A 72,089-nucleotide genomic window follows, 5' to 3' on the forward strand; every position below is an offset into this window, starting at 1 on the left:
CTCCACACAAAAAGGCAAAGAGGAAGCCACAAAGAAGAAACCAACCAAGAAGGCATAGGAAGAGCCAAGGAAAAGAAAAAGATACGTGGCTCAACCTGATACTAATGAAGAAGATCAGTCTGAAAAAGTAAGTCATCCTCCTAAGTCTTCAGTTGATATATTATGTGAAAAGATTAAGAATGGAGAATTAAGTGATATGAAAAAGATTGATTTCAATAAGTTTAGTAAAGAGGAACAAAACAACATAGAGGAATCAGTCTATGCATTAATGGCATAGTTCAAGTATACACCACTTGAACTTGATGGACAATTGCTAAAGGAATTGTCTAAAATTGTAGAAGACAGATGGCATTTCTGTCTAATAATGGAGAAGGAGATGCAGGAATCAACCCTAGCAAGTATATTGCCTAATTTGACAAAGGAACAAATAAGTAAAGCAATCAAAAGGCATAACACTAGGTTTACACCTAAGTATAGGGCATTCTCGATTCTCCAAAACAAAATTGAAGAAGTTGTACAGAAAACCAGGGTAAACTTTAAGAAAGCCCCCTCTAGAAAAAGATATAAAATATTGGTGAATCTTTCATTATTTTGAAAAACCAAATTATTTTTATCAGCGAATCTCTCAATTTTTTAATTTTAAATATTATTTACATTGGCAATTATTTTGGAATCATAATTTTTGAGTAGAAAATATTGGCAAATCTCAATAATAATAGGAAGTTCGCTAATCATCATGGAATATTACAAATCAAAATTGAACATGTTTAATCTCATGAAAATTATGAGGATAATTACATTATATTTTAAATCAATAGTGAAAACTAAATATTGGTGATATATCTATAAAGTAACTAATAATTATGATAATTATTGGTGAATTAATTTTAATTTCTTTGATAATATATAATATTTAGGTGAATCAAATATAATCACGTATCGAATATTGTGGCAAATCTTTGAGTTCAAATTTTTTAATAAATAAATTATTGAGTGATTTTAAATATTTTAGAGCTAAATTTAATAAAAATGTGGCGATTTAGGTTGGAATAAATCTTAAATTATTAGCCAAAGTACTAGCAATTTTTTTCTAAAATTAGCCAATTTATGAATATTAGCCACTAAAAAATACCTTGCAGAAAACCACCAGATCGTGGAAGAATTTGTATAAGAAAATTGAAGATGTATTTGAAGAGGAATACAAAGAAGAAGCTGCTACTAAACTAGAGGAAAGAAGGAAGAGGAGAGAAGAGAAGAAAAAAATAGAGAAAAAGGTTGAAGAGGAGGAAAGCAAAAGTACTGATGAGCAGCAAAGTGTGCAAGACACACAACTTCCACCTCCTAGCCCTCCTTACTCTACTACCACACTTGTAGAAATCATAAATATTAAGGATGTTGTTGACACCTCAAGTCAAAACATCAACCCATTAACTGCAGAGGATCTAACTAAGATCCTTGACCAAACAACTCTTCAAGCACAATTGTGTACAAGTCCTGTATTGGTCAGTGTAGATGATCTTCAAAAGTTAGTAGATAAAATCAAAGAAGCCAAAGTGTCACTACAAGAACCACCTCAAATCACTCAAACTATTCAACTTCCATTTGTACTACCTCCATCACCACCAAGAATAGCCTTGCAAGCTAATCAGGAGCCAAGTGCAACATCAGGAGAAGTCATAGGTATAATAGTACAGAGAGCAAGTACACCCCCAATAGCAGTGACACAAGAAGAAGAAGATAAGCAAGAAGAAGAGGATAAAGAAGAAACACAAGATAAGGAGGAATCTACAATACAAACCTTGGTTGAATTGCCAAAAACATGTACTACTACCAAACCTATCCAGCAGCCAAGTACTGACAGGTTGACCTTACAAGTCAATACACCAAGCTCAAGTTCTACTAGGGTAGCCAGGACCATTCATTATGGTATTCCTGAGCTTGACGAAGAAATCCAAATACCCTATTATGATTCAAGCACTCTAACTGAAGAAAAGATGAATGAAATACAGAGTGCATTGGATAAGAGAAGGAGACAAGAGGCATTGAGGAAAGACTACAATTACAAGCAGGCAATGAATGAGATCAAAGATATATTCATGGATGCCTTTAGCCTACAACCTCCAGATTGAAGTTGACCAAGTGAATAATGAAGACCATGACACAAATTTGAAACTCATGGAATGGTTAGAAAAGAAGTTTGTAGGCAAGGTCAACCAAAAGATAGCCAATAACATTATTTTGGGATAGGTATACCTTGCCAAGAAACTAGATAATGTAAAGATTGTATTATGGAATATATTTTCCCTTTATAGCAAATTGTGTGATTTTTCTAGGTTCACACAAGAAATAAATCAAAAAAATTTGAACCTTGAGAGCAACCTTAAGCTTTCCAATATGCAACTACCCTCAAATCCTACATAGAGTGAGAAGCATTTTACTCAAATGCTTCACATTCAAAGGGAATTAGTTGCATTATCAGTAGAAGAGGCCACTATTATAGAAAAGCTAATGCAAATACAAGCCTCTATCACTCCTCAATTGGAGATATTACATAAGGACCAAATGTATGCAGAAATAGTCCTGAAGAAAGATCCCAATATTTCTACTCATGGAGGACTTGTTGATCTAGGAGCAGAGCTTGCAATCCAACACAAGTCATTAGATATTGCATTGAATAATTGGGATACAGCTCTCAAAATACTCCTTGAGGTAAACAAGACATTTTTGGCCAAGCATGGCATTACTATTTAGAACCCTTTGACATAAGTATCAAAAAGGGGGAGATAATGTAGAAAGGAGGAGATAATATAGATAATATACTAAGGGGTAGCACAATTGCCAAATTTTGAAAGCATGACATAATAAGGCATAATCAACTCAGGGGGAGTCATAAGGTATATTGTTGTTCACTATATTTTTTTGAAAATTTGTAAGTGAAGAAAGGACACACAAGGATTGGTTCATGAATGATTAGTAAGTTTTTTTGACACTCATGTCAAAGGGGGAGATTGTTGATCTATAAGTAAGATTGACAAATGAGTGTCAAATTACTTAATCATCTTCATTATACACGTCGAGTATACAATGGAAGCCGAGCTAGAATTTCTTGATGTGTCGAGTCATAGGTAGTGCTGAGAAAACTATAGTTGTTGCCGAGCACAACACATTATAGTAGATGTTGAGTGACTCAAGATCCAACAGGAGCCGAGCAAAGCAGGAATTCAATAGGAGCCGAGTGACATAGTAATCCTATACGAGCTGGGTAATATAGGAATCAGTAAAAGCCGAGTAATGCAGAAACTACAGTAGATGTCGAGAAATCTAGAATAGATGGTGCCGAGTATCAGTATTAATTCATGTGCCAAGAAATGCAAGATCAACATAAAAGTTTGTGCAATTGCAAGCCAAGAAGAAAAATGGTTATGCATGACTCATTGATAGGATAAAAGGATAAGATCAAATCCTCACAATCACCTATGCAATCCTCATGCAACCAATCAGAAAATTGAAGATTGCATGCAGCCAATGGGTGAATTTCAAGGGTTTGAGCAGGAACATTTTAATCAAGGATGCATGATGGACCACTAATCTTTATAAGGGAGTCTTGATGCCATTGAACATATAGAGGAGAAAGGAATTGTGAGAAGAAGGAAAAGCAAAGCCTATTAAGGTCACTGTAGAACATTGGTGTCAAAGATTTAGAGGAAAGGATAGCATTTACACATCTAGTTGATTAGAATAGAACAAGGAACACAATCAATAGATCAGATCTAGTAGAGATTAGTTAATAGTAAGAGCAGATCAAGTACCTGAGATCAGCATCAGAGATTGCATTAGATCAGGTGTATTATTCTAATACTCTCTCACAATTGTATTAGGAACTTGGAAATCCCATAGACTTGGGTAGGTTTAACAACCTTATGTAAATCCTTTAACAAGGTGGCATTCTAAGTTGAATGCTCTTAAGTCCTTTAACAAGGCACACTCCTAAAATGGTGTAGAAATCCTTTAACAGGGTCACATTTAATAGTGTGTAGTAGTCTTTAACAGGGCAGGCCTTTAATAGGGAAAACCATTAGAAGTGGTTGAAATCAATTGCTGTAGTAATTTTGTGGGTATCATCCCCACCCCAATTTTACCTTCTTATTCCTGGAGGGTTTCTGGGTTACCAAAATCTCAAGTGTTATGTGGTGATGCATGCTTTTTCTCATGATTGTTTAATGTTTATATGCATGCATGTTAATATGTTGTTAAGGGTTTAAAATTAGTTGAAAGGCTAGTACTTCTGATTCACCTCCCCCCCCCCCCCCTCCTTTCAGAAGCATTCTCCCCATTAAGACATTCCAACATCCCATCCCCTACTCTCTCTCTCACTCTCTCACATCTACTACTCTCTCTCTCTCCCCCCTCTCCCATCCCCTAAACTCTCTCTTTTATAGATACACACTCCCATCCCCCCTCTCTCTCCCTCTCTCCCACTCCCTCTCCCACCACCTACTATCTCCCTCTCAAGTTCTCTCTCTCCCTCATCCCCCACTCTTACTCTATCTCTCCAATCTCCAACTCTCTCTCACACTCTCTCCCATCCCCTACTCTCTCTCACACTCTTTCTCATCCTTTCACTCTATCTCTCTCATCCCATACTCTCTGTCTCTTTCTCTCTGCCACCTCCTACTCTCTCTCACACTCTTTCCCATCCATTTACTCTATCTCTCCCATCCCATACTCTCTCTCTGCCACCCCCTACTCTCTCTCACACTCTCACACTCTCTCCCATCCCCTACTCTCTCTCTTTCATAGACACACACACACACTCCCATCCCCCCTCTCTCTTCTCTCCCATCCCCTACTCTCTAGATTTTTCACACACACTCCCATCCCCCTCTCTTGATCTCCCTCTCCCTACTCTCTCTCACACTCTCTCCCATCCCCTACTCTCTCTTACACACACTCTCATCCACCCTTCTCTCCCTCTCCCACCACCTAGTCTCTCTCTCCCATCTACTACTCTCTCTCTCTCTCTCTCTCTCTCTCTCTCTCTCTCTCTCTCTCTCTCTCTCTCTCTCTCGGGCTGCTCTTTCTCTCCCCTCTCCCATCCCCTAAACTCTCTCTTTTTTAGATACACACTCACATCCCCCTCTCTCCCCTCTCCCATCCCTTAGTCTCTAGATCTCCCACATGCACTCCCATCCCTCTCCCACTGCCTACTATCCATCTCTCTCAAGTTCTCTCTCTCCCTCTCTACTCTCTCTCTCCCACCCCCTACTCTTACTCTCTCTCTCTCTCCCATTCCCAACTCTCTCTCACACTCTCTCCCATCCCCTACTCTCTCTCACACTCTCTCTCCCATCCTTTCACTTTGTCTCTCCCATCCCATACTCTCTCTCTCTCTATCACCCCCTACTCTCTCTCACTCTCACTCTCCCATCCTTTCACTCTATCTTTGCCATTCTTTACTCTCTCTCTCTACTACCCCCTACTCTCTCACATATGGTCACACTCTCTCTCTTTCACAGACACACACACACACACACACACTCCCATCCCCCCCCTCTCTCTCTTCTCTCCCATCCCCTACTCTCTAGATTTTTCACACACACTCCCATCCCCCTCTCTCTATCTCCCTCTCCCTACTCTCCTTCACACTCTCTCCCATTCCCTACTCTCTCTCACACACTCTCCCATCCTTTACTCTCACTCTCTCCCTCTCTCACTACCTACTCTCTATCCTCCATCCCCTACTCTCTCTCTTTCGCATACACACACTCTCTCTCTTATCCCCCCACTCTCTTCTCTTCCATCCCCTATTCTCTAGATCTGTCACACACACTCCCATCCCCCCTATCTCTCTCCCTCTCCCTCTCCCACTCCCTCTCCTACCACCTACTACCTCTCTCTCTCTCTCAAGTTCTCTCTCTCTCTCTCTCTCTCTCTCTCTCTCTCTCTCTCTCTCTCTCACACACACACACACACACACACACACACACACACACTCTCCCATCCCCTAATCTCACTTTCTCTCTACCATCCTGTACGAGCTCTCTCTGCCACCACATACTCTCTCTCACACTCTAACACTCTCTTCCATCCCCTACTCTATCTCTCTTACACACATTCCCATTCCCCCTTCTTTCTCCCTCTCTCACCGCCTACTCTCTCTCCCCGATCCCCTACTCTTTCTCCCCTCTCACATCCCCTACTCTCTCTCTCTTTCATAGACACACACACTCCCATCCCCCCCTCTCTCTTTCCTCTCCCATCCCCTACTCTCTAGATTTGTCACACACACTCCCATCCCCCCTCTCTCTCCCTCCCCCACTCCCTCTTGCACCGCCTACTATTTCTCTGTCAAGTACTCTCTCTCCCTCTCCACTTTCTCTCTCCCATCCCCTACTCTCTCTCTTTCTCTCTCTCTCTCTCTCTCTCTTGTGCCCCCATCCCATACGAGCTCTCTCTGCCACCCCCTACTCTCTCTCAAACTCTCACACTCTCTCCCATCCCCTACTCTATCTCTCTTATACACATTTCTATTCCCCCCCCCCCTCTCTCTCGCTCCCTCTCCCACTATCTACTCTCTCCCATCCCCTACTCTATCTCTCTTACACACTTCCATTCCCCCTCTCTCTCCCTCTCCCACTGCCTACTCTCTCTCTCTCTCTCTCTCTCTCTCCCCCATCCCCTACTCTCACTCTCTCTCTCTCTGCAATCCCTACTCTCTCTCACACTCTCACACTCTCTCCCATCCCCTACTTTTTCTCTCACTCTCTCTCCCTCTCCCACTAGCTACTCTCTCTCTCTCTCTCTCTCTCTCAGTCTCACTCTCACGCTCTCTCTCACTCTCACTCTCTCCCTCTCTACTCTCTCTCTTTCTACTACCTCCTACTCTCACATTTTCACACTCTCTCCTATCCCCTACTCTCTCTCTCTCTCTCTCTCTCTCTCTCTCTCTCTCTCTCACACACACACACACACACACACACACATTTCCACCCCCTCCTCTCTCCCTCTCCCATCACCTACTCTCTCTTCCATCTCCTACTCTCTCTCGAGCTACTCTATCTTCCCCCTCTCCCATTCCCTATTCTCTCTCTTTCACACACATGCACTCCATCCTCCTCTCTCTCACTCTTCCTCTCCCACTCTGTCTCCCACCGCCTACTCTCTCTCTCCCCCATCCCCTACTCTTAATCTCTCTCTTCCAACCTGTACTCTCTCTCACACTTCCTCTCTCTCCCATCCCCTACTTTCAATCTCTCTCCCCCATCTCATACTCTCTCTTTACCACCCCTACTCTCTCTTGCATCTTGTACTCTCTTTGCCACCCCTACTCTCCCATCCTATACTCTCTCTACCACCCCTACTCTTTCTCACTTCCTCTCTCCCATCCCCTACTTTCTCTCTATCTCTTTCTCTCTCACACACACACACATAGCCATTCCCTCCCCCCCCCCCCCCCCCCAACCTAGCTCTCTCCTGCTCTTGGGTTGCAATTTAGGTCTCAATAGTGCATGCGCACTATAGCGCGCACATGCTATTGAGAATTTAAATTCTTCTAATAGTGAGTGTGAGCTATTAGGCACACACGCTATTGAAAGCTTTGTATTAAAACCAAGCCTAAGGCTTGGTTTTGCCTTGGAGATCCAACCCAAAGGTTTGGAGTTTATAAATAGGCCCGAGACATGTTTTCTAGCAAACATACCAAAAATGATTGATTTTTTTTGTGTGCTCCCCTTCAAGATTCCTTGTGGTTGGATATCGATAAGATCAAGTTACATAGCATCATAGGTCTCTATGTTAGCTATCTAACCATATAATTTATTTTTAATTTGAACTATTTCAAGCCTTTCATCTATAATTTCTTTTGAATGCATGTTCATTTTTTGTCAAAAACCACCATGTACTAATTGGGCTATAGATTTTAGCTCCTTCATCAAATTTTGCAAAAACTTAGTTTTTTAGAAACTAGACTCCATTCTACACACTTTGAAAAAAAAATTTGATTTTAGATTAGTTTTCCATTCTTTCTAGGTGGAGCACATAGATATTTCATCTTTTGGGGATGTGTCTAGTTAAAAAATTCATTAAAAAAAATACACGTTATAAAATTACCCAAAAAATCTGGGATAAACTACATAGTGTTAAGTAACTTTTCACTAGAGCGATTAAAAAATTTTAAAATAAAACCTAAAATTTTAGGGGGGCCACAATTTGTACTGTGTTATGTTTTTTTGGAATAAACAGTACCACTTTTTGTGGCTCCCTTTTTTGAGAACCTAAAACTAAACCATTTTGAAAAAAAATTAGTAGTTTAGAAACTAGATTCAAAGGACTATAACTTTTGTTTTTGTCATATCTTAAAATTTTGAGCGTAACTATCTTCAAATTCTTGTTGAAGTTCAAAATTTGCAGATTTTAGGAAAAAGGTGTCCACTTATACCCCCCTTTTGGCACCACAACTTGGTGCACTTACCTACTTGTAGGTTTCACGGGTTCACCAAATAGTCCTACAATAAACTTTTGGAGCTATACTTCTTGTCTATTCTACATAGAGGCTGCAATATTTTTTTTGTAGAAATTTGTACTACTCAAGACAATTTCCTACTAATCCAAGATATCATGGTTAATCCCAAACTGAAACAACATTGAGAGGTACACTTTTGATTAGTCAGACTACCAACCCAATCTGAATCTAATTATCCATGTAGGTCTAGATTAAATTTATTATATATTTGATTCCATATCCAATCATACCTTGTAGGTATCACAACATATGTTTAGTAGAAAAAAGTGGTATTTCACATGGTCCACTCATAAACTGACTTAATACATTAACTACATAGAAAATGGCAGGTCGTGTGTTAATAAGGTACATCAAATATTTGATCATCTATGTGTAGAGGGTACAATCTGCAAATTTAGATTTTATTATTGCCTCATATAACTTATGCAATTTTTTTTCCATGGGTGTGGACATGAGCCTACAATTTAGAATTCCAAATCTCTTCAAAATATTAGTAATGTGTTTCCTTTATTTAGAGGAATACCATTAGATTCCTACTAAAATTCCAAACCTATGAAGTAGTGTAAAATATCCAAGTCCTTCATATCAATTTCTAATGCTAAGTCCTTACCTTTAACAATGAGATGATCATCAACATAAAGAATTAATACTAATGATAGCTTTGATGATTTTAAAGTAGATATTTGGATCCATATAATTCTTAGGGAGTCCTAATTTCATAAGATAACTACTAATTCTCACATACCAAGCTTGAGGAGACTATTTAAGTCTATATAATAATTTATTTATTTTACATACATGACATGATTCATTATAGATCATAAAACCCCTAGGATGTTCCAAATAGACCTCCTCTTCAATGGTCTCTTTCAAAAATGCAATTTTAATATCCATCTAGTTATCTTCCAACCTTTGGTTATGACAACAAGTATGACTACTCTAACAGAAGTATATCTTGCTAAGAGTGAAAATTTATTGTGATAATTAATTCCTTCCTTATGAGAGAATCTTCTGGCTAAAAATCATGCCTAGTGTTTCTCTATAATACCATCTGTAGCATGTTTAATTTTGAAGATCTATTTAGAGGAGACAAAGGATTTCCCTTTAGGTCTAGGTACTATATCCCACACGTCATTTTTTAGAATGGATTGATACTCTTCTATCATGCTATCTTTTCATACTTTTTTCTTAAGATCTTCAACTACACTGGCATGTTTTGATTTTATAATCTCATTCATTAAAGCCACATACTTTGGTAATATGTTAGGCCTCTTAAAATCTGTCTAAAAGTGCCTTTTAGTGCAAATTTTATTTTAGCTTACTCAAGAACCTTTCCAACCCAAAGTCATTGTTTCCTTTTGGTAATAGTTTGATTTTTGTCCCTCTAGATTTCAAGATTAATTTGGATTTCATTAGAGGTTTGTCCTGGTTGCTCTCTCAAAGGCTTAGAAGTAGGTTCTTGCTCCATGTTCTTAGGTGAATCCCAAATTTCAAACTTAATTGAGCTCTTTGACCTTTTGAAGGCAATGTCTTCCTTGAAGGTTACATCTCTATTCGTCTCTACTCAACCTTGATAAGATAGGTATATGTTGTAGCCTTTAGAAGTTTCATTGTAACCTACAAAAATCCTATTTTTTAGATAAAGATGCAAAAAAAAGAAAATCTCTTTAGGTACATGTATGTATATAGGATGTGCAAAAATCCTAAGATGGCTTATATTAGGTTTTATCCCTATAAACTATTCTTTTGGTTTTATATTATCAAGATGTGAGTGAGAACAACTAATTTTTATGTAGACATTTGTTCTTTAAGCTTCTGTCCAAAATGAAGTATCAAGATTTTGGCCATACATCATTGACTTTACATCTTCCACAATGGTTCAAACTTTCCTCTCAACCACCCCATTTTGTTGGGGATTATAGTGTACAATGAATTCCTTCTTAATCCTGGCATTAATACAAAATTCTTTAAAGATTTGTGAGTGAATTCTTTCCCATTGTTTGTTCTCAGGGTTTTAACTTTCTCTCTAGATGAGTTCACTGTTAGGGCCTTGAATTCTTTGAATTTCTTAAGAATCTCTTATAAATCTTTACATTTTAGGAAGCAAATATAGGACTTTGTGGAGAAATCATAATTTTTTTTACATAATATAGATTTTCCATTCACGAAAGTGACTCTATATCAATTATCTTCTTGGGTAGATATAGATACTAGGTTTCCTTTAATTTTTGGTACAAATAGTACATCTTGTAGTTGAATAGTGATTCTTAAATCTATTTTGATTATACAAGTTTCCACTCCTTTTAAGTGATGTGTGGAGTCATCTCTGACTGCTACCTCTTCCTTAATTTCTTCAACTATAGTATCAAGGTATTCTCAAAATCTAAGGATATGTCTAGATGACCCACTATCAATCACCTAAGTATTAACTTTATTTGATAGATTATTTGATAGTGTTGAATAAAATAAGAACTTCTTAGGATCCTCTTCCATATTTATTTATATAACTTTAGCATAGAATGCTTGTTCCTTAACTTTGTTAGGGCATTTGGTAGCATAATATCCATATTCATCACATCTAAAATATTGGACTTGTGAAGCATCTCTCCTTAGATTTCCCTTCCCATGAAAGTTTTTCTTCCTTTTAAAGTCATTCTTCTTTCATTTCTTTTGATGGTTAGTATTCAGAACATCAAGGTCTTCATTTATGGATTTTTGTTTGATTCCTTTAGGTAAGTTCCTAGCTTCTTCTTGTAGATAGTTGAACATTAGGTGGTCTAACTTTGGGATTTTTGACCTTGCATGTATGCCTTGTTTGAAGGATTCCCATGAGTTTGGTAATCTGCTTAGAGCTACAAGGGATAGTTGTTTCTTTTCTATCTCATACCCAATGTTTGATAGTTGATCCCTTGTTTATTTATTCTCATGAAGAAGGCATTCACATATTCTCCTTTATTCATACTTTTGTGATTCGACTATGTTTTGAGTGCAAGGGCCATGCCCGTATTATTTATCTCAAAGGTATTCTCTAGAGATTTTAAGATGAGATATGAAGTTGTTTGGTTTGCTAGTATAGGTATTATGCAGTCTCTCATAGAATCCATTATCAATTGGACATAGATTTCTTATTATTATCAACCCTTTGGGTTTTTTTTGCTCATCCTCAAGTTTTGTCTTCTTATCTTTTACATATGAATCAACTTTCTCCTCATCTGATATCATCATAATTTTTAATTTCCATGCTATGAAATTGTTGGCACCCTCAAGGAAATCCTAAAATCTAATTGGATTTTTTTATTTTGAGTGATGGAAGTGTGACAATACTTTATCAAAGTGTGTAGCATAATTTCTCTAAGTTTACCTATGATTTTCCTAACTTGGCTCTGATACCATTATCAAAAATCAAACTTATTATTAGACTTGGGATATCTTAATTTCTATTGTATATAGATATTAATTAGAAATATTCTTGTTGTAGGTGCTTATACGAACTTGATTGAATATTGAATTTTGGAAACTATGAACCAAGGATGAAATGTTTAGTCATTTTACTATGCATACAATTGTAGAGAAGTATACCATTTATCAATTTTGATGATTATTTCTCTTGTTCCAACTAGCACGCGCGCGCGCGCGCACACACACACACACACACACACACACACACACATCCAATGGCCAAGAGAATGGCTAGTTGTGACTATTCATTATGAAGAGACACAATTTCAAATACTAACTAACTAATATACTCGATCCTAGGCGGATGGGATAATTAGTTAACATTAATATTACTTAGTCAATATTAGTATATAATAAATACTACATCAATTGAGTACAAGGTTGATTACCAATTAGATTTCAAGAGATGTAATCAAATTTCATCTAAGTTTGATATGGATGCATAAGGATCAATTTAAGGTTGACATCTAAAATAATAATGGAGTATATGTAGGCGTGTGAATATATGTATCATTATTGATAAACATCCATTCACACACGTGTAAACATTTTCCAAATTTAATTCTGACCGAAGCTACCATATCTTAACAAAAACCCAATTCAAAAGCCCAACCTAATCTATAAGAAAAAATAAAAACAAATATTGGCAGTGCTGAAAGGAAAAGATAGCAGAGGCATGCATGTAATGTTTGTCCCTTGGTTTGCAATTTTTAAACCAATAGAGAATGTGGATTCCTTGAACACGATCATGGCCGGTGAGGAGGTGAGTGATATGGTGTATCTCCATTATGGTTTACACTCTCTCTAATATACTCACCTGCTCAATCTTTGCATTCCATCTCCTCTTTCTCTCACAGTCTCTCATTTCTTTAATCACTACAACCTAATCTAGTCTAATCAGAATTTATTCTTTTATTTATAGGATGGCTTAAACATCACATTTAAAGTTTAATTTTAGTCAAAGTTAACTTATTCTTCCAAAACTATTTTCTTCTTATCTATAATTTAGTCTATAATGTTTAAAAATTATCATTATATATAACTCTCCCACAGATACAAATCTATTGGACGTCCGGGTAAAACTTGTTGGCAGTTTGTTCATATCATTCATTCTGTGTTCGTCCGTGTCTTAGTTGGGGAACAGAGTGGACAACGCACTGGGATTTTTCAGAGACAGGAAAGAAATGCAAATGTAATTGTACGTGGAGTTTAGATTATAACTTTTTGACTTACAAGGCTGCCCGTTCACAAATCACGGGTGATGGGGAAGGAACAAGAAGGCTGACACTTTAAAGGTTTGATTTGGCTCCGTCAACACTTAATATGGGAGACATAATCGGGAGTTATAAAGTTCGTGACGTACATGAAAATGTTGACGGATCAAACAAGGCAGACGCCGACTGGGAACATGTGTTCCCTGCTCTCGTCATAGACATTACAGACATTGAACGTTGTGCATGATCATCTCTATTTGCAAATGCCAAGTACCGATGAATATTTGGATATCGCATAATCTATTTATTAATTCCAATAGAATATTAATAAAATTTCAATTTCAAATGAAATTGTTAAAATAGTGAATGAAGATTTTTATTATATCATAAATATTATAAAGATGATAACAAAAACGAATCGAATAATATCAATGAAATACAAAATGTCAAATTATAATGAAGGGAGTTTTCTAATCATCCTTAAAGAAAAACTTCTAATTGTTGAGACTACTGAATCCCTCATGATCAAGATACACTAAATGAACACAAATCATCCCTATATCTAAAGGCATTACAATGTCATCCTTATCAATCTATAATAACTCTTCTAGTTCTACATCACATCGTACTATTAGACTCTCCTTGTACATATGTGTCTTGCAGTCTGTGATACACAAGGAACTATATATAGGTACTAGCTTCTGTACTCTCCAAAAGGTAATTTGATTCCACTTAAGAAAGTAGATGAAGCTACAAGTAGTTCATTTCCTCTCTATAACATACGAACATAAAACCTTAGGTAGAAAATGAATGGCTAGTATGGTAGTCTTTATTTTTATCCATTAAAAAATTTACTACAAAATCATCTTCTCATGTGCCATATTTCTCATATCCACCTTTCTATATCCAAATAACCCCTAAGAGTGGAAAACTTGATCGACTTAGTGTGAATCTTGCCAATGATTTCAACATCATACATCTTATTAACGCTCCTAAATAACCTTGCATTCACTTCATCATTTGTAATATGTGCAACTCTAACAAACTTAGGGATGTACCCCTTTTGATTCAATGCATAACCAACCATATGCAATGGAGTGTTCAACATCTCTTATCTATAGTGAATGAATGATTAAATGTCATTATAGTAGAATGCTAAAATGTCATATTTTTCTTGCACAATAGCATTCATATATTCAAGTATAGAATTAATGAAGTTATATACCTCTACAATGGTAGGTACACCCCCATCCTTATATTTGATGACCTGGAAAATTTGAGCAATAATACAAACTATTAATTACACATCACTCTTATAGACACATCACTTCACTATCTCCTTCACATTCTTTTCATACTCTATCTTGGCTTCATACTAAAAATTCCAATCACTTATTGCAACCATAGATTGCAATGCCCTTGCGACTCAATAATTTACTCCAAGAGAATGAATTCGGATACATATCTAATCTCAAGTGGTTTCAAGAACTCATTCCTTGTGAAGCTCATGAAGAGTGTGTGTGAAGTGTGGTGGTTGCAAATAAACATCTACACATCTCTCACATTATTAAAAACTCCTCTGATAAATTCAATCTTCCCTATGTCCCTTTTAAGTGTAGCGTTCATGGCATTAAAACAACATGGAGTCCACCAAAATATGTTTATAGGATACCTCAACCAACTTCCTTATAAATGTGTACATGTTTGTTGCATTTATAACTACTTGGACCATATTTTATATCCCACTCAATAGCTTCTGCAAGGAAACCAAACAAAAAATCATCATCTTTGTGATTCCCTAGACAATACTAGACCTTAAGAAAGTATAGTCCCTCCCTATGTGTAACCATTATATTGGTAAGTGGATGATAGCTAATTCATATAGATACCAATTCATAACTATGTTGCATCTAGACTCTTTTCAATATGTTGTCATCACCTCCATCAAAACTTCAAGCTTGGAATATTTTTTAAATCTAAGATCATGATCTTTAATTTGTGCTCAACTATTGGCACATATAATGGTCCTCCACTTGCAACTATGTTTGCAATCTCCTTATGATAGTAAGATTGAGCTATGAGAAATTGGATTTCATGGTCAAAGAAAAACTTGTTAATGATATCAATTATCTAATCCTTGGCTTATATACTAAACATTTGATATATGGGTACACTTTATATCATTCATTTACCATTGGCATTTCCCTCTGACAATTCAATAGAAACACTATGAGTTGACGAAGGTCACAAGGTTGAGGTTTATCCTAACATTATTGCTTCTCTCTGATGAAATTATTAGTTAGAAACATTTGGTTTACCCTATGTTTGTTCAATAGTATGAACCTAATTCCTACATGACAAAATTATAAACATTTTAATTATAATATGTTCATGAGTACCTTAGATCTTGTTGAACTCAATTATATAAAGTTGATATTTTGAAACTCCTTGAAAAAATTATGTAGATCCAAACTTTTTTCTATCCAAAATATTAAGTTTGCAATAATTATAATATTTTATCACCAAATTATTCAATATTATAATTATTGCATCTCGATTTCTTTGTGCCACCATTTCTTGGTGTTAGGGTTGTTACTCTTTGTACTATCCTAAACTATAATCATTTTATTAAAAGCCTAATTAAGTCCATTTTAGCATTCTCAAGCTTTCATGCCTATTATGCTTGATCCATCCAAATATTACCTATAACTCTAAAATTTTATCCTCCTTCCCAACCCACAGATTATTTCAATTAGAGCCTACTTTCATTATTAAAGAAGGAAATCTAAAATATCATTGGATTTCATTAATTTTTTATATCCAAAATATTTTGATAGGTATATAAACAACCTATCTTTCTTTATTTCCAAACATGATAAATATTTCATATCATTGTCAAAATTTCAAGAGGCGTTCAATCATCCAAGAAACTATCTGAAGGCAATCTTCTCCATTATATAAATCTTATCTCCCTCATGAATCTTATTTCCCTTACATAGTTAGACATAGATTCCCTAAGAGACCTTCTTATGCTTCAATTCCCTTTGACCAAACTATGTGTATCCCAAGAAGGGAATCTAATTTTAAACTAATGAAATTGAAAAAACATGATGATTCTATTATCATAGATTTGATGCAAGAGCATTATAGGTGTAAATTCAATCTTGCACCACCCCCAAAAAATATTGTGTGGTTTGTCAATGACAATAATCTTAGCACAAAGATTCTATTTTTGGTAAGTTGTTTTTTTAGCTAAAAAAATTCTAATTTATTCCCTAGAGGTTAACTTTGGCTATATCAATATTCTAGTAAAGCTTCGTTTTAATATCAAGTCTAGAATTGAAGATATTGAAAACATTCAAATTTGGTACAAGGATTCAAAAACTTTTAACTTATTTTTAACAGCTTTAGAGGCTCTAAAAAGGGGGTCAAACATTGGCGTAAGTAGCATTGTTCAACATGAACCTATAGATACATTTGAATCATTTCTAATATGGGGTCATGATAACCAATTAGGGAAGTAAGTGAAGATTTATGTTCTTTGAAAGTTGTACTGCTAACAATGGAGAAATAAAATTCCTTCAAAAAATCATTTGAGTTTCAAATCTTTTTGGTGCCCATTATAATATAAGAAAAGATAAACAATAATATATTTAGTATGGTTGATCTAAAATTTTGGGATTAAAATTTCTAGAACCTACTTGGGAGGTTAATTTTTTTCCTATATAATAAAGGCCTATAGAGTTATCCAAGACAAATCCAAGGCTGTAGATGGTGGCTATGGATTGTAGAATACTATAATAGAAACATTCAAGTTCTTGTACATGTTATATTTTTTAATATAATTTAATTCTATTTAATTGGAGATAACAAATCAGATCAAGTTTCTTGTTCCTATAATTATTTTTTTCTTCCAATTTATCATTATATTTTAACTTTTTTTGTGTGCGTTTGTGATGATAAGGGTATTACTCTTTATTAAATAACATAAGAGTAAGATTTCTTGAGTATGTAAGCACCAATTGTGAGGTAGTTTTTTCTAAGTTTATGGTTGTGGGTTTAAGAGATGAGTCTAGAAAATGATTTTATAAAGGAACTATTGTGGAAATGATATGGGTGTGAAAGAAGAGTCATTTAGAGATCTCCAAAAGTAGGTGCAAGAACAACAAGATGAACTATGTGGAGGAGCCAATATTAGATAAAGAGATAAAAGTGTTGACCACTTTTTAGAACAAGGAAAAGTTAAACAAGAAGGACAACCTAAGCCATGATAGATCTTGAGGGGGATAAGATATTTAGGACTATTTCAAGCATTAGAAAGAGGGAAAAGAGTTAAGTCTCCACTTTTTAAGGAAATATTCACCCAGTTGAGATGATCAAATAGATTGAAAGGATATGTAATCATATTTTGATTATGAATACATAGAAGATCATGAGATCAAATTTGCAAAGGTCAAGTTGAAAGGTCATGCAAAAATTTGGTAGAAAGAGGTTTACTTGGAGTTGAATAGAAGAGGAAAGGATAAGATCAAATAGTGAGGCTAAATGATAGAATAATTAAAGAGAAAATTAATTTCCATTGACTATGAGCTTTATTTCATCAAGAAAATGCAAGAATTGAAGCAAGTGGGAAAATCTCTTCAGGAATGTATGGAAGAATTATATTGATTCCTCATCATAATAGTCCATATAGAAGATGAAAAGGAAAAAAGGTGCATTAAATACCTTAATTAGTTAAGGCCAAATATTTGGGAGGATTTTATTCTAGTTAGAATGACTATTATAAAAGAGGAATACTAGCTTTCTTTAAAGTTAAGAGAAACTCATCAAGAAGTTTGAAAGAAAGAAAATTGGAAGAGGTTGTAGTGGAAGATCTAGTGGAGGCGAAAATGAAGATCAAGAAAAGAATGATGAATCAAGTAGAAGTTAAAATTAGAGGGGATATCATTTTTATAATTATAATGATCAAAATAATAGGAATTAGAGAGGAAGATGAAGATAGAAAGGGCAAGGAATGGGAGGTTTTTGAGGGACATGTTTCCATTGTGGAGAGAAAAGTCATAGAGATTCTAATTTTTCCCCACATCAAAAGAGAAAAAATAGGAAGCAATATAGAAATATATGATTTACACATGTATACAAAGGTTGCAAATCATTATGTAATATTTTAAAAATAAGAGAGGTCCTTGTTACCAAAAGATCCTTTCTCAATGATCAGAATGCACTTGTACTAATAATCTTATTTTGGAGGAAATGATTAATAATTTGAAGTTAGGGAGAAAGAAGCATCTACATCCCTACTATATTTCTTGGTTGAAAAAAGATCATAAGTCTATGATCAATGAGAAATTTATGGTACAATTCAAGATTGGGAACATGATAAGGGCTTGTATGATATTATGTGTATGAATGTTTTTCATTTATTGTTAAGGATATCTTGACAATTTGCAATACATGGTGGATATGTAAATAACTATTCTTTTATAAAGGAAGGAATCTGACACAAGGTAAATTCACTAAAGAAAATCAAGGACATGGTATGTAGTAATACCAAAATGTTTATTTGTTGGAAGGAAGAACCTAGAAAGAATGATGCATGACCATATGTGTTTTTATTTAATTTCAAAAGATAGTAAAGAGGAAGTAGAAGATATGCTCATAGAAATTAAATATTTATTATATGAGTTTGAAGATATTCTATGTGATAATATACTTGATTGATTGACACTAGCGAGAAATATCAATCACAAGATGAACGCTATTCTAGGTTCTAGTTTTCCAAATAAGGAAGCTCATAGCATGACTCCAGTAGAGAGTGAAGAATTTAAAGCATAAGTGCAAGAACTATCATAGAAATGATTTATTCAAAATAAAATGAGCCCGTGTGTTGTACCAAAGATACCAACATCAAAGAAAAATGGCAAACAAAGGATTTACATATATTATCAATCCATCAACAAGATTACTATCGAGTATAGATTTTATTTTCCTAGGATGGGTGATATTATGGATTATTTGAGTGGAGATCTATACTTCACAAAGATATATCTAAAGATTTGGTATCAAAAAATCCAAATCAAAGAAAAATATTAATGAAAGATAGACTTCAAGACAAAGGAGGTCTTAAATGAGTGGTTATTCATGTCTTTTAGGCTAACCAATCCACCACGCACATTCATACAACTTATTAATGAAGTATTGAAATATTTTTAAGGTAATTTTATCATTTTTTTATGGATTATATTTTAATTTTAGTATGGCATTGGAAGATCATATAATACATATTAATAGGATCTTTGATAGGTTAAGGGAAGGTAAGTTGTTTAGTATGAAGAAATATAGTTTTTCAAAGAGGGAGTTAGTGTATTTTGGATTTTTAGTTTCAAAAGATGACCTTAAATAGACCTAGAGAAGGTGAAGAGTATCCTTGAATCATCTATCAATAAGAGTGCTACAGAGGTAATATTTTTTCATAGTTTGGGTAGAATTAATGGAGAATTTATTAGATGTTGTAGTAGTAATTATGAGCCTTTGACTAAAACAATGAGAGGGGATAGAAACTTTTTAAAATAGATTGCAAGAGAAGCTAAGAGTTTTGATTTCTTGAAAATAAAATCTATAGAATAACCTAGTTCTATAATTCCATATGTTAAAAAGGTATTTCAAGTACAGTGTAATGCTAGTTGTAATAAACTTAAAGTTGTATTGAGTTAGTAAGGTAAACCCATTACTTATTTTAGTAATAAGTTGAATGATGCCAAAAGAAGTATTATCTTTATGATCGATATTTATATGTTTATAGTTCAGGTATTGAGGTAATGGAGACATTACATTTTTCCTATAGAGTTTTGTTTTATTTGTTGATCATCAAGATTTACATTAATATTTAAATAGTCAAGAAAATTTGAATTAAATGCATTTTAAATGAGTTGATTTTTTTAAAATTTTACCCTTTTCTTAAATCACATGAGTGGAAAGTATATAGAGTTGGAAATACCCTTAGTGGGAAATAATTTTTACTGATAAAGATGTAGATTGAGTTTGTCAAGTTTAAGGAGCTTAAAAGATCAAATCCACAAGATCCTTATCTTGGAAAATTTTGGAGAGATTGTATAGGAGTTGTTACACTAGACAAAGAAAGATATTTTACCTTTATAATATAGTCTTTTATCAAATGTCCTAGTTGGTTGTACATTTTAAGATATTCCATGAGGGAGAATATCATCAAAGAAAGTCATAATGGAGGGTTGGTAGGAGATTTTGGTTAAGATAACATAATTTGTTTTATTAGTAAGAATTATTACTAGCCATAATTGTAACAAGATGTTGATAATATTGTACCAAGTTGTAGAAAATGTTAGATGGCAAAATGAACAAAGCAGAATATAAAACTATATTATGTATTACCTACATGTAGTAGAGAATCCATGTGAGGTCAAAAGTATGGAATTTTTCCTTGGATTACCAAGAACTCAAAGGGAGAATGGTTATATTTTGTGGTGGTAGATAAATTTTGAAAGATTTAATATTTTGATCCTTGCAAGAAGAGTAATTATGTTGTTTATGTCAATTTTTTTTTTTTTTTTAAAGAAGTGATGAGATTACATGACCTCTACAAAGAGCATATTTTCAACTGAAGACACCAATTTTATGGTGACTTTTGGAGAATACTTAATAATAAGTTGAGGATGGATTTGAAATTTAACTCAACAAAACAACCATAAACTAATGAACATATACAAGTTTGGGAATCTATTGAGATGTTTGGGTAGAGATAAACCAAAGGGATGGGATTTGATTTTACCATAGGTAGAATTTGCATTAAATAATTTTTTCAATAAGAGTATTGGTATCCATTCTATATAGTATATGGAATCAGCCCCTACATATTTATTAGAATTACCTATGAGTTGGACAAAGGAGAGACAAGTGGCACCAAAGGTGAAGAATTTATAGAATACTTGAATAATTTACATAAAGACATAAGGAAACATATTAATAAAACAAATTCATAGTAAAAGCCTAAACCTAATGAGAAAAGTAGGCATGAGGATTTTCATGTTGTAGATAAAGTCATGGTTCATTTGAGAAATGATAAATTTCTAATGAGATCATATAATAGATTAAAGATGAAGAAGTTTGAACCATGCAAAATAATGAATATGAATGATTCAAGAAATTTTTATGAAATAGAGTTTTCTAGAGAACTCAATGTTTCACAAATGTTTCTAGTATTTCAAGATTGGAAAAGTCTCATGCAAAAAGTGTTGAAGATGAGATAACAAAAAGTATAGAATATTGTATTAACTACAAATATAGTTGAGATTATAGACATCTTCAATAGTTATATTAGTAGAGGTATGTAAAACAAAATATATAAGAAAAGCATTTTGTCAAATCTAAGGGGAATCCTATGGAAGATTCATCATGGATATCAAATGAAGAGGATAACCACCTTTGTTTTCCTTGAAACACCTAAGATGTGACAAGGTCTTTTCTCAAAATACTAAGAGTGTTTTATGTTGGAGGATATCAATTGTAAAGTCAAACTTGCATCACCCAGAAAATTTTTGTCTAGTTTGTCAATAAGGGCTATCTTAGTGCATAACTACTATTTTTAGTATATTTTTTGCTTTATGTTAGAATTTTCTAATTTCTTCCTTAGAGGTTCACGTTGGTTATATGATCCTTCTATAAAATATATACTACAATATCAAGTTTGGTTTTGAATACATTTTTAAAAATGGTTTCGAAGAAATAGCACAAATATTTTGAACTCATTTTTCAACTTTTTAGAGGCTCAAAAAAGGTGGCAAACCTTGATGGGAGTGTTCCTTTGCCACTCAATCTTGTATAGAACTTTGCATGATTTATAAAATCGGGTAATAATAGTCAATCAAAGTGACATGTGAAGAGTTATGTTCTCTAGAAGGTGCACTACATAGGATGTAAAACTAGAATTCCTTCAAAAGCTGATTTGAGCCCTCAAATTTTATTTGAGAAAATTCTAATATAGTTCTAGGATTGTATTTATAGTACAAGTTCATGGGAGGTTAAAATTTCCCTTATATAATGAAGGCCCATAGAATTGTCTAGGGTAGTTCTTTAAGGATGTACATGGTGGCTATAGATTTTAAAATATTGTAATAAAAATCCTCGTATGGCTATGCATGATATATTTCTGAATATTCTGATCCATTTAATTGGAGATAATAGAAATAAAGTTTCATATTATTGCAATTATTTCTTTCTTTTAATTTTTTTTTGTTTTATATTATGTTGTGTGAGTTTGTGTTGATAATGGGAGGACCCTTCATTAAGATCATGTTACATTTAATTTGAATAAACAATATATGGTTGATGATGATTTGAGTATTTCTAATACAATTTTTGATTAAGCAAAAGTAGGTTTTAAAGGACTCAAAACCTATACAACAACAGAGTTCTAGAAATAAGCAAGAGAAAAGAATGAGAGAGAAAAGAAACCAAGACCAAGCATGAAACAAACCTTAGACAACAAAAAGAGGTCACAGAGGATAGTGCTAGAAAAAATAGCAAAAGTCCAGCAAAGGAATAGCAACCGACCAACTAAGGAGTATTGATCAGATTCACATCCTGATCCACCAAAGAATGCATGGTTTCAGGAGTAGCTTTGACCTCATCTTTCCTACTAGTTTCATCAATCTTCTTCGAATGGGCCCAGGTACGCATACTTGGTCCTTGAGAATCATCCCCCAAGGGAGAATCTTGGTCTTTACCTGCCTCATTCTTCTTTAGGAAGGTAGAAACATTTTCCACCATCTGCTTAAGTTGTTTGTCCATGTTGCCTAGTTTGGATTCAAGTTTTGACACCTTCCCCTGGACACTACTAATATCCTTGTCCATAACCCTCTATTTAGCTTCCAACACAAGAATCTTATGCATCAAATTTTTAAGTTCTTCAGAATTTTTGATGACCTCCGAGAGCCTGTCAATATGTTGTTCTAGAGTTCTTTCCCTTCTTACCATTTTGGAAAATTGTTCCATTTCCTTTTTTAGCAGAAATATTTTATGCTTTAAGATGCTAATGTCCTTCTAAATAGAACCCGGGTTGCTAAACATACCTTTAGACAACCCTAACCCACTATCACCCCCTTTAGATTTAGTTCTTTGCTCATCAATATCAGCATCAAAATCATCTTTAACTTTCTTAGCATTTTTATTGACCTGATACCACACAGGCTTCCTTTTCCTCTCTAGGCGTTGAGCCAAAGGCTCATCATCGGAATGCATAGACACTCTCTCATCTAGACAACCCTTACCTTTACCTTTACTGCCTCCCCTATTTTTGATGTGCTCGCGAACAATTTCTTCAAAAAAATCACTTGTCCTCTCTTGGTCAGAATCCTCCTTCTCAGTATTCTTCTTCTTTTTCTTATTGTTGCCACCAGAATTAATTTTAGGGCTGCCTAGACCTTCTTCAACCTCATCTTGTGTATTAGAGTCATAGCCTTTTTTTTGAATACTCCCTTCAATATCTTGATCTTCCACTTTAAAATTCCTTGGTTTCTAGATTTTTTTAGATTTGAGCACATTCATGATCAAAACCATAAGCCCTTCATGGCATACATGTTCTCCAGTTGGGTCATGCTGAATGGCTTGAGTAGAAATGGCAAGAGATTGCAACAGGTAGGAAGGAAAATTCACCCTAATATTATGTCAAAAATGGTTTGCAAGCACAAAGTGATAACCATACAATTTGGTATATCTACCATCCAAAGTTAAATATTCCATAATGACAAAGAAAATAAACCGCCACAGACGAGACATAGAAGCTGAGTTAACGTAAGAAGTACCTATCTTAACTAGACGGTTTCTTTCCTGTTCAATCTCAACAAAATCATCAATTGCCTTGTCTGATATCTTCCTTTCCCTATAGAAATTCATCCCATCCAAATCCAACCCAGTAGCCTCCACAGTGGTCTCAACCGTAACCTCCATCCTCTGATTCTCGACTAAAATCAAGCCATCCTTCCAAGATTTTACAAACTGGAGCGTGATAGAAAGATTATTTCCTTTAAGTCTCTCCATGTAGCTGGTAATATTGCCATGCCTAATGATATCCCAAACCTTTGGTTTATTCTTCCATTCTGCACAACTAGGCAGTTCGACCCGTTTTCATTTTCCCCCCATAATCTCTGCAACAAACACCCTAAATTTCTCTGACTAAGAAACCCCAAACTCTTTGCAAGATGAGGCTCTAGTTTCCTCACACTGAAGAACTCCAATCACCCTGCAATCACCACAACCTAAACACTGATAGAAAGAAGTAACCCATAATTTGTGCGAGCTGCCCACATTTCCAAAAATAATTGCCCACTTCACTACAAAGAAGTAAAAATCATAATTCCCTAACAACGTCATTATTAAAAGATGTTTTTTGGGATTTCCATTTTTCATGCTTGACAAAGTCATAGCCATTAGCAGGTAAAGTGGCATATGAATCCCATATAATTTTTTGATCATTATAACATGCCACATTGGAAACCCAATCGGCTAAGCCATTTTCTTCCCTATAATTATGAGAGATAATGCATTTTTGAAAAGAATTAATAATATCCCCATCCTTAGATATAATGTTACTAATGTTCCATGATGGTGTGTATATCTTCTTTAAGAAATTTATAATGTTGAGGGAATCACCTTCAATCCAAATATTTACTAGATTCAAGTCCTTGGCATACATAAGACCATAAAGAGAAGTTGAGGCTTCTGCAACATGATTGGTTTGACACTCTGAAGGTATAGCCATATCCCCAACAAAATCACCATTAGAACTCCTAATCACCACTCCATAGCCAGTAGTGCCCAAGTTCCCTTATGAGGCCCCATCGAAGTTCAACTTAAACCAATTAGTCAGAGGACAATCCCATCTAGCACTTTCCCTTGGGTTAGGATCCTTTGTATCCAGAATCAAGCTCCTTATATTCCAATTATTCATCACCCCACATCCCAATCATTAGAAGGTTGTTGTCCCTTACCGCAAATTTTCATATTTTCATGCAGAAGGACCTTGATTTTATGGAAAACCTGAATAGAGTTGGATTCCACTCCTTTGAAGATCCTATCATTATGTTCTTTCCAAACCCCCTAGCAAAGATAAATAAGTATAAAATCCCACAATTTAATAATCAAAGTGTTCATAGAAGGAGCTTTCCAAGACAAAAAGAACAACTGGATAGTAGCATGAGGGACCCAGTCCATATTCATTAAGTCCCAAATTTTATCCCAAACCTTAGTAGTAAAGGAGAAATGGAGCATTAAATGATCCATTGATTCCTCATCTTTCTTACAAAGAACACACAGATTATATTTCTAATACAAGTTATGATATTTATGCTATCAAGATTTTGATGATACAGGTACGTTAATTATCATTTACTAGCTATGTTTGTATAATTATTATCTCTTATTGCTAGAGAAAAATAAAGTAAACCAACTTTACACCATAGTCCTTGTTTGGAGTTGGTCATTGTCTCATCTATCATTCTTGATGTTCCTCCTCTTGTGTGCATGCTACTTAAAAACTATAGGCATATATGAGGGATAGGTGATATGCTTAAACTATAGGATAAACTTTAAGAAAGTCGCCTCCAAAAAAGGATATAAAATATTGGCAAATCTTTCATTATTTTGAAAAAACAAAACTATTTCTATTCACGAATTTCTCAAATTTTTATTTTAAATATGATTAATATTGGCGATTGTTTTTTAATCATATATTTTTTGTTTGAAATATTGATGAATCTCAATAATAATAGGAAGTTAATTAATCACCATGGAATATTACAAATCAAAATTGAGCATTTTTTTACCTCGTAGAATATTATGAGGATCATTACATATACTTTAGATCAATAGTGAGAACTAAATATTAGTGATATATACCTGAAAGTAACTAATAATTATGTTAATTATTGGTCAGTTCAATTTAATTTATGCAATAATATATTATATTCAGGTGACTCAAATCTAATCATGTAATGAATATTGTGGTGAATATTTGAATTAAAAATTTTCAATAAAAATAAATTATTGAGTAATTTTAAATATTCTAAAACTACACTTTATAAAACTATGGTGATTTAGGTTGTATCAAATCTTGAGTTATTAGCCAAATTACTAGCCAAAAAATTCTAAAATTAGCCAATTTGTGAATATTAGCCACTAAAATATATCTTGCTTAACTAGATTCTCTTATATAGTCGATTCTTTGTATTTTCTTATCCTAATGTGCTCCCCATGTGACATGTTTCTTGTTATATGTTTTGTTTAAATCTATCTAGATGATCCTTACATTTATCAATTGACACATAAAATTAGAATCAACCTATTGTGGCATTTCTCTATTTTTATCTCACTTGTTATATATTTTGTTATATGTTATGTCATGCAAATGTCTCTATTTTTAAATGAGTGTTTTTCTTGTGTAATTGGGGATAATATAAATGGTAGTTACCTATTCATTTGAATTTTTTTAATGTTATCCCAAAGTAATAATTCTTTGTAACTCTTACCTAACATTCTTCTAATGTGTTCATATTTCTGCTACCTTCAGGGAATGATGAAAATTATTTTTCATATAATTCCAATATACATGAGTTGTTATATGATCATATTGTCCCCTAAATTATTAGATCCCTTTTGATATCTCTTTTGTTTCCATTGGTTTTTCATTTATTGTCGGTATCTTATGGTGGTAACATCTTTTATTGTCAGCTTGCAAATTGTTGTGTCCTTTTTCTTTGGGATGCATAATCTATATCACACCTTCTTATTCACTACCCTTTTCCCTCAGAGGTCTAGAGGGAGGTTCTTGCATTATGGGGAATCCAGTGGTGTGCTAATAAAGGTCTATAATAGTTTCATGGGAAATCTGGAAGGAGCAAAATAACAGAATATTCAAGGATAAAGCTGCTACCAATCTGGGGATTGCCCAGTAGGTTATTAGACTCCTAAAGGAATGTGCTAGAATATGGCAATAGAAACCCCCCCTAGGTAGGCTTGATAGGAAGTAAGATTTTGACTAGGGAGTGTGACATATGATGGCACAATTTGATAACTATAAAGTCTTATCTAGGAAAAATATGGTGTGGAACCTGCCCCCTGATACATGGTTTAAGCTTAATTTTGATAGCTCGACCATCATGGAAACTTCTGTTGCTAGGGGTATTTTCTATAATTCTACAAGGAAAATGGTAATGGTTTATTCTATGAACAATGAGGGTGGCTCAAATAATGAAGCTAAATCCTTGGGTCTTATGTGGGGATCATGAATCATGAGGAAATGTGGAATTAATAGGATGATGTTTGAGGGGAATTTGATGCTAATTATCAAAGCCATTAAAGGGGATAACCGAAGTTTTTGGGCAATCAAGGTGATAATTGAAGAAATTTGTAAGATGATGGAAAAATATCAGGAATTTCATGTGGATCATATTTACCATAAAGGTAATGGCATGGAAGATGATTTGGCTAATTCTAGACATAGTGTCACAAGGTTAAATGAATTGGAACACATTAGCCTAATTCCATCATCAACTAAACTATTGATGGAATGTGAAAGTACTTCTAACACTATCCTATAAATCATCACACAAAGTGGCATGTTTTCAAGTTTTTGCGTAATCGGGTGAGAAAAAGGGCTCATAAAGGTTACGTTTGGAAAGATTATATGTGTATATGCTTTTATGATCTCCTTTCCATAAATTTTATAAATATTTCCATAAAATGACAAAGGTAATGGATTTGATTAGATCCAAAAATTTGATTGTAAAAGACAACAATGACACCTTGCTCATACCCCATTACATTCATAGCTAGCATCCTATGATTATGGAAAGAAAGGGACAATTCACACATTCCAAGGATAGAGATTTTTTGGGCTTTGAAAAACCTTATGGGCTTATGATGGCTTTCTATCGCTTCTACATCTACATCTTGAGTATATTTTATTTAACTTCTGAAAAACTGTCTTACCTACAACTCGATGATGTAAGAAAATTCAGAGGAGTTGGTGGTTGAGTTGGGTGGTGGTATGGGCACCAGTGATTATATTGAACCTATGGGAGTAGAGGATTACATTTGCAAGAGTGAAGTGGTGACTATTTATCTATGGGAGAGTGGCCTATTACCCTTTATGGAATGGATGATAAAACATGAGGAAAACATCTCTATGTAGTACTTCAATTCATGGAATAATAGAAGGGTGGTCGTCAATGGGATGAGCTTTAAAATCACTAAGGATCTTATTGCTAGGGTCAATAGGTTTCATATGGGTGGAAAGAACTAGCACAAGTAAGCTCACATGAATGATGAAACCATCCTTCATAAATTCTTCAAGTTTAATGAAGAAACAATTCGCATGCGAGGTGGGTTTTGAAGGGAATGCCTCCCTAATCCCTGGGACATCATTTTCTATGCTATTATGAGATATATAACTCTAGAGGATTGGTTTCAAGTACTATATTTTTACAATTTCCCCATCCTCAACCATTTCAGAAATTTGGACCAAATCTCTTTTCCATTCCTTTTGGTGAATTCTTTGGAAGATAGTATTTTCAAGGCTAGGAGAAAGGAGGGGGGAAATCCCTTTTACCTCATCCACTAGAGTTTAATGAATATGTTTTATACCCATCACCTTTCCCAAGATCTACCACTCTCGATTAACCCTATAGCTACTACTACCCCCAAGTCTCTCTTGCCTTTAGCCCTAGCCATAAAAAAATCAAGAAAACCCCCAATCTCAAGGTCAAAATTAGTCTCATAAACTCTAGCATGGATACTTGGAAGAGTAAATAAAGTGCTCATATATCCAACAAATGCCTCCAAATGGAGAAGTTTAAAACCCATCCCAAATAGGTCCTTAGCTTAGAGTCTACTAAAAGTTACATTAAACCCCCTAAGAAGAAGAAACCCCACCAAGAAATTGGCAAGAAGTCTGGCTCCAACCCTCCTAGGCCCTCCCATATTTCTAGCACCCTAGAGGATAACCCTCCCTAGGTGAGAAGCAGTGGTGAGGAAATTAATTCCCATAGGAAGGACACCCCTAAAGGGTGGGGGGAAGAAAAGGTAAGAATATCCATGACCAAAGTTATTATAAGACTTGGATTTATAGGATTGAACAATTAATGAAGGATTTGGTAGCTAACCATACTGGCATTTGCCAAAGATTTGAAACCTTGGCTGATTTCTCCACTAAAGTGATGCATTGTGGGGCTACCACCCTATACTTTCTTTAGGTGAACAAGGATGTGAAGGACCTAGGAAAGAAAATTGAGACTTCCCACACCATATACGACTTCCTAGCAGAGGATTGGATGAAGGTCCTCCTGGACAAACTTGTCAAGAAGGAGTGGGTGACTGGAGACAAGGATGGACCCAAGGTGAAGGATGTAGAGGAACCAAATAAGAAGGATGGAAGTTATCCCTGTTGGCTATTTCTCTTTTTTCTTTAATGTTATTATGTAATATGAACTTGATGCCCTATAGGCCTTCTTGTTATTTGTATAAGTTTAATGGTTGGACTGATAGTAGTAGTATGGTGTTCTATAGCTGGAATACTTATCCTATTTATATGCTTGACAACAACATGACTGATGTTGTTAGGGCTACAATGGATTATGTCAGGTTTTTAACGTATAAAACTAGTGTTGGTTAGATGATAAGGAGGTGACCTTTGGCTGATCTTTCAACCTTTTTGTACTCTAGGGTTAACCCTCCATCTCTATTGGCTACTATCTATATACTTCAAAAAAGAAACATCTTTTGTGAATGTGTGCATGTTTTCTTAAAGCTATTACTCCTATTTAAAGTATTTTTTATCACTTTAATATGTGAACATGCACTTAATTCCTTGTTTCACATTTTCACACACTAAAATAGACACATACACAAATGATTTAATACAATCTCTCTTATGAAGATGACTGAGAAGATAATACTTTTCTTATGTCCATATTTTCATTATCACAACCTTGTACATTATTTAATAATTCTTTAATAAATAAAATGACTTTTTTAATCACTAATCCTCTTTTCCTTCATCCCTTTAGAGATGAATATTTCCTTAGGACTGGTCAAATTTTTAGAATCTCTTAATGAAGATAATGTTTTCCTTACATGCTAATTAATTAATTTTGATGGGTTGACTAGCATAAAACAACTTGGTATACTATCAATGCCTCATTTTGAAGCAAAAATTTCTCTTTTTTTGATCCATAGTAAGGAAATACCATACTAAGATAGTGGTCATGCTTCCTTCACTCTCTTTATCTATTTTACATCTTTTGAGTGATGCATCTTTTATATTAGCTTTCGGTTTTGATGAAGACTTGAGTAAATTAGGGGATTAATATGTCTTTATCTCCTGGACCTTAATAAGATCATTCTTATAGCATTTATTTACTTTACCATGAACATGATCTTTTTCTCACATTCTTGCAAAAGTAGGGGCTTATGTACCATCCTAAAAAATTAGTACCCATAATTAGATGCTTCATTAGTCCCATTTTGGTGATCTTGACATGCAATGTTCATCATGATTTATCCTAAAAAGTTAATTCCTCCCATCTAGCTTCTTTTTAACCATGCCAAGACCTAGTTCAAATCTTTTATTAGTTTCTAGGTATAGAATGACTCATCCAATTTTTATCATAATTTTGCATATAACCCCATGTCTTTTCCTATTCTTGAATTCCAAATGATGGATACAATATATAAATACCATATCTCTCCTATTTTGATATCAATAACAATCCTCAAATATTTTTGATCAAAAAGCATTCAAGTAATGAAAAGATAAATTGAGAAATAGTGAAACTAGATTCAACATTTGAAGCGAACCATCTAAGATCTATTTTATCCAATTCATTCAAGTCAATCACAAAGATTTTTATTTTGAAGGAATCTTATCTTTCATTGTGGCCAAGTAGAGATTTTTTTAACCAAGAAATAGGATCCTTCCTCATTTATCTATCCTTTATTATAAATGGTTATCAAGGACATCTTCATTAAAGGTTTAGGAGTGACATTCATATATTTGTTTAATTGTGAGACCATCCATGCTATTCTAAAAATAAATATGAGCTCCTTGATGTAAGAATATTTAAGAACCTTCATGAGTATGAGTGATTCCAACATGTGCCAATGAGGGTTTATGCAAGACCAAACATTTACTTCTTTTTATACTTTTCTTTATGCATTTTCCTTTCAAATTCAAGGTTGATTCGTAAAAGGGGTTAGACTAAGGATAATCCCTCTTATCCAACCTTTTTATTATTTTTTGTGTGTAAAAATAATCATCCTAGGAAGTCCTGGTGCTTCACTCTATGAGCATCACATAGATTCAATGACAGCTAAGTGTTCCATTTATTCTAATGGGAGATGGATTCTTCTGTGAATCAATACTCACAATATATGGATCAATGAGTTTGACTCAAAATGTACATAGTTAAATCATGATCTAGCAATATCACAATTTAACTTCTTGTGGAAAATATCTCCTACTAATAAAAATTAGTCACATTTTTTTGATAAACCAAGAATTTAATCAAAGAATCCTTATAAGTTTTAGGAAAAATTCAAGGGTACATAATGTTTGAACTACTATGTAGCTAGGTACAAAAAAGCTCAGCCAAGATATATACCCTAGATCTAGCTAAAATTTTGTAGGACCTTAGATTATAGCTTCAAGATCTTAGAACATTAATTATAGGTATTTTTAGGATTCTCTTTATTTTTCATTTAGATCTAAAGTAGCCTATTTTCTATTTTTATTCTAGATGCATTTATATCTTTCCTAATATAAATTTCATATTATCACAACCATTTTAGTGAATGTTCACTTCCCCATTCAACACTTGAGTTGCCATTTAAGCCTACTAGGACATCTTCCTTATCAATGCAAAATCTTCAAATGAAGAAGTGAACTACCCTCTTTGTATTTATATCCTTTTCAATTTTTACACCTAGATTAGCAAGTAGGTCTATATTTTTTTCACCATTTTATTTGTGGTATATAGAAGGTATTGATTGTAATTCTATTCTCTGTTTTGAAAGCAACCATGTAGTATGTATATTAAGTATGGTGAATACCCAAAAATATATTTTAGGCTCCATAAACTTCAATATAATCTCTTTAGGAAATATAATTTTTATGTTTGAATACTTATTTTCATATGTATTTGTAGTGATTTATACATCATTTTGAGATTCACACACACACACCTTAGATTGAATATACCCTGTTGTAATTTCCTTTCAGTATTATACTTACTTTTAGATAATATCTTTATACAACTTCATATCACTCAATGGTGCTCTCATGACAAAAAAGGGTTGAGTCTATGAATCTCAATCCTTTAATTGCCTTTATTACACACAATCTCATTATTTTATCGTGTCTCATATATTCTCACACATATTCATATATATATATTTGACACTATTTATACCTCTCATATACATGAATACTATTTTTCTTTGTCAAATCTAAAACTCTCTTAAATTGTCAATCTAACAACTTCAAAACCATTACTGAAAATTGAAAAACATAAATTTTGCTAACTCTAAATTCATGTTTAATGTGATTATTATTATATAGAGACATTTAAATAAACTAATTTAAATATGAATTCACATCCTAACATTATTATAGAAGTGTTTATCCCTTTTTATCATTCAAAGATCAATCATTAGAAGAAGACCATTTGAAATGGTAGACTAAAAGGAACATTATTTAATTTAAAATTATCATTTGGGATACATTAATGGTTTTCAATTTATTTAGCATTACTATGGAAATACTGTCCTACGGGTTGACCAAGAAGAACTTCTCCCTCCTTCTCTTACAAACCTGATAAAGGTAATTTTTAATTCCTAGTAATCCTTGACATCTAGTAACAAGAACACAATATAGCTAACTACAAAATATAGATTTGTGCAACAAGTTGTAAGATGATTTTATGGCTATAGAAGCGATCTGGATCTACGGACGCGACCTTGATAGTAGTCACAATCTTATGCGCAATCTAAGTTAGAAGGCATAAATAATTGTTCTTGTTCTTGAGCTTCAGAAAAAGAGACAATCCCCATTAAGATGATATTTGGAGCATGCACATTCTATTGTAGACGATGAGAAGGCCATACATTTAGATGATGATGTGATTCATCTTTCGCTGGGAGGAAACAATTGTAGAGTCTGCAATGGTTTTTCTTCTGTCTTGTCATTCGCTTCATGACAAACTGCATTCATACCCACAGTCACCTGCCAATGTAGGCACCACCAATAAAACATTAGCATTATATTTGTATAGCTGTAGGTATCAATCAGATCAAGCAGAAGAAGAAATATAGCGCATTCACCTCCTGCATATCAGTAGAGATGAAGTGACTGTGATCACAACTACCATCGCCAGAGTTCAACTTCAAGCCTCCCCATTTCACTCTGAGAGCTGTCATCAAAACAATGAGGGTTTTAAAATCTGGGAAGTTCTATATTTTGACTTGTTCAGATTGTTTGGAAAATAGATACATCTTATATCTTATAGAAGAAGTGATTGTGAGTTGAGAGGAACAACTCAAAAAGCAAGAGTATGATCTTCGTAAAGTGTTCTAAACAAGTTTAACAATTAAGAGCGTGAAAGCTTACAATGTAAGCTTAGATGAGCGACCTAAGCAACTCAAAGTGAAACTTCAGATAAACGAACTGAACAAATCAAAGCTTATAGTGTCATTTTGTTGGGGGTATGAACCCTAATCATTCATATAACCTAATTAAACGAATTAAAACTTAGAATGTACTGTTTAAGCTCAACCCAATCTGTCCCAAAATAAAAGAGAAAATACATAATGGGAGTGTTATATGGAAGGAGAAGATACCAGAAGAACTCATGGCGGGTACGTTTCGTTTGTCCCTTGATTTGCGATTTTTAAACCAGTAGAAGACATTGATTCCTTGCACAGATCCATGGCGGCTGAGGAGGTGAGTGATGTGGTGTATCTCCATTGTGGTTGGACGGTGGTTTCCCTCTTTGTACATTCTCTCTAATATCCTCACCTGCTCAACCGTGGGATTCCATCTCTTCTTTCCCTCGCCCTCACTCATTTTCTCCAATCATCACAAACTCAACTCAACTAAATTATTCCTCCAAGGCCTCCGCATTTATAACAAGTATAGGTGAGTCTATTGGAAGTCCGGATAAAACTTCATGTCCGTATGTTGGGTGAGGTTGCTCAGAGATGGGAAAGAAATGCACATGCACTTGCACGTCGACCTTACATTCTATGTTTTAGACGTACAAACCTGCCCTTCACCAAGCAAATCACGGGTCTTGAAGAAGAAACGACACTAGAATTGATTTAGTTCTGTCAACGTGGGAGAAATAAGCGGGAGTTGTCAAAGTTTATGAGGTACATGAAAATGTTGACGCATCAAACAAGCAGGACGCTGACTCACAGCATGTGTTCCCTGCTCTTCATCATAGGTATACAAGACTTCGAACGTACTTGTGCATGATCATCTCTTTGGAGTCTAGCGACCGCAGTCTGGAGTTACAAATGTCTCCGTTTCATATGTCAAGATCAACGTTGGTAATGACAAGAGGAACTGGCTAAAGTAACTAAAGTAACTCTTAAAAAGTGTGAAAGGGAATTTTGAAAAACGGAACCAAGGTAAGGTCATCGTCTTAGATGTTTTCATGACAATTATTCATTAGTTTCGGTTGATCTCTCAGTCTTTTTGTACACCGGGGTGAGCCCCCATTCTTTTGGCTGTTATCTAATACTTCAAAAACTGTCCATTATCTCTCATCAATTTTCTTTATTGTCTTAGGATGATATGATCAAGGATGGGGTTAGTCTCTTTACAACATGTATATTTGAAAATGTGAAAAATATAATAGAAAATATAAAATTTCAATATATCATATTCATGATCTATCTTATTAATTTGGTATAAATTCGCAAAAGAATCTAAACAAAAAATAGTGTGTTTTCAAAAATTTTAGATTTTTAAAAAAATTCCCTTTATCTTTTATTTCATTTTGTATGGAGCTTAGCTGACCACCATGACAATAGGCAAATCCATGCTTGTCTATGTGAAAATCTATGTTAATGTTTATCAAGAAACTGACCTTCCTATTAATATAGTTCTTCTCTCCAAACTAGGAAAATGGCCTCAGAAATCTCTACCTTTTTCTTGCTTCATTTGTAACAAATCAGGGCACTGGGCAATGCAATGTCCCCAAAAATAGAAAAAGGAAAAAAGAAGAAGAAGAGAAACAAACAAATCAAAGAACCTTAAAAAGTTTGGAAGGAAAAATCTATAGTTGAAGGTAGTGAAAACCTAAATAAGGAAGAAGCATTAAGTTCCAAATTCAAGGAAGCTTTAGATCCTAAAGAGAAGGAATCTTCAAAGACTCAATAGTGGGAGAAAATTTTAAAAAAAATATTCAAAAAGAATTTTCTACAAAAAATAAAGTTGACTTAAGCAAGGATTCAAAAGAAAACAAAATTGGGAATGGCATAGCTTCTCACTTGAAAGATAAGGAGCCTAATCGGGTGGAAGAGGGGGAAATAATAGAGGTTAAAAGTATTGAAAATGGCCTAGAGAAAGAAAAGTTGAATGACAACCAAGATCTCATCATGCGGTCAAGGAAGGTGACAATTTAGGAGCTATGCCAACATAGAGAGATAGAAGATCACTTGTTTGTCCATCTTGACATGTGTGAATAATAGATAGTAATATGGATTGAAGAAGACCAAAATTAGAAAGAAAAATGATAAAATGATTTGATCCTATAAAAAATTATAAGAATAGGGGAACCAAACTAGTAGGAAAAAGGGAGAAGTCTTGGTGGATACATCTCCTCCTCAGAGATGAATTATGACAAGACATATGTAGGAATATGTGGTAGCACAAAGGAAAGGACCAAGGAGAATCTCAGCTAAAAAGGAAAGGGAGATAGAAAATAAAACATAATAAATTCAAGATACCTTACCACAAAGGTAGTGTGCTCAACAAGTAAAAGATGGAGATTATACCATGGAATATTAGAGGACTAAATAGTCCTCATAAAAAGGATGTGTTGATAAATATTGTCAAAGATCATAATCCATATATTATTATGATGCAAGAGATAAAAATGTCTAAAGAAAAATTTGAGAGAAACTAAATTTTCAAAAATTGTGGTTTGGAGAGGAGTGAATGCTAGTGATTCTAAAGGAGCTTCTAGAGGAACTGCTATTTTCTAGAATCTAAACTATATTAAAGGTATTCCCCTCTTTCTAGATTTAATTATTGTCAAGTTCTTGCACATTCAAGACAATTTTGAATGGGTGACCGCTAACATATATACTCCCAATAATAGAAATGGTAGAAATTATTTTTGGAGAAAGATTTTGGATGCTATATCTTTACTTCCTAACAAAATTTTGATCATTATGGGGGATTTTAATACTCACTATCAAGATAATGAAATTCTAGAGGTAATTCTTCTCAAGTCGAGAATGGACTCAACCTAATGAACTTCATTATCATTTAGGATCTTTTTGATGTGGACCTTCAAGGATCTCATTTCACATGGTTTAATATGAGAGTTGGTAAAAATATTATCTAAGTGATGCTTAATAGAGCCCTGATTACTTATGACTAGATAAAAAAAAACTACTCTGTCTCATTGACTTCTTTACCTCATATTGGTTTTGATCACTTAACCTTCTCTATTGAACCTTTGTCAGATAAAGTTATTCATCCTTTCAAATTGGAATGCACATTTTTTTGTCACCCTAGCCTAGAGAATTTTATCAAGAATTAGTGGAACATTTATGTTGATGGTACAACTTTGTTTAAATTTTCCAAGAAGATCAGCAATTTTAAAAGGAAGGTCAACAATTGGTACAAAGAGGTGTTTGGTGACATTTTTCAAGCTCAAAGTGAAGCCCAAGACAACCTTAAAATTGTCCAAGGTAAGATTCAAGATAAATATTACTCTAATTCTCTAATGAATTATGAGGATGAGATTGTTGCTAAAGACCATGACATAATCTAGCCAAAGAGGAAACTTTTTGGAGGCAAAGATCTAGAGCTTTATGGTTGGAATGAGGACACTGTAAGAAAACTAAGCATTTCTATATGACTTCTCTAAAGCATAAGCCATGTAATTTATAATTAATCATCTAAAGATTAATATTAGGAGAATTGATAACGATCAAGAAATAAAGATTTAAATGGTTAGATACTTTTCAAATCTACTTGCAGAGGATACAAATCCTACTCTACCCAATCAAGAGTAGTTGATATCATATATACCTTTTTGCATTTATTATCAATAGATTAATTATCTTTGTGTTATATCTTCTATGAAAGAGATCAAGAATGTTTCTTTCTTGTTTGAAGGAGAAAAGTTATATGGCTCTGATGGTTTTCCTATGTTGTTCTTTCAAAAAAAATGCCAAATTGTTTCTATGGATTTGTCCCATGTGGTGAACTAATTTTTTTTACTAAAATTTGCTAAATGAAATTTATTCTACTTTCATAGCTCTAATCCCTAAGAAGTCAAGGGCTAAAATTTTGGATGGATTTAGACCAATTAGTCTTTGCAATCCTTTCTATAAAATAACATCTAAGGTCCTTACAACTAGATTGTTGACTATACCCCAAAGTATCATCACTAATCAGTAGAATGGGTTCGTTACATAAAGAAAAATCCTACATTCAGTAATTATTGTGTATCAAAATATTCATTCTCTATATATTTCAAAGAAAGAGGGTTTCCTTATGAAAGTAGATTTATTTAAAGCTTACAAAAGAGTTGACTGGTCTTTCTTATGTAAAGTCATGAAAATTTTTGGTTTTGGTAGAAGAGTTATAAATTTGATTGTTCAACTTAATACTATGTCCACTACAACTATTTTTATCAATGGGTCCTATTCCATTTTTTTAAAGATTTCAAAGGTCTTAGATAAGGAAACCCTATATCATGTTCTATTTGTGATCATGGAAAAGTCTTTGAAAATATTTGTAGGTAGATCTTTTCAGGATGGTAGAATTAAGATCTTTCAACCTAATTTTGGGAACCTAATCTAGTACCCAAGTACCTATTTAAAGTAATGCATTCTACAGAAGGAAAACATATAGAAAAATATAAATGCAATAATCATATTTTGAAACTTGAATATCTTCCATTAACTAACCTCCTTAAATATCTAAAAAATCTCTAATTTTGGAAAAAATAGATAATTACCTTTTTTGGTAGATCTTAACAAATCTTCAATTTTTCCATTTTAGATAACCTTCAAAATTAACTCCTAAAAAGTTGAAAATAAAGATGGACTTTCCTTAAGCTATGACAACTTTACCTAGCAACTAATCTTTGAACTTGGAAATGTCCATTCCAAGTTGTTACAAAAAAAATCTAGAAAATAGACAAAGATTATGACAACTGAGTTTTGGGGGTGTAAATGGATTTTCTAAGACTTGAAAAATAAATTCTTTTGGACACAATGGAGCAGAGATGAAATTTTGGGCCATCAAACTCTCCCTTATGAAACACTATAAAATTTTGAGAGAAAATTTGGGTTCAAGTAAAAATTTATCATTCCCAGAAGTTAATGCATCAGAAATTTACTTCCTCTCATGAGCAATTTATGGATGATACAATTTTGATGGGTGTCTCGACTATAACAAAAGATCACATCTTTAAAGAGCCATTTTTTATTTACACATTTTATTAGAAGATTGGTTGGAAGCATGAATCCTAATGATATTCCTATGGAGGAGTATTATAGATATGTTACATTCATGACGAAGTTTGTCATTGATGTCAACATAGCAGTTGAACAATGGAAAGATCGAGTTGGTATGGACAACTAGTTGAGTGTTTACACTATCTAAGGTTATGGGAGATATTTTTGAGTATCTAGTATATGTTGTTAACGTCAGAAGAAGAAAGGATAAGTATAGAAGAAGCTATGTAAGTTTTGGTGATATATGTTCTGAGATAGAGTTTATAGAAGCATGTTCTAGTAAATTTTTATATCTCTTAGTAGAGTTGTTATTTTGAGAATCAAGGTTGAGCACATGAAGAATACATGTTGATGATGACATGGCTAAGCTCACTCATCATAATATTGTGTGTACGAAGAGTTATTCAAGTTGCAATGTGGAAGATTTATGTTATCACTAAGTGTAATGTGTTCTTAATTTGGTCATATAATAATTAATTGAGAAGGTCTAATAGCTGACTCAAGGAATTTTTTTAAGGACTTGGTATAAAGAAAGGACATTTTCCTTTATCATGGAAATGGAATGATATGTTTTTATGATTGATGATAAGAAACAAAGAGTGTGGAATGCAAAGTTGAACAGAGCAGAGGGGGAGTGAAGGAAACTTCATTGTCGAGGTTTTGCTAAGTGATTTGAGGTTTGGTATTCAGATAAAAGATTTGTGTCCTAGTTTACAAGGTCTGACAGTGATCTATTTGATTAACAAAACAAATGAAAGAGGAAGATAATAGTAAATTACTTGTTTGAGCTGTAAGCTCTTCTTGTAGTTGAAATTGCATGTTTGGGTAGTGGGCTCTTCTTGGATACATTGTACTACAACTCCTAACAGGGTTGGAATCTCCTAACAGGGACTCATTATACTAAATGTTGTAATAAACTCCTAATAGGGTCAATCATCTAACAAGGAATATTTATATTAGTACATCATCTTGTGGGCATCATTCCCACCAGGGTTTTCCCTTTGATCAAGGGTTTCCCTAGTCAACATATCTGGTGTAATTGTCTATGTGCATTTTATTATGGTTATTGTTTACTTTGGTTGAATGGTTAAGTTTGTTCAAAGAAGATAAATGCTTTAATTTTTGGATAACTAATTCACCTCCACCCCCCTCTTAGTTATCTTGGTGGACTATTGTTTCTAACAATTGGTATTAGAGCATCAGGTCCTTGAAGATAAAGTTTAACAACTTTGGGAGATCCATGGAAAATATTTTCAATAAACATAGTTTGAAGTTTGACGAAAAAAATTATGACACCTGGAAAGAAAATATGAAGACACATATGTTGTGTATGGATCCGAGATATTGGATCTTCACAAAATTAGAAAAGACAATCATTGTTGAAGAGGACTTGGAAACTTGTACAGAGGCAGAAAGAGATCTTTTTATGTGATATATGAGAGCTAGAGAAGCTCTATTGATTGCACTTCCTAAAATTGAGTAGAATCAAGTAAAACCACTTGCTACTTCACATTTGATTTGGAAAACTTTGGAAAATAGTTTTGAAGGTGATGCAAATTCTAAGAAGTTGAGGCTACAAAGTTGGATTTGTGCATTTCAAGATGCTAAAATGATGGAAGATGAATATGTAAGAACATATATAGGCAGAATATCAGAAACTACTATAGGTATCAAAGCTCAAGGAGGAACCAAAGAAGATGATGAGATTATATGGAAGATACTAAAGACTCTAACACCACCATTTAAGTCAATAGTTCAGATGATACAATTGTTGATATCTTGTACCAAAGATTTCAGAAAGGAGACATTGCTTGGAAGACTTGAAGCAGTTGAGAATGAACTTAAATAGTTGCCTTGAATATTTGACCTAATTTATCAAGGAGCACATGTGCTAGAGGAGATTTTTCTAGTAGTAGCAGATCTGAGGAGGATAGAAAGATTGAGGAAGGAGTGGCACTTCTAGTAAGAAGAGAAAGATGAGGTAAGAAAATTTTTTAATGTCAGACTTGTGATGATATGGTTATTATGCATCTAAATGTCCTAAAAGAGAGAAAAAGTATAAAGGAAATCATAAGCCTAGAAAGGATAGAGAGTGTTTGATGCAAACGAAGATAATGATTCTAATGAGAAAGCATTAAGTGCTAGTGATGATGAAATTGGATTTGTGGCAATTAAAGAAGAAAGTCCAAAGAAGGTAGCTTTGGTGTCATAGGTTGAGAAGAAATCTAATTGGATAATTAGTAGCAGTTGTTCACATCATATGACTAGCTACATGAATAAGTTTGTTGACTTCAAAAGTCAAGATGGAGGAATTGTCAAAGTTGGAAATAGTGCAACATGCCAAGTTAAAGGTATTGGATCTATAACTCTTGATGGTAAAAATAACATTGAGGATGTATAATTTCTTGATGGTTTAAAGCACAATCTTTTGTGTGTTGGACAATTTGTAGACAAAGGTTATCAATTGCAGTTCACAAAAAAGACATGCATGATTAAAGACAAAGATGGAAGTGTAATTGGAATAGGAACCAGATCTAGAGGTAATGTATATCAGTTGAATATTACTAAAATGACATGTTTGGTTGGAAAGGTAGATGATAGTTGGTTATGGCATAAGAGATTTTGTTACATAAACTTTGATAGTATTGTAAAGACTAGTAGAACATTTGTAGTTAGAGATTCGCCAAAGATTATAAAGCCTACTAACACAATTTGCAAGGAGTGTGTTTTGGCTAAACATAATAGAACTTCTTTTCCTAGCAAGAAGTTTAACACTACAACAAAGTTGGAGATTGTAAAAATGGATCTCAATAATCCTACAAAGACTAAAAGATTCTATGGTGAAAGGTATTTTATGATTCTCGTTGATGATTTTTTTAGAATGATGTGGGTTGCATTTCTTAAAGAGAAATATGAGGCATTTGATAAGTTTAAGATATTCAAGAATAGGGTTGAAAATGATTCTAGTATAAATATTAAATGTTTAAGATTAGATAGAGGAGGAGAATTTACTTCAAATGAGTTTAACATTTTTTGTGAAGAAAATGGAATTAAGAGACAGTTATTAGCTCCAAGAACCCTTGAAAAAAATGGTGTTGTAGAGAGAAGGAACAAGTCAGTTATAGAAGCTACAAGAGCTATGTTAGCATAGATTGATGTATCCAAGATATTTTGGAGAGAAGCTATGAATACAAGAGTCTATACTATGAATAGAGTGCAAGTCAGGAAAGACACAAAAAATACCCCTTATGAAGTGTGGTATGGTTAGTCACCTATAGTTAAGTATTTCTGAATATTTGGGAGTAAGTGTTATATCAAAAGAGATGGTGATATTGGTAAGTTTTATGCTAGAAGTGATGAAGGTATGTTTCTTGGTTATTCATTGAAAAGAAAGGCTTATAGATGTTAGAATTAGAGAACTAAGACTATTATGGAAAGTGCAAATGTGAGAATTGATGAAAAATTTAGAATACAAGAAAGAATAGTTTATTACAATTCAGATAATGATGTTGTTACTAAGTCAAGGAATGATGAAGTATTTATTGAGACTAAAAATTATTTGTAGAATGAAGTAAAGCCAAGCCAGGAACAAAGCTTGAAATCTTTAGTAGAGCCAAGAGTTGAGATAGCAACTCCTACTTTAGGAAAGAATATGATAAAGAATCACCCATTCAAGTAGATCATCAAAAGTAAAGATAAAGGAGTGATGACAAGGAGTAGATTCAATGAAGAACTATGCTTGATATCTCAAGTTGAGCCTAAGAATGTAGATGAAGCATGTAAAGATGATTACTGGAAAGAAGACATGAAAGAGGAATTGGGTCAAATAGTAAAGAATGAGACATGGGAACTGGTCCCTAGACTAGTAGACAAGAATGTGATAGGAACTAAATGGGTATTCAAGAACAAGATGAATGAGCAAGGAGAAGTTGTAAGGAACAAAGAAAGATTGGTATATAAAGGTTACTGGTATATAAAGGTTACTCACAGAAAGAAGGAATAGATTATGATGAGACCTATGCTCCAATGGCTAGAATAGAGGCAGTAAGATTATTCTTAGCCTATGCAACATAGAAGAAATTCAAAATATATCAGATGGATGTCAAGACAATATTTCTGAATGGAGAACTTGAAGAGAAGGTATACATTGAATAGCCTAAAGGATGTCCTTTGATAGATGACAATGACATAGTGTGCAAACTAAGGAAAGCATTGTATAGATTGAAGAAAGCACCAAAAACTTGGTATGCAAGGTTAGAAAAAAATTTGAAAAAACTTGGATACAACAAAGATATGGTAGATAGTAATTTGTATTGGAAAGAAATTGATGATGTTTTGATGATTTGGGTAATATTTAATGATGATATCATATTTGGAGGAAATGATGAGGAAAGAAAAAAGTTTGCTAAAGAGATGGAGAAGGAATTCGAGATGAGTATGATAGGAGAGATGAAATATTTCTTAGGATTGTAGATCGTACATAATGAAGAAGGGATCTTTATTTCTTGGACTAAGTACTTGAAGGATTTATTGAAAAGGTTTGGATTGGAAGCATGTAAACCCATTGGAACACCTATGGTAAATAGACACAAGTTATCTACAAAGGATGAGACACCTATTGTTGAGTAGAAAAGTATAGATCTATGATTGGAGGATTGTAATATCTGACTCACACAAGGCCAAGCATAGAAAATTTAGTTGGAATTGTTGCAAGATTCTAGGTTGATTCCTAAGAAGCACATTATGCAGTAGTAAAAAGGATATTTAGATATCTAAAAGGAACATCAGAGTTCGGATTGTGGTATGACATATATAGTGATTTTACTATAAGTGCTTATATTGATGCACATTGGGAAATTAGTATGGATGATAGAAAGAGCACCAGTGGCAGAGCTTTCATTCTTGGAGGAAGATTGGTTTCTTGCTTAAGCAAGAAGTAGGATTGTACATGTCAAAGTATAGCTGAAGTAGAATATGTTGCAGCAGCAAACAATTGCAATAAAGTTATCTGGATGAAGCAGATGCTGAAGATTATAAGGATAGAAATCAGTGAACATGTTGTCATACATTGTGACAACACAAGCATTGAAAATATGTCTAAGAAGCCAATGTTGCATTCAAAGACTAAGCACATTTCTATCAAGTATCACATGTTGAGAGAGAAAGTTGCAAATAAGGAAGTCAGATTGGAATATGTGAGCACTAAAGAGCAGATTGTAGATATATTCACTAAGCCTATTCCTAAAGAGACTTTTGAGTATTTGTAGGGTATGCTTGGTGTTATACCCCTTCCTACATCAGAGTAGAGGATGCAAGAGTGCATCAGTCCAGTTTAACAGAACACTATTATTTGTGTAGACTAAATGTTGATGCTTCCTATGTGGGGGAGTATCTGTGATGGACAGAGTCATCTAAGACTCTTGTTGGATGTTGTTTTGAACAATGTCTTTTGACACTCAAGCTAGTAAGTATCGATTGTTGTAGAGTTTGATGAAGAGATGTTAGTTGTTGAAACCTTTGACATTGGTGTCAATAGGGGAGAATATTGCACGAAAAACATTATGTTGAGTACAATATGTTCAACATACATGTACAACATGGAATGATAGTTTTACATAAAGCACATTGAGGTATATCAATTTGGAGAATTATTGATGAAGAGGATTTGAAAAGATTAACAATATTTTGTTGGTATTCTTGCAACTAGATGTTTTTCATCTATGTTGTCATCAATGACAAAGGGGGAGATTGTTAGAAGATTGATTGAAAGCATGAATGTTGATGATATTCCTATGGAGGAGTATTGTAGATATGTTACTATGATGATATGTTACATTCATGACTAATTTTTTCATTGATGTCAACATAGAGGTTTTCTGTGGTATCGAATAGAAGAACAATGGAAAGATCAAGTTGGTACAAACAACTTGTTGAGTGTTTACACTATCTGAGGTTATCGGAGATACTTCTAAGTATCTAGTATATGCAGTTAAAGTCAAAAAAAGAAAGGATGAGTATAGAAGAAGTTATGTAATTTGTGGTGATGTCTATTCTGAGATAGAGTTTATAGAAGTACATCCTGGTAAAATTGTTAGATCTCTTAGCAGAGTTGTTATTCTAAGAATTGAGGTTGAAGATATGAAGAAGACATGTTGGTGATGACATGGCTATGAAGAAGACATGTTGGTGATGACATGGCTAAGCTCACTCATAATAATATTGTGTGTACATAGAGTTATTCAAGTTGCAAGGTGGAAGATTTGTGTTATCGTTAAGCGTAAGGTGTTCTTAATGTGGTCCTATAATAATTAATTGAAAAGGTCTAATAGCCGACTCAGGGAATTGCTTTGAGGACTTGGTATGAAGGAAGGAAATTTTCCTTTATCATGGAAATGGAATGATATGTTTTTATGATTGATGATAAGCAACAGAGAGTGTGGAATGCAAAGTTGAACAAAGTAGTGTGGAAGTGAAGGAAATTCATTGCCAAGGTTTTGCTGAGTGATTCGAGGTTTGGTATTTGGATCTGAGGTTTGTGACCTGATTTATAAGGTTTGACAGTGATTGGTTTGGTTGACAGAACAAAGGAAAGAGGAAGATAACAGTAAATTACTTGTTTGAGTAGTGAGCACTTCTTATAGCTAAAATTTCATGTTTGGGTAATGGGCTCTTCTTGCATACATTGTACTACAACTCCTAATAGGGTTGGAATCTCCTAAAAGGGATTCGAAGTCTCCTAACAAGGACTCATTATACTAAATGTTGTAATAGACTCCTAATAGGGTCCATCCTCTAACAAGGAATATTTATATTAGTACATCATCTTGTGTGGCATCATTCCCACTAGGGTTTTCCCTCTAATCAAGGGTTTCCCTAGTCAACATATATGGTATAATTTTCTATATGCATTTTATTATGGTTCTTTTTACTTTGGTTGAATGGTTAAGTTTTTTTAAAGAAGATAAACATTTTAATTGTTGTATGGTTGATTCACCCCCCAACTCAGTTATCTTGGTGGACTATTATTTCTAACACATTTATTACAACAAAACTACTCAATTAGTCTAAGATTTCCATCTTCATTCTCAACACTCATGTCAATAGACAATTGAGGATCTCAAAAATTCTTGAGTGTAAGATTGATTTTTTTCCGTCCTCTTATCTTGGGCTTCCTCTTGGAACAAAATCCTTCTTGAATGAATTAGTTGATAGATTTTATTTTAAACTAGTAGGATAGAAAGGATATTTTCTTGATCAAGAAAGAAAAATTCAACTCCTTAAATCTATCCTCCAGAATATGCTAGTTTATGCTCTTAGTTTATTCTTGATCTCATTGAAGTATGTTGGTGTTATTGAAAAAATCTTGAGAATTTCTCTTCGGTCACAAGTGGATGAAAAATATTATTTCGCTCTAGTCTCACATGAAAATGTTTGTAAATCAAGACATAAAGGTGATATGCAGATATGAATAATTAGAATTACTAACGAATCCTTCCTTCAGAAATAAATATGTAGAATTTATGAAGATGAAAGGTAGTGAACACAATAATAAATAAAAAGTACTTCTCTGAAATGGCTAAACTAGAAACCTTCCTATCTTTTGGGATTATTATAAATTATTTCCAAATTTTGAACATTATCAAAAAATGAAAGAAAATAGGTAACATTGGTAGAAAATAAAATCTTGGAGATGGTACTAAGATCAAGTTCTAGAGTGATAAATGTAATGTCCCCACTTCTTAGGAAAAATTTACCTATAGAAATTATGATACGTATAGACTATTAAATTTGATTCTAGTGATTGATAACTAGGGATTCCAATAGTTCTACAGATCTTTGAGGATCCTTAATCTAGCTTCCTAACCCTCTAGGAGGATCCCTTATGTTCATGAGGAATGACCTTCGATTATTTTGCCTTCTTCCCTAAAACTACCTTTCAAGTCGGGCTTCATAATCCTCTGGGAAGACCCTCTAGGTTCCTCAGAACGATCCTTGATTAAGTAACCATTATCCTTCAAAGACCTACGAGATTATCTTAACACATCTACTACATATCTCTTCAATAGTTTCATATCAAATGATTAATGTAAATCAATACCCTTCTTAAAATAATTTACAATTATTATTATTTCTATTCAGTTCTATTGTGAATCCTAGTCATAATTCAATTGATCTTATTGTAATCAACCATTATTTCTTATAATTCTTGTTCTCAATAATCTAATCTAATTATATTTATTTATATGATCCACTCTCTTGTTATAATATAACAATCACTAAACATTTCTAATGACCTTAAGAATTCTCATATTTAAATTATATAAAATAAATTAATAATACTACTGCTACTATATACTGGTAATAATTCTATTATAAAATAAATAAATACAACTCTCATAACTAATAAATATTACTACCTAAACTAAATATTTCTACATTCCCATTATACATACTTATCTTAGCCCGATGGTATTTCGTGCCTTTATATTTATGTCCTTTCCCTTTTATATGGGTATTTTAACATATGTAGGAATGATTTTATTACAAATCCGCTTACACCACGAGTCTTCTTGGTCCTCGGTTCTCAATCCTACCACCTTGCACGGAGACGCAGGCGGACGTGGAGTAGTCTACGTGGATTCCTGGCGGGGTCCGAACCTCCGATTCATAGTTTCTTCCTTGGTTCGAGTCCTTCCAAAGTGTGGACTCCCCTCTCTTCTCGTGGATTGCCTGCCTTTTTCCATATTTATGTCTATCGTTGACATGCTTAAGTGGCACATCCAAATGTCTATTCGATTATATTAATTATTCTCTGTTTTGGTTATTTACTATATGATTAGTGTCCAGGATACTTATAATTGATTTACACTTTTGTAATTTTATAATGACTATCAATATAATATTAGTTATATTATATATTACACTATCATTTATGTTTAAACTATAGAGCATATATTTAATTGAATATCTAAATCAAATATAAGTATTATCAATAATAGATTATGATTATATATTTATAATTCAATTATTATGATATAATATTGACTTTCATTATTAGGGGGATATCACAATTAATGACTGCTAGATAAACCCTTATCAAAAATACCTATTCAATCTTAGCAAATGGATAGATGACAAGGTTTGATTAGAACTGAAATTAAACGAAACTAGATGTATAATGAATTGATAAATTTAAAGAAAATCGAACAAAATTTGACCCTATTGATCTTAACCTCAACTCTTGGTTCATTAGGCCAGGAACTCATGATAAATTCATTTGGAACCTTAATCCTACTTATAGGCTTTAGGTCTCCTTAGTTTTGTCTAAATTTTTTTAAGATCATGAAAAACTGTTTTGGGCTAATGCCTGAACTAAAAGCCTAATTCCTAAAATCAATAGTTTTAATTGGTTAGTTTTACAAAATAAAATCCTAACTACTGAGAATCTTGGCAAAAATGGTTTTGTTCTACCAAACATGTGCTACTTATGTGAAGAGGAAGCCAAATTAGTTTTTCATCTTCTATTGAATTGTAGTTTCTCTCTTAAAATTTGGTCAAATTTTTTCTAAAGATTGAAGATAACGTGGGTTCTTCATAAATCTATAGACGATATTTTAGCACAATGGAGAAGTGTAATGTAACCCTTGAGGGTTTAAAACTCTTTGGAAGCTTATGGCTCCTTATATGATGTTGAACATTTCAAAGGAATGAAAAAATCACATCTTCCAAAACTATAGTACTCAACCTAAAATTGTAGGAGAAATTATTTATAGCAATATAAATCAAAATTTATAGTTGGCTTATCTTCAAAATCAAGATCATCAAAATCATCATACCTTTTACTATATTTCTCACTTCAAAATGTTTATGAGCCCACTTTTTCTTATATACTATATTAAGAAAAAGGTAAAGTTATATGTTGTGTTTGTTTCTAGTAGATAGTCAATTCTTTTTGTTTTTTGATGAAGTTAAAAAATAAAATTGAGTTCTTTATAGTGTTGATATTTAAAGTCATTCATTGGAAATAATATAGAAGTCATACAAAAAAAAAATATACATTAAAGATACTAAAGTGAATATTTTCCTTTCTTTTTATTTGCTTGTGTCCATCCATGTTAGCATTAAGGATAGAATGAAGAAAAATAAAAGGTCAGTCCTTCATGATGGTTTTCTTTTATTTATTTATTAACATATTAAATCTCAACCCTCTACTTTTATAATGGCACATGATTCTACTTTTGAGTCTAATTTTGAAGATTGTGACTGTTGGGTTCGATAAGGATGGTACTAAGGAGCATTAGTTGAATTTGGCTAGGCAAAAGAAAAATAAGAGGATTCAATACTCAATGAAGGTCAAAAATATTTCCCCTATCTCTATAACTAAATCTATATTTTTTCATTCATTCATGGGATTATTGATAAATTAGAGTCTCTTAAGGATATGGCTTTCCAAAGGACTTAAACATGGATTCTATTTTCCTTGATAGGGAAAGACCTAATGATTTTGTTTCTATATCACAAAATTCTATTCATAATAGTTTTAGAATGTAGAAATGGATTTTTTTATGAGATCAAAGAAATCAATCTTAGGCTTTGTGCAATTTGTACCAAATATGATAGCTACTATTTTGAGTAGTAGAGTGTTGATTAAAGGAAGTAAATTGTTAATTTTATCTACAAGACAATTATTATTATGAATAATCTTAAGAATGATTTTGATATCATGATTCTAAATTTAGAAGATAAAATTAAAAAAGTATTATGTTGAGATTATTAAAAACTTGGAATTAAAAGTTCCAAAAGATCAATGAAAATATCATCTCTCTTGTCACTTAAAGCAAAGAATAGGTTAAGAGTTCTATTGACAATCTCAATCAAATGGTTAGTTAACTTGAAAATAAATTAGAAGGAAAGTTTGTTTGTTGACACTAAAATGTTTTAGAAGATGTAGGACTACACTAATTCCTCTAAAAGGAAGTAAATCCAACTTTGAAGGGAAAGATTAAAATATTGAAGATATTCAAGAACTAGAAACTATTCTCTTCGGTATGACTCAACTTGAGTAAGAGGTAGAGCAGGCTCTTAAGAATATTAACTAAGTGTTTAGTTATTGTACAATATTACTTCTTTTTTTTTCTTTTTTTTTAAATTTCTCAAAATTATTAGATTTTATTTTCTTTATCTATTAAGTAGAATTTTGTTAAAAAAGTTTAGGATGCCTTTGAATCTAGTTCAAGTTCTTTAATTAAAAAATATGCCTTAGCTACCCAATAAAAATATTTCACAAAGATTCAAATGTTTAAGTAGTAATGTCTAGAAGTAATTGTATTATTTCATTCATAGTATTTATTTATTCTTTTGTTTTGGTCTATTTGTTCTCTCTATTAGATATTTGTCATGTTCAAAATTATTGTTTCTAATATGGTTATATAACAGTGCATTTCATCTCAAATGCTATTATGAGGAAAATGGCCTATCATATTTGAGATCTTTTTTTCTACAGGTCATATGATACATATATAAGTTGTGGTAATTGAGATAATTTTGTAAATAGACATCTTAATTGATCTTATAGTATGATAGTTTGAGATTAATAAATAGGGGCTTTTGTCCTTCAATTCATGTTCATACACTACAAGCTTCTATCTCAATTATTTGTTTGTCAAAAAAAAAAATTGAATTTTTTTTTTATAAAGATGAGTATATTCAAATAATAATTATCAAGTTATAATTTTTCAATTATAATTAAAATCAAATTATAGTATGTATACAGAACTAAGGATTTAATCAAATATGTTTAATAGCTAAGTCTCACACAAAAAGGAGTTGGGCTAATAGTAGAATAGTCAAATGTTCTGATAAAAGATTAGAAATGCTATTATTTAAAAGCCTAAATAATTTATAGAAAGGCACATGGTAGATATTTATATGAAAGTATTATGAATTGTGAAATATATGAGACTAGCCATTGTTTCTTGATAGGAGGAGAAATGGTGATAAAACTTTAATTGTGCTCTTTACCCTTCATGTATTTATGATCTTTTATCTTGATGCATCCCCTGCATCCTATGCAAGGAGGCTAAAATTGGGGTGCTCTATTGACCATGTGTCCTCATATTCAAAGAAAGATTTGAAATTTAACAATTAATCTACCACCACCATAGCTCCCAAAAGACATCAAAAACTTATTTAAGCTTATTTAGGCCACCATACCTTTTCAAGTCTAAAGGCTACAATTTTGAGATGTTTCCAATGGTGTCAAAGAGACTATTTAAATAATTAACACCCTTCAAAGTTCAAGTTTTGAAACTCTAACAATATGCTAGTAGCATCAAAAGTTTTAAATTTGAGTTGTAAAATCTTTCCGAGTTTCACATTTTGCATATTTCATGTTTTCAATGGTTTGAACAAGGTTATTTAGTTGTCAACTTTGTCTTAAGCTCAACTTTTATAGTTGAGGTGTGTAATGAATGGTAACTAAGAACTCCTTATACTTTTGTTCCACATTTAATTACAACTACTACAAGAGGTTGTTAATGGTAGGTTGTCAATGATATTAGGTAGGAGGGAAAAAAAAATTACTTCCCCATCTTAAGATTTTGTAAGGATTAATTCACTTTATTTTGGTTTGAGGATTAGGGACTAAAAGTTGCTAGAGAGGTTTCTAGGAACAATGTAAAATTTCAAAAAATTCAGTTTTCTATTTAATATGTGATATATTTTCTTGAAAGCATAGTTTAATATAAATATAAAATATTTGTTACTTTTTATAAATTTCACATATAAAATTTTCGAATGAAATATTGTTAAATGTAGAATATTTGACACTAACAAACTTAATGTTATTTAATTATTGTTTTAGATAATAGTTTAATTTATAAGAAAAAATATATCAAGGAAAGCATAGTGAACAAGGCAAAATACAAGTAGTTTATTGACAGTCAATGAGTGCTTTACCTCTATGAGGATTGCCCAGATCCAATGAGTGCTAAGTGTTCTATTTATTCTCATGAGATATGGGTTCATGTGAACCATTACTCATGAAATATGAGTCAATGAGTTTGACTTAAAAAACTACATAGTTGAGCCCTGATAGAAATATCACAATTTGACACATTGCAGAAATTATCTCTTACTTATCAATTGATGAGCTTAAGGGGCTTTCAAATGAATGGTTCATAAGGCACAACACTTGGTGAAAGATTTTGCAAATTAGATTGCAAGAAGAGTGAGTTAAACCATCGAGGAGACTCTTTAGTTAAGTGTCTTTGAGATCGAGTAGTATTGAGATGGGTGATATACCAAGTAATCTTGGTGATTCACCTCTGTGAACATCACCTAGATCTAGTGAGTGCTAAGTGTTCTATTTATTCTCATGAGAGATGGATTCATGTGAAGCCCTACCCATAAAATATGAATCAATAAATTTGACTCAAAAAACTACACCGATAGAAATATCACAAGCCAAAAACAGTTAAACTGATTTTTTTTCAATTTTTTCAAAATCATAATTATAAAATCTTTGCCTTCTATTTTAAGAGGCGAGACCGCTTGCTCTAAGTAATTACATCTTCTCAAGGCTTTCTCCTAACCATATATTTAGGTTGCTGCAGTCCTAGAAGACTACAAAATTAAGGGACCTCCACTGTGCAACCCTACATCTTTAGGCATAGAGACCCTAAACGAGGGATCTAAAATTGCAACTCAAGATGAAGATAATAAATGTTGTCTCAATTCATACATGACTGAATATGCAGTGTGGACTGTCAGAGACGCAGTTATCATCATGCAAGCGTTAAACATTTTAAAATCCTCAAGTCTTCTAAGAATTGTCTTTTCTTGGATAACTTTCAGACTGACAAACTTTCATCGTAAACCATGAATAGTCATCTGAAAAGAGAAAACGATAATATAATCTCCATTACGATGATATTTAGAGCTTGCACTTTGTAAGGTAGACGATTTGATATACTGGTGATGAAAAGGACACAAAATCACATGTTGAGGAAATTTATTTGTCACAGGGAGGAAACAATTATAGAGTCTACAAGGGTTTTTCTTCCCTCTTCGCATTTACTTCAACATACCCACTGCCACCTTCCAGTTTGAGTATTGCTATCAGATAACTTTAGCATTATTAGTGATCTTAGATTTTCTGTTCAGTTTTAAATTACATCAAAAGCACATACTGATGGTGGAGAGGGATTTTATTGGGGATATAGTTGCTACGCCAACACCCCTCACCATTTATCATGTGGGATTTGCACCCACTACATATCATGTTGATTGGGGATATAGTCGCTATGCCATTTATGATGTGGGATTTGCACCCACTACATACCATGTTGATAATCCAAGCCTTCGAGGATGAAGGGTCAAAGGGCTTGAGGGACTCGAACTGGTGACCTGCACTCTGATACCATGTAGATTTTGCCATCACACCAAAAGAATGTACTGATGGTGGAGAGGGATATCATCGGAAATATAGTCGCTACACCAACATAAACCTCCCCATTTTCCTCTGATAGCTGACTTCAAAACAAACTGGTTTCTTTTAAGCTTGGAAACTCTTAAACATTATTAGTGTTCCCATCTGTCGTGAAGGCTTCAATAATGCACCTAAAATCACATTAATATGTAGACTTTATTGAGAAATAGAGTATTTAAGTTTTGATGAACGATATAAAGTTATAAGCAACTGAAAGCCTAAAGGGTGATTTCAATTAAACGACCTAAATAATTCAAACCTAAGGTGTGATTTTAGAAAAGTGATTAATGCGATTGCAGATAAACTAAATAAACCTAAAAGTAGAATGTGATATGGTGAAACTTCTTCTTGGTGGTTGATATCAATCTATGTCCATCCGTATCTTAGCTAGGGAATAGACTGGACAGCAATAGTTGGGTTTTTCGAATTCAACATACAAAGCTGCACATGGGAGAAATAATCGGGAGTTGTCGAAGATTGTGAGGTACATGAAAAGAATTTGAACGTTGTCTATGATCATCGTGAAGGCTCAGCTATGGAGACTGTAGTCTGCAGTTGAGATGTCTTGTTTTTCTCATACACAAACGCCAAGATCAACATTGGCTCCTCCAACATGAAATGCATGTGCACTCCAGATGAAATTAATATGCTCAAACCTACTCACTCAAATTGTACTTCATTTATAAGGTTTAAATGAATTGAGTACAATAATTTTCAATGTTTATGAGGTTATGATATGGTTGATCATTGCTATCACGATTTCTGCCTTATATTTCCTTTTTCAGTTATAGTGAGAATGAGTTTGTGTTTGTTGTTTTTAATCATAACTAAGCTATTAATCAAAATAGAGGTATATTTGTAGACATTATAATAAAAGTAAATTATTTTTCTCATATTATTATTGTAAGAAAGTAAATGATACAAATTTTTTCTTTTCAAGTTGTTTTTTATTTTTGTCCTTTTCAATCTTTTGGTTTCACATTGCTGTCAATGCAAATTAGTACATAACCAATTATTTACCTACAAAACTCCACAATAAAACAAACCAAAGGGAAATCCTTCACTGTAAATCACTCAAATAGACTTGCCAATGACAAAAGGTTGCACAAAAAATATGTTTAATATGCCCTAGCAAAATTATCGAAAGGAAAATTTGTAGATATATATAGTTTATTTAAATTACATAATTTTAAAATAGAAAACTACAAAACTATTCATGGTCCACCATGTAAAATAATAGACAAACATATATTTTTTTTTATAGGCAAAAGTGGCAAGCCACTGTAATATTTTATTAATCTAATTCAAAAAGATCAAATAGGAAAGAATTAGTGAAGAAAACCCAGCATCGTCCCTAATGTATACATAGTTTTAGATATTTTGAAAAAATAATTACAAAGGGTGAATCAAGTACCACCCATCAGTATATCTAGAATTGAATATCACCTTCCTTCAAATTGGTATACGTGAGCATGATCTAGCAAACTTATCTTCCTGAATTAATTTTTTGAGGGTAGCATGTTTCTCAATTATGGATAAAGGGTGAAGTGATGAAACCAACAACCCATCACAACCCAAATTCAAAAGAAAATCCGCAACATGGTTTCCTTCCCTATAGGTGTATGAAATACAAACATCCAAGCACTCATCTAGAAGCCTCCAAATTTGAATAAGAATATATTTTAACTTCCAAGAGAAGATAGTCCTATGAATACATGCATTAATAACGACAGAGGAGTTCCCTTCAATATGTAGCAACCAAAAATTACCTTTTTTGCTAAAATAAGACTAGCTAATAGAGCTTCTGCCTCTACCATGTTATTTGTATTAATAGGCAAAGGGGATACTATAATTACCACAACATCTCCATCTGAATTTCTGATACATGGACCAAAACTAGAAGGGCTAGGATTACCTCTTGATGCGCCATCAAAATTCAATTTCCAATATCCCTCATCTAGTGGCCTCCATCCTGTTTGCTTATGGGATGATGAAGAAGTGGAAGAATTACCAATTTTCCAACCATCTGGAATGAATAAATGTTTCCATCTTTGAATAATTTGAGAGTCCCAAGAAGTAACAACAAGATTAAATTTTATCTTTTTCAAACTTGAATTTTTCACCTCTGAGATAGATCTTTCAATTTCCTCCAAAACAATTTCTAAGGTATGACTCTCTTTTCTAAAAATGTGTTTGTTACGTTCCCACCAAATAGCCAAAACAACCAATGCCGAGATACATTTCCAAAGGTTTGCAAATAATGATTTGGGATAAAGGACTGGCCAAGCTTGAAAAATATCCCACAAATTATTTTGGAGAGGAGTACTATAGTGCAGCTTATTCAAGACAAAACTCTGGCATTGATAAGCAAATGAGCATGAGACAAAAAGATGATCCACTGATTCTTCACACTCATCACAAAAAACATAGTTAAAAGAGGAGGCAATGTGTAATCTAGTCAATCTATCACTGGTCAAAATCCTATGTTTTAGTGCAAGCCAAGTGAAACAACCTGCCTTTGGAAGTAGAATATGATTCCAACAAAATGAAAATACCCTACAGGTAACTTTATGTGAAACATTTTGCTGCAAAATTTTATAGCCCTCTTTTACTAAATAATTGCCATCCTTAGCTAGAGCCCATAAAATCCTATCTTGAGATCCAAAAAAGAAGACTTGCCTGGAAGACAAAATATCTTTGAATTGTCTAATTTCCTGAGATGAAAGTGGTAAAACTGTTGGATCCTTCCAAAACACTTTCCCTGAAAGTTCACAAACATATGCCACATACTGATAAAGTTGAGTACCCCAGTGTAGTTCTAACACTTCAATAATATTCAAAGAAATCAAATTATTGGAAAGTGGAATTTGACCATTCCAAGAATCTCTCCAAAAGTTAACTTTAGTACCATCATTAACTTCCCAAGAAACATAATTAAGCACAATATTACGAGAAGCTATCATGAAATCCCATATAACTGAACCTTTAGGAGGATCCAAAATAGAGAGAATTCTAGAAGGATCATTATTGTCCAGATACTTTTGTTGCATAATTTTGCACCAAGTGGATTGAGGTTTAGTGTACATTTGCCAAACCAATTTCCCACCAAATGCTTCATTTCTTTTAGTAAGGTCATGCACACCTGCCCCTCCTATTGCTAGAATTTGTGACATGTCCTGTAATGAAATAAGTGGGATCTTACGAGAATCATCCATATTACCTGTCCATAAGAAGCCCTTAATCATTTTTTGAATTTGAACTAGAATTTTGGGGGGAGCTTTAAGAACAACAAAAAAGTAATTTAGAATTGCAGCTAATACTGATTTAATCAACAAGACTTTCCCAACCAAGGATAACCATCTAACTTTCCAAGCAGTGATTCTACTCTGAATACGTTGAATGACAGAGTCCCAGTACGAAGATTTATTTGAACCCATAAAGAAAGGGATGCCCAAATAAATAGAAGGTAATAAATCTTCTGAGAAACCCAATATTTGTTTAATTTTATCAGAAATCACTATGTTTGTGTTAAAAAAATAGATTTATGATTTCTGAGCATTAATGGCTTGACCTGACACTACTGAATATAGATTGAGAACATAAAGAATATGCCTAGCTTCCTGAACATTTGACAATCCAAATAAAACTTGTGTATCATCTACAAATAGAGAATGTGTTATAGCAATATTTGTACCTGAAATAAATGCGCCATGCCAATTACTGAGCTTATGTTGATGTGAAATAGTCCTGCTAAAGGCTTCAACCATAATGATGAAAAGAACTGGGGATAGGGGGTCTCCTTGCCTAATCCCTTGAGTAGAAGAGAAGAAGCCCAACGGTTTACCATTTATTAATACTGAAAACCAAGTTCCCAAAATACATGCCTTAATCTATTTGCACCAATTCTTTGAAAAACCCATTTTGGAAAGCACTTGCAACAAAAATTTCCAACAAACCCTATCATAAGCTTTCATCATATCAAGTTTTATTACAAAATTTGAGGAATGATTTGAATTTATAGAATGTAGAACCTCGTGCGTCACTATAGCCCCTTCAATAGTTTCCCTTCCTAGAACAAATCCACATTGTTCAGGAGAAATAATGCAAGGGATAAGATGTTGCATTCGAAGATATATGGCTTTAGTGATAATCTTGTATGACAGATTACATAGTGAAATTGGCCTAAAATCTACAAATGTTTGAGGATCCTTGATCTTTGGAATAATTGAGATATTTGTGGTATTAAAATATTTAATCATTGTTTTGCACCTTCTTGATTCTTCAACAGCTCCCAATAAATCTCATCCAATGATATCCCGACAACTTTGATAAAACATAGCAGTGAAACCATCCGGGCCTGGGGCTTTATCTGGAGGAAAAGAAAAAATGACCTTGCAAATTTCTTGAATATTGAAAGGTGCCATCAACATGTCATTATCTTGAGATGAAATCATATTTGGAATTGAATCAAGAAGTTAGAAGGAGAAGGCATGCTATTAGGTGCAAGGAGATTCTTTAAAAACTTCACCCCTTCATTCTGAATAAGATTTTCATTAGTAATAAGATCACTTGAAATAACATCTTTGATCTAAAATATTGAATTGTTAACTCTCTTTTGTTTAGCTGAAACATGAATTTTTTTTTGTATTTCTATCTCCATCTTGAAGCCATAGCTCTCTAGACTTTTGTCTCCAATAAGTTTCCTCTCTTGCACATAACTCATCCCAATCTCATTGAAGATTCTTTTGAGAAATATATGTATCTTCATTCATACCATTTTGAATGATATGATTATATACATCTTATAGTTGTTGTTTGACTGCAGATTTTTGAGAAAATACATTTTTAAATACATGCTGATTCCAAATTCTGATTTGAGACTTGACATATTTAAACTTCATAGAAAACTAATGCATTTTAAATCCATCCACATGAGGAGCCTCATTCCACCAATGTTGAACATTCTTCAAAAAATTTGGATGACGAAGCCACATACTTTCAAATTTGAAGGATGAATGGAATTGATTTTCACTACTTTTGTCTTTGTAATTGAGAGTTAAAGATATAGGGTAAGTGCACCAAGTTGTGGTGCCAAAAGGGGGGTATAAGTGGACACCTTTTTCCTGAAATCAGCAAATTCTGGACTTCAACAAGAATTTGAAGATAGTTACGCTCAAAATTTTAAGATATGACAAAAACAAAAGTCGTAGTCCTTTGAATCTAGTTTCTAAACTACTAATTTTTTTTCAAAATGGTTTAGTTTTAGGTCCTCAAAAAAGGGGGCCAGAAAAAGTGGTACTGTTTATTCCAAAAAAACATAACATAGTACAAAGTGTGGCCCCCCTAAAATTTTAACTTTTTTTTTGAAATTCTTTAATCGCTCCGATCAAAAGTTACCTAACACTATGTAGTTTATCCCAAATTTTTCGGGTAATTTTATAAAGTGTATTTTTTTTTAATGAATTTTTTAATTAGACCCATCCCAAAAACGTGAAATATATGTGTGCTCCCCCTAGAAATGATTGAAAACTAATCTAAAATCAAAACTTCTTTTTTTCAAAGTGTGTAGAATGGAGTCTAGTTTCTAAAAAACTAAGTTGTTACAAAATTCGATGAATGAGCTAAAATCTACAGCCCAATTGGTACATGGTGGTTTTTGACAAAAGAAGAACATACATTCAAAAGAAATTATAGATGAAAGACTTAAAATAGTTCAAATTAAAAATGAATTATATGGTTAGATAGCTAACACAAAGACCTATAATGTTATGTAACCTGATCTTATCAATACCCAACCACGAGGAATCTTGAAGGGGAGCACACAAGAAAAATCAATCATTTTTTGTTTGTTTGTTGGAAAACACGTCTCAGACCTATTTATAAACTCCAAACCTTTGGGTTGGATCTCCAAGGAAAAACCAAGCCTTAGGCTTGGTTTTAGTGCAAAGCTTTGAATAGCGTGTGTGCCCTATAGCGCACACGCGCTATTAAAATGCTTTTCAATTCGAAGTAGTGTGCACGCGCTATAGTGTGCACGCACTATTGAGACCTAAATTGCAAACCAAAACCAAGAGAGAGCTAGGGGAGGTGGGGCGAGGGAATGGTTATTTGTGTGTGTGAGAGAGATAGAGAGAAAGTAGGGGATGGGAGAGGGGAGAGAGGAAGTGAGAAAGAGTAGGGGTGGAAAAGAGAGTATAAGATGGGAGATAGAGGAAATGTGAGAGAGTAGGGGTGGCAAAGAGAATACAGGATGCAAGAGAGAGGAAGTGTGAGAGAGAGTACGGGATGGGGGAGAGAGATTGAAAGTAGGGGATGGGAGAGAGAGGAAGTGTGAGAGAGAGTACAAGTTGGGAGAGAGAGATTGAGAGTAGGGGATGGGGGAGAGAGAGAGTAGGTGGTGGGAGACGGAGTGGGAGAGGAAGAGTGAGAGAGAGGAGGATGGGAGTGCATGTGTGTGAAAGAGAGAGAGTAGGGAATGGGAGAGGGGGAAGATAGAGTAGCTTGAGAGAGAGTAGGGGATGGAAGAGAGAGTAGGCGATGGGAGAGGGAGTGGGAGAGGGAGATAGAGAGGGGGGATGGAAATGTGTGTAAGAGAGAAAGAGAGAGAGTGTGAAAATGTGAGAGAGGGTAGGGGGTAGCAGAGAGAGAGTAGAGAGGGAGAGAGTGAGAGTGAGAGAGAGAGTGAGAGTAGGCAGTGGGAGAGGGAGAGAGAGTGAGAGAAAAAGTAGAGGATGGGAGAGGAGAGAGGGGGGATGGGTGTGTGTGAAAGAGAGAGAGTAGGGAATGAGAGAGGGGAGAGAGATAGAGAGAGAGTAGGGGATGGGATAGAAAGAGAGTAGGCAATGGCAGAGGGAGTGGGAGAGGGAGAGAGAGGGTGAATGGAAGAGAAAGAGATTAGGCAATGGCAGAGGGAGTGGGAGAGGGAGAGAGAGGGGGGATGGAAGTGTGTGTAAGAGAGAAAGTAGGGGATGGGAGAGAGTGTGAGAGTGTGAGAGAGAGTAGGGGTGGTAGAGAGAGAGAGTGAGAGTAGGGGATGGGAGAGAGAGGGAGAGAGTGAGAGAGAGAGAGATAGTAGGCGATGGGAGAGGGAGTGGGAGGGAGAGAGAGAGAGGGGGAATGGAAGTGTGTAAGAGAGATAGAGTTGGGGATGGGAGAGAGTAGGCAATGGGAGAGGGAGTGTGAGAGAGAGAGAGAGGGGGGGGGAATAGGAATGTGTATAAGAGAGATAGAGTAGGGGATGGGAGAGAGTGTGAGAGTTTGAGAGAGAGTAGGGGGTGGTAGAGAGAGCTTGTACAGGATGGGGGTGAGAGAGAGAGAGAGAGTAGGGGATGGGAGAGAGTGTGAGAGAGAGTAGGGGATGGAAGAGAGAGAGTGAGAGTAGGGGATGAGAGAGAGAAAGTAAAGAGGGAAAGAGAGTACTTGAGAGAGAGAGAGATAGTAGGTGGTGCAAGAGGGAGTGGGAGAGGGAGAGAGAGGGGGGATGGGAGTGTGTGTGACAAATCTAGAGAGTAGGGGATGGGAGAGGAGAGAGAGAGGGGGGGGATGGGAGTGTGTGTCTATGAAAGAGAGAGAGTAGGGGATGGGAGAGGGGAGAGAGAGAATAGGGGATGGGGGAGAGAAAGTAGGCAGTGGGAGAGGGAGTGGAAGAGGGAGAGGGAGAGGGAGAGAGGGGGAATGGGAATGTGTGTAAGAGAGACAGAGTAGGGGATGGGAGAGAGTGTGAGAGTGTGAGAGAGAGTAGGTGGTGGCAGAGAGAGCTCGTACGGGATGGGAGAGAGAGAGAGTGAGAGTAAGGGATGGGATGGGAGAGAGAGAGAGAGTAGAGAGGGAGAGAGAGAACTTGAGAGAGAGAGATCTAGTAGGCAGTAGGAGAGGGAGAGGGAGAGAGATAGGGGGGATGGGAGTGTGCGTGACAGATGTAGAGAGTAGGGGATGGGAGAGAAGAGAGTGGGGTGATAAGAGTGTGTGTGTGTCTGTGAAAGAGAGAGAGTAGGGGATGGGAGAGAGTGTGAGAGTGTGAGAGAGAGTAGGGGGTGGCAGAGAGAGAGAGTACAGGATGGGAGAGACAGAGTGAAAGGATGGGAGAGAGTGTGAGAGAGAGTAGGGGATGGGAGAGAGAGTGAGAGAGAGTTGGGAATGGGAGAGAGAGAGTAAGAGTAGGGGATGCGAGAGAGAGAGTAGAGAGGGAGAGAGAGAACTTGAGAGAGAGAGATAGTAGGTGACCTGGGAGAGGGAGTGGGAGAGGAGGAGAGAGAGGGATGAGAGTGTGTGTGAGAGATCTAGAGAGTAAGGGATGGGAGAGGGGAGAGAGAAAGGGGGGTGGGAGTGTGTATCTGCAAAAGAGAGAGTTTAGGGGATGGGAGAGGGGAGAGAGAGAGAGTAGCCCAAGAGAGAGAGAGAGTAGCAGATGGGAGAGAGGGGCGGATGGGAGTGTGTGTAAGAGAGAGTAGGGGATGGGAGAGAGTGTGTGAGAGAGTAGGAGGTGGCAGAGAGAGAGAATGGGATGGGAGAGAGAGAGAGAGAGAGAGAGAGAGAGTAGGGGATGGGAGAGAGTGTGAGAGAGTAGGGGATGGGCGAGAGTGTGAGAGAGTAGGGAGAGGGAGATAGAGAGAGGGGGATGGGAGTGCGTGTGACAAATATAGAGAGTAGGGGATGGGAGAGAAGAGAGAGGGGGGATGGGAGTGTGTGTGTGTGTGTCTGTTTCTGTGAAAGAGAGAGAGTAGGGGATAGGAGAGAGTGTGAGAGTGTGAGAGAGAGTAGGGGGTGGCAAAGAGAGAGTACGAGATGGGAGAGACAGAGTGAAAGGATGGGAAAGAGTGTGAGAGAGAGTAGGAGGTGGCAGAGAGATAGAATGAAAGGATGAGAGAGAGTGTCAGAGAGAGTAGGGGATGGGAGAGAGTGTGAGAGAGAGTTGGGGATTGGAGAGAGAGAGAGAGAGAGTAAGAGTAGGGGATGGGAGAGAGAGAGAGAGTAGAGAGGGAGAGAGAGAACTTGAGAGAGAGATAGTAGGTGGTGGGAGAGGGAGTGGGAGAGGAGGAGAGAGAGGGATGGGAGTGCGTGTGAGCGATCTAGAGAGTAAGGGATGGGAGAGGGGAGAGAGAGAGGGGGATGGGAGTTTGTATCTGCAAAAGAGAGAGTTTAGGGGATGGGAGAGGGGAGAGAGAGAGTAGCCCAAGAGAGAGAGAGAGAGTAGAGGATGGGAGAGAGGGGCGGATGGGAGTGTGTGTAACAGAGAGTAGGGGATGGGAGAGAGTGTGAGAGAGAGTAGGAGGTGGCAGAGAGAGAGAATGGGATGGGGGAGAGAGAGAGAGAGTGAGAGTAGGGGATGGGAGAGAGTGAGAGAGAGAGAGTAGGGGATGGGAGAGAGTGTGAGAGAGTAGGGAGAGGGAGATAGAGAGAGGGGGATAGGAGTGTGTGTGACAAATCTAGAGAGTAGGGGATGGGAGAGAAGAGAGAGGGGGGATGGGAGTGTGTGTGTGTATGTCTATGAAAGAGAGAGAGTAGGGGATGGGAGAGAGTGTGAGAGTGTGAGAGAGAGTAGGGGGTGGCAAAGAGAGAGTACGAGATGGGAGAGACAAAGTGAAAGGATGGGAAAGAGTGTGAGAGAGAGTAGGAGGTGGCAGAGAGAGAGAGAGTACGAGATGAGAGAGACAGAGTGAAAGGATGAGAGAGAGTGTGAGAGAGAGTTGGAGATGGGAGAGAGTGTGAGAGAGAGTTGGGGATTGGAGAGAGAGAGAGTAAGAGTAGGGGATGGGAGAGAGAGAGTAGAGAGGGAGAGAGAGAACTTGAGAGAGAGAGAGATAGTAGGTGGTGGGAGAGGGCAGAGCGAGAGAGAGTAGCGGATGGGAGAGAGGGGTGGATGGGAGTGTGTGTAAGAGAGAGTAGGGGATGGGAGAGAGTGTGAGAGAGAGTAGGAGGTGGAAGAGAGAGAGAATGGGATGGGAGAGAGAGAGTGAGAGTAGGGGATGGGAGAGAGTGTGTGAGAGAGTAGGGGATGGAAGAGAGAGAGTAGAGAGTAGGGGATGGGAGAGGAGAGAGAGAGGGGGATGGGAGTGTGTATCTGTAAAAGAGAGTTTAGGGGACGGGAGAGAGAGAGTAGTAGATGTGAGAGTGTGAGAGAGAGTAGGGGGATGGGGAAGAGAGAGAGAGAGAGTAAGAAGTGGAAGAGGGAGGATGGGAGTGTGTGTGAGAGATCTAAAGAGTAGGGGATGGGAGAGGAGAGAGGGTGAGAGAGATAGAGAGAGTAGGCGGTGGGAGAGGGAGAGCGAGAGAGAGTAAAGGATGGGAGAGGGGAGAGAGAGAGTGTGTAGGGGATGGGAGAGGGGAGAGAGAGTAGGAAGAGAGAGAGAGAGTAGGGAGAGAGAGAGAGAGAGTAGGGAGGGTGGAGAGTGATGTGTTCTCACATAGTGCATACGTGCTATAGTGCGTACGCACTATGTGAAATCACCTAAAAATGGTCAAAAAGAAACTTTGCAGCCTGTTTCATTCATTCTCTGCTTTTGGTCTATTCTACACTCTGTTATCTCGACAGAAATCATGGGTTTCAACACAACAAACAGTCTTTCAAGGTGGCAAACACTATTTCAAGCTAACAAACACTATTTAAAGGTGGCAAACACTTTTGGAAGCTAGCAAACACCAAATTCAATCATTGGATACATGATTTGAAGACTTTTTGAATATTCCTTGTATAGAAAAGGTTAGTGCAATCTATTTTAAATATTGTTTGTTGATATATAGATACAAATTTGATTATAATTTGACATGTTGTTTAATATATAGTGAATTCATTGAAATTTGTATGTTTCAATGAAATGTTATTTCGAAATGGTTAAAAATTTGACAAGTCGTTTTATATATATATTGTGTATTCATTCAAATAATTATAATTTTTATATGTATTTGAATAATTTGTAATTTACACATTTTAAGTAATTCAAATGTTTGAATAATTTGACATGTAGAAATCATCATCATGCCAAGGAAGAAACCAAAAAATCAAACAAATGAAGATAGGGAGAGAGATTTGGCAATTAAAAGAGATAAAATGAAATTACTACGTGAGCAAAGAAAATTGCAAAGCAATAATGAAGAATTGACTTTCGAAGAGGATCAAGAACCACCGGTACCAAGAAACAAAGAGGAAGAATTGGAAAGACAAAGAGAACGAATGAGACTGTTACGCTCAAGAAGACAATTGAATTGTGAAGCTACACCATCTTCTAATGTTGGAGTCATATCGTCCACTACACCATCTTCCAATGTTGAAGTCATATCGTCCTCTCATGTTGAAGAGACACCGATTTGTAGATTCAACGATATACACACTCCATCATGTCATGTTGAAGGCACAACATCAACACATCAAGTAGGTGATATTCCATCTTTTGCATCTTATTGCCAAGGCACATCATCTTTGATTCAAGGTACGCAATACACTCAACCTTATGTTGATGTTCAAAATGTTGAAAGAATTGAAGAGATTATAACACCTTCTAGAATTTGTTTTAGAAGACCAAAATATTTGATTGATATTGATGTAACATTTTGAAATCAATGCCTGACAAGATTAGCAAGCGTACTTGTCAAAGAAAAGTTAATCGTATGTGGAGCTTATTTTTTGATGAATTAAATATTACAGGTCAATGACAATTATTTGTTGAAATGATGAGGAATTTAAAATTTAGGCCTATCATGAAGATTCTTGGGCTAAGAACGATGGATGATTCAAATGAAAAAAACATTGTAAAGAATCTAATGAATGCTTATGACAAAGTGGGTTCTAAATCACGCACCAAAGATAGTAATATCGCAAGACGAGTACTTACATCGACAATAGTAAGTAGCGAAATGAAGAAAGCTCGAATCATGAGAAAGACAAGCAAAACATTAAAAATTGGTAGAGGTACTCTAAGGAGAGCCATGCTAAGGCGTGAGAGATTGGAAGATCCAACAAAAAATGAGTTATGGACATTTAACGGTAGACTACCGCGAAAGGATAAAGAAATTAGTGAAGCCTTGAAATCATTGATCGAAGATTTTTGGAAAAATAACACACGTGTTTCCCCTAATCAAAGAGATGTTGTAAGAAGGAGGATTGGTAGCCAAAATCACGAACCACATGCGAAACATTTTTTGGACACAACTCAGACACAATTTTTTGCAAAATTTATTGGTATGTATCCTCAAATTCGAGTAAGTCAAAGATTTTTTGAGATGGGTAAACCTTTTTATGTGAAGATAAATCACACACGCACAACTTGTTGTTGTAGGATACATATTGAATTTTCTAACCATTTTGATGTTTTTAGGCATATATGTGTAATTTTGCATTCTCAGTTTCTTTTGCAGGATTGTGACATAAATGAGCCACCAAGATCTTCAAGGGAATTCATATCCAACATTTTATGTGAAATAGGGGACGGCCAACAATTTTACAAGACATCATGCTTGGATGGTACGTGCTTATTTTGTGGTTCTTTGCAACTTTTATCAACTTGTCAACATATGGATAGTACAAATGCAATTGGAAATGAAATAGTAGATTACGGAAAATTTAAGATAGTGACATATGCTCTAAAAGATGGAAAACATGGTAAAAGATGTGATTTAGTCATTGAAAAGATTCCAGTGTATGAGTTCATTAAGATTTTTCATGAAAACATTATTTACGAGTATGCAAGGCATACCCATAGAGCTCGATGGCTGGATTTGCAATTCAAGTTGTGCAAGGATACGTTTCCACTGGATACCATTGTTTCGGTTGTAGATTTCGCAGAGAACTACACACTACAACCACAAAATGAGGTGCAAGCAAAGTATTATACTTCTCAACAGATTTCCATATTTGTTCACATAACATTCATGCATTCACCTACAAGTACAGAGGATGACAGGAAGATTTTGAGGGAGTACCATTTTTACATCAGTGATGATCGATCACATTCTACGGAGTTCGTACATGGTTTTTTTCAACTATTTTATGGAGATTTGGCTAATAGGGGCATCACATATCGTCAGCACATTATTTGGTCAGACAATTGTGCATCTCAATTCAAGAATGCACGTATGTTCTATTGGTTGAGCAGGATGCACAAGTTGTGTAGAATTCAATACATGTGGAATTTCATAGAGGCTGGTCATGGAAAGGGAGAGCACGATGGTGCAGGTGCATGCATCAAAAGAGCCTTAGCTCGTGAAGAACTAAAGTACAAAGATGGAGCAATATTGACAAATGAAAAATCCATCGTCCAGTGGTGTAATGCTACAATGGGTCTAGGTAAGGAAGGTGAGTCTACGGTTCGTAGATTTTTTTGGTTGATAGATAATACTAACATTGCACCATATCAAGATTGTTGCACACTAACAGGATCTAGTGAGTTGCACTCTTTTAGAAGCTCTGATGCAGGTTCATGGAGTATCCACACACAAAAAATGGCATGCTATTGTCCATCATGTGCAGAGGAAAATTGGGATGACTGTGAGTTGACTGAATGGGTGGACAAATGGGATATACGGGTTTTGGACGCAATTGACACCTATCATCCCCCACAAGCACTGGAAATGGTACAGATGGAATCGTCTATTGACTTTGACCGCTTGTCTGATCTAGTGCAACCTGGTAATATATATATTTATATATCTTTGTAATTTCAATATGTAACTTTATAACTTTTACCCAAGTATTTTCTGAATTAATGACCGCATTTTGTACATTTGTCACTGCAGGCCATGTTTTTTCTGTTATTGCACCTGAAGAAAATGAAGAAGGGATAGATTATTATTTGTGTCGTTGTGTTCAAGCCAAACAAAAATTGGATCACTCGGTTATAGATGGTGAAGGTTTAGAGTACCATGTCGGTGCGGTGGTTGTAACCGGCACATGGCTTAGATGATATTCTATGAAGAACCCTAACTTGTGGTTATTTGAGGATTGGCAAACAGAGAGGAAGATTCTTCATTATTCAAATCTTGTTGTCGCATCAAATGTCCACTTGATAAAATATGGTAGAAAACCACATAATAAGAATCTTTGGAAAGTTCGCGAGTCAGACCATGAGGCAATACTTGTGACATTAAAATGTTGAGCAGATCCAGTTGGCTCATTAGATTGAATACAGAGAGAGGGAGAGAGAGAAAGAGTGATCAACTAGATCCAAATACATTGTTGCAACCTCTTCCCCAAGACTGTCCACATGACTAAGGTGGACCGTATTGTTATGATGCGTAAGTGATGAGATTTAGTTTAAATCATAGATTTTATGTTTTGATTTGTTTAGAATCTAGATTTTATGTTTTGATGTCTCCAATTTTTTTAAAGCTAGAACAATATTTTTCATATTTTCTTATTGTGACGATATTTTTCTTTCATTGCATGTTCTCTTGGGTGACAGGAGGGAGAGAAGAAAAATAAGTAGATTTCCAAACAGCCAGCCACCCTTCTTCATGTAATTTATTCATTTAAGGTAAAAGTCCCATTTCCTTTGTTTGACTTTGGTATTTGGTTATTTAAAGTCATTATTCTAGTTAGACCTTCGTATGTTTGAATTTGGGATTGTTTAGTGTCTATTTGTTATGATTTTACTGAATTATTAATTCTATGATGTTTCTATTATTTAATTATTTAAAATAAATTAAAACTTTTTGTATAAAATTATTATTATTTATTTCTATCTATTTGTTATTATTATTTCTATTATTTAAAATAAATTAATTCTATAATATTTCTATGATGAACTATTTATATTTCTAAACTTTACATATTTTAAATTAGATATCTCTCGACTTAATTTACCAAGAAAATTAATTAAAATTTTAGGTATGCTAGTAGTACACCATGGCCAACAATCAAACTATTATAACAATACAAATACATTTAAATAGTAATGTAAGAATGGTTTAGTTCACATAAAAAATAATTCTATCTTAGATATTCTAAATACATCACAAAACTTTATCGCTTCAAAAAAATTGGAATTTCTCCCATCTACTTGAGTTCCCATCAATTGTCCATAAAACTGGGAAAGGGAATAGGTGTTATGCTCCCAATCCCAACATCCTCTTGTCCACTACTAGGAGATGTGTGTAATGTAGGATTCAACTCCATCAACTTAGTCATTTTTTTCACTAGTTGATTGGGACTTTCACCATTTGTTGCCAACTATGGTGACAATGGTTGGGGTTACACTTATTAAGTAAGAATATTTCCTAATCTAGGGATTAGACATTGAACATATTTTGTCCATAACTCCTCAACAAAGTTTTAATTGGTTCATCTAATAAGCCATTGATTTTTAGGAAGGATTCAATAGTGATTTCCTCCCCCTCGCTTTACAACTCATCAATATTTGCATCATCTATAGTAGTTGCATCATCATTTTCAAACTCACTAGGTGCTCTTGCACCATTCTCCCCATGTGACAAAGAACTCATGGTGGATAAATCTGAAGGAATTTCGTAGGAATACCTTTCTTTCCAAAATCACTCTCATCTATCCATGTTACTTCAGATTCTGGTTGATCCTTCCATTTGATAAGATGCTCCATATAGGTGCCATGACAAGTCTTCTTCTTGATTCTTGAATCCATAACCTTTTCAGCTTTTGGCTGAGATTATAATGGGATAGTGACTTCTTCAACCTTTGATTTTGTTTGTCCTTCTATGAATGTAGGCCCTTTATATTGAACTTAGTCCTTGACATTAAAGATAAGGTAAATTTCCAATTTTGGTGGGAGTTCTATTTTGTCGGCATTAGAACCATAATTTGCAAGTACCTTACAAGGTCCTATCCTATGCATTTGTAGCTTGGTTGGAACACCCTATGCAAGTACCAAAACTCATCCTTGGCATCATACCATGGCCTCAACACCTTGGATCATCTCAAAAAATCTCATCTAACATGTTCCAACTCCTTGCACACTCTCAGCAACTCATCTCTTACACTTTCTCAATTTTGCCTCTTCTAGGCTTGTTCCAACTAGCCCTTGCCAGTCACTAATTTGCTGTTTTCTCCAAAATTTTCCACAGAACTTCCTAAACTATTGGGTGATTAAAATACCCTTTTCCTCACTCTAAAATATACTCCAAAACCAACTACACTTGTTTTGTAAAATATCACTCAAAACTGGCTATTTCAGTCTGCCAACTAGGCCTAGTTTGAGGCCATTTACAAAGCAACTCACAATCCCTTGACTTTTGGAACTCCCATGACCCAAAAAAGTCTTAATACACGACTCAAATGCAAGGATTCTTCTATTTTTTTGGTCTCATGATCAACTTTACAATGGTTTTTACAAAACCCTCCTTTCTAGCCCCTTTACCCTAGGGCTTTCTAGAACTCTTACTTTGCAATGTCTCTAGAACCCCAAAATGGTTCAAACACCTTCACTTTGGTTATATTAGATGACTTCAAACATAAAATGCAACTCTTGTTTGGAGAAAACACTAAATCCACCTTGGGAGCAATCACATACCCCTTTTTATGCACTCAAATTTTAGGGAAAACTATGCAAATACTTCTTAAATGGTTTCAACACTCAAATTTTCAGATGCAAATGGTTATTATAGACTCAAACCAACAAGAAAAATCCCAAACTTGAGGTTTCTCAACACTCAACAATCAAATTTCAAAACTGTTACCAGCACTTACTACTGGGACAATTTCTCGTTTTAACGGTCAAACTCCCAAACCATACAAAGGACCCCCCGCTGTTTTTGCATTTTTAAACACTCTTTTTGGAGACCTACAATAACCTCTCTCACTTTTTGGAGATCACACTCCGTTTTCATTTTACGACGCCATCTTGGGTGATGCTGAAACTTGCAATGTTGGCTAGTACAAAGTTTCCAACTGCCAAATCTCTCTCACCTTTCCTTGAACTGTCTTCTCCGTTAGCTCCGGGTGGCCGGGTAAACCTTATCCCCAACCTCTTCCTATCCCCTTCAGTGCTCGAACCTTCTTAGGCACGCCAATCCGGAATGTCCCTAAGGGTCACTAAATGCCATAGGGCTGCGATCTTTGACAGGGCATATCTCGGAGCTCGTGCAAGGTATGGATGCGATTCTAGTTCCTACAGGACCATGTTGCGGAGACCTACAATAACCTCTCTCACTTTTTGGAGATCACACTCCATTTTTGTTTTACAATGCCATCTCGGGTGATGTTGAAACTTGCAGTGTCGGCTAGTACAAAGTTGCCAACTGCCAAATCACTCTCACCTTTCGTCGTGGGATCAAACTATCTACTCCGTTAGCTCTAGGTGGCCGGGTAAACCCTATCCCCAACCTCATCCTATCCCCTTCAGTGCTGGAACGTTCTCAAGCATGCCAATCCAGAATGTCCCTAAGGGTCAGTAAATGCCATAGGGCTGTGATCTTTGATGGGGCATATCTCGAAGCTTGTGCAAGGTATGGATGTGATTCTAGTTCCTACAGGACCATGTTGCAGAGACCTACAATAACCTCTCTCACTTTTTGGAGATCACACTCTATTTTTTTTTTACAACGCCATCTCGGGTGATGCTGAAACTTGCAGTGTCAGCTAGTACAAAGTTGCCAACTGCCAAATCTCTCTCACCTTTCGTCATGGAATCGAACTGTCTACTCCGTTAGCTCTGGTGGTCGGGTAAACCCTATCCCCAACCTCGTCCTATCCCCTTCAGTGCTGGAACTTTCTTAGGCACACCAATCTGGAATGTCCCTAAGGGTCACTAAATGCCATAGGGCTGCGATCTTTGACGGGGCATATCTTGGAGCTCGTGTGAGGTATGGATGCGATTCCAGTTCCTACAAGACCATGTTGCGGAGACCTACAATAAAATCTCTCACTTTTTGGACATCACACTCCATTTTTGTTTTACAATGCCATCTCGAGTGATGCTGAAACTTGCAGTGTCGGCCAGTACAAAGTTGCCAATTGCCAAATCTCTCTTACCTTTCATCATGGGATCGAATTGTCTGCTTCGTTAGCTTCGAGTGGCCGGGTAAACCCTATCCCCAACCTCATCCTATCCCCTTCAATGCTCAAACGTTCTCAGGCACGCCAATCCAAAATGTCCCTAAGAGTCACTAAATGCCATAGGGTTGCGATCTTTGACGGGGCATATCTCAGGCACGCTAATTCAGAGGGAAGTGACCATCTTACACTTATCCAAATGTTGTGGCTTATTTATATCCATGAGAGGTTAATGGAGTTAAGCTTGTGAGCATTTGTGAAGGAGACAAATATGTTCACTAACAAATTTTTGGCAGCTTTTTTGGGGATTCAAAAACAAAGATCAGTGTAGGATTAGATATCCTTAGCTATCCTTTATTTATGCGAAATTGGTGACTCTGTATTTTATCTTGTATAATATTTGAATAGAGAGTTTCATTATATACAATGGATTTGTTTGCGAGAGAACCATGGGAAGCTCATATTGGGCCCTTTGCTTTGTCTAGTATTCATCTTTACCCAAGGGTCAAGAGAAATCATCCCAACACTTGATGGAGGAAAAATACAAGATCTAGATGACCACATCAAAGAAGTTACAATTGCTTGTGGAATTCTTGGCATGCAAGAAGAGGATGTCTTCATCAGATTATTTTCTCGTGGCTTTATTGAGAGTGTTGCTAAATGGTTTTA

At 34.9% G+C, this 72,089-nt stretch overlaps 1 protein-coding gene across 1 annotated transcript; it reads right to left on the reverse strand.

Moving 5' to 3' along the window:
- Nucleotides 1-32,956: 32,956 nt before the first annotated feature.
- Nucleotides 32,957-34,370, reverse strand: LOC149556867 (WUSCHEL-related homeobox 5-like). The gene is made up of 3 exons (XM_089785924.1): nucleotides 34,114-34,370; nucleotides 33,598-33,686; nucleotides 32,957-33,499 (listed from the first exon to the last, which is right to left on the reverse strand). The coding sequence occupies exons 1-3, from the start codon at nucleotides 34,337-34,339 to the stop codon at nucleotides 33,401-33,403; spliced, it is 414 nt and encodes a 137-aa protein (XP_089642050.1). The 5' UTR covers nucleotides 34,340-34,370; the 3' UTR covers nucleotides 32,957-33,400.
- Between the last annotated feature and the right edge of the window lie 37,719 nt (nucleotides 34,371-72,089).

This window comes from Cupressus sempervirens, chromosome 5, assembly GCF_028749045.1.
Source record: "Cupressus sempervirens isolate cs-2001-9-10 chromosome 5, ASM2874904v1, whole genome shotgun sequence".
Taxonomy (NCBI): Eukaryota; Viridiplantae; Streptophyta; class Pinopsida; order Cupressales; family Cupressaceae; genus Cupressus; species Cupressus sempervirens.

Bases quoted from the DNA above. Each gene is read 5' to 3' on its own strand.
- LOC149556867 (XM_089785924.1), bottom strand. From the start codon at position 34,339: ATGAGTGAGGGCGAGGGAAAGAAGAGATGGAATCCCACGGTTGAGCAG. The intron at 33,687-34,113 runs GTATCTTCTCCT...TTTTGATGACAG, and splicing joins ACCCGCCATGAGTTCTTCTG to CTCTCAGAGTGAAATGGGGA. The intron at 33,500-33,597 runs GTGAATGCGCTA...CTACATTGGCAG, and splicing joins TCTCTACTGATATGCAGGAG to GTGACTGTGGGTATGAATGC.